Source organism: Coffea eugenioides, chromosome 3 (assembly GCF_003713205.1).
Source record: "Coffea eugenioides isolate CCC68of chromosome 3, Ceug_1.0, whole genome shotgun sequence".
NCBI lineage: Eukaryota > Viridiplantae > Streptophyta > Magnoliopsida > Gentianales > Rubiaceae > Coffea > Coffea eugenioides.
Genome location: NC_040037.1, coordinates 12816313 through 12880889, shown reverse-complemented (window position 1 = coordinate 12880889; position 64577 = coordinate 12816313). Strand labels below are relative to the sequence as shown.

The window sequence follows — 64577 nt, the reverse complement described above, 5'->3', positions numbered from 1 at the left end:
TAGCTAAAAAAATTTGTTTGCTTTATACTTTTTAACACCATTAATTGATTGAAACTTATTTTTGTCACAACTTATTTAACACTTTTAGTATTTGTATTTGCTCTACTTGAAGAAAATAAATAAATTATTAAAAAATGCCCAAAAATACATATATCATCGTTGTAAAATATTGGTGAGGAATTAAGAAATGTAAAAGAATGCAATTAGATCAAATTTAAGATTCTATTCTAGGTACACGAAATATTAACAAATAGAAATAAGTAGCAATCAGAGAACAACAATAAAAAAAGAGAGGAAAGCAACATACTTTTAAAAGACATAATAAATTATTATAGATGTTGAGCAAGTTTAAGTATTGTTATAAAAGTAAAATAAGCATGAGTTTTTATTTCAATTTTTTTTCTTTTAAATAAAAATTTTAAAAATTGATTGAAAACATATATATGAGAATTTTAAATACAAATGGGTCAATGAATTATTAACACATATCTAAATACAAGTGATTAGACAGATGCGTATTGAATTATTTTTAAACAAGTTGAATATTATGTATCCAAATAAAAAAAAATAACCAGCCCAATAAATAAATTGAGTTGTACTTACTCAACCCAAAACCCATAATCCAACTGACCCAATCCATCCTTTCAAATTAATGAACGGATTGGACGGGTTGTTGAATTTTGAGGTTTTGTGCCCGTTCTACTAAACCATTGTAGTCCAAGGCGATATGCCAAAATTGGGATATGTTACGGGTTGTTGGAAGAATGCTTCTACTAAACCTTGCAATCAGATTTTACGTGTAGGTTGGTACTTGGGCTTAATACCTGGACATTCCTTCCTCACAACAGGACTTGCCAAGCCTATGTCTCTTGGTTTTCTCAAAAATTTGAAATCATTTAGAAAATGTTTCTTTTTCCTATTGTTTTTCCAATTAAAATATTATTTTGCAAATTTTTTTGGGTAACTTGATGAATCATATAATACAATACCGGGTGGCAATTTATAACTTTTACTAAACACTCTTTCTTCTAGCCTATTTTTTGTCTTTCCAAATCGTTGCATTTTTAGAACCCCATAGTTGGCCTTTTGTTTTTCAAACCATGAACCATTTCCAAAGCCATTCTTTTATTTTTTTTTTTCCAGAAACGATACTTTATTTTTTTTTTTCCATCAGAAAAGGGGCACAACAGTGCGCTTTGAGACTATCTTTGTACCAAAGAGAGTTTTGCTAATTAAGTACATACTTGCATAGAAGCCTAAGCTGAATTGACACAATTTATTTGGTTCTTATTCTGCCCTGATTTAGAGTTTTAGCTTAATTGGGCATTTCTATATTCAGAAACAGTATAAAATGAAGTAAATTATATTATATAAGAGACATGAACAATTCACCTTCTTTTACTGTGAAACTAAAATAGGTACTATGGAAGTATCAAATGCCGGGGAAAAATTGACAGAATGCAAAAGTAAAAAGATTAAAAATGAGCGTACGCGATTCGATTGACACGAATTCAACTCTAAATGGACTTGGTCTGTATTGTTGAAAGTCATTCTCTGGGGGTGGATATGGAGGTTACCCTAATGGTGATTATGGAGAACATGGCTGTGGCAGCCGTTGTGATTATGGTGGATATTAGAGGTGGCAATTTGTCCCAAGTTTCAATGGATTATCCATGTCCATGGGGACTTTGGGTGGAATGGGTACTGGAATTTGATATTGGGTTTAAAATGGAACAAATCCCAATTGTACCCATTAATTGATGGAAAATTTTGGAAAATACTTGGGTACCATTGGGCTCAAATAGCAAGGGCTCCGTTTGGATTAGTTATTTTTTGGGGTGTTTTTGAAATATTTTATTGTAACAGTGCATATGAAAAATTTTTACTATAAAATTTTTTTGAAATATTTGATATACTAATATGGATGGGATGTTTTTTGAGTTATTGTATATTACCGTAACATTGTATTTGAAAATTTTATTTTTTGAAAAAATAGCCAATCCAAACGGAGTTTTAGATTCAAAAATTATCTTTAACAATTTTTATAGTCATACTAGCGAATATAATCTAGCAGTCTTCCTAGTCATTATCCACAAGAATTTGCAGCATTTCAGTCAGTTTAGACCTATCATCCTTGGACAATGATGGGCATAAATATTCAACATCCTAAGTGCCTTGGCCATCTTGAGATATGTTAGAATATGGCTGTATATCTATCTTTTCCTTTATTTGTTAATCCAATTTTTGGTGGGAATTCTGAGTATAAAGCACTTGCATGTTTATTTAATAAAACTAAAAGAAGTTTAATAAATAAAAAATATTAAAGTTATATAAAAAATTAAAAATGAATTAAAAAATATGTAGAAAATATATTTGGGTATTGGCCGGGATCAATCTAAACTCATCCCAAAGTGATCCCGCCCAAATTAGTCCCAAAACACATATGGGTAAAATTGGGCCCAAACCCATATGACTCGGTTCCATCTCAAATCCAAGTAAATCCCGCCCATCCCGCCCATTTTGCCACCTCTAGTGGATATATATTATTTCTATCGTAACGATGATATTTTTATGATTTAATTTATTATATTATTCAAGAATATTTCCGCTTTGGTTGTTGTGTGGCCGCAGTTATTATGGCAGAGGTTGCAGGTGCTGCTCAATCCTAGACAGGCAGTCAATGTTGAGCCTCTGAATTTAAAAACCAGCTCAATCAATACTTTACGTGGCTCAATGTAATAATTGTTTTTTCTAGAGTGAAACATGAATAAGAGCTTGATCAATGGTATCATTCATCCATCAACATGTAAGTTGGCTCAATGCAATAGTTGTTTACCAACTTTGTGTAATCAAATGTTCTGGCCAGCTCACGGAGTAAACAACTCCTTACACCTTCCTTTCTTTTCCGAAGTATAAAGGCCAAAGAGGATACAAAATAAGAAATATGAAAAGGATAGAATAACACTTGGCATTAGAAAGTCATTTCATGTTAGTCCAGTCGAAACTTACTCTCTTTAGTCTTGACTAGTAGAATTATAGAAATCACGAGTGCTTAAATTGATGTTTACAATTGAAACTCGTATATATAAAATTAAAATTATGGGAATTTGAGAGATGACTATCTTAAATTTAAAAACATTCAAGAATTGGCCTGCATTAGTTGTTTTTTTTTTTGTTATTGTGTCCATATTTTGGGACATATTTCATACTTTAGAAACTGAAGTATCTCATTGCGAAGTTCAGGGATCAAAATAAAATTATAAGTATGGTTGAAGGGTAAAAATTAGAATTAATCTTTTTATTTGGTTCTGAATTCTGCCCTGGTTCAAACTTTAAACTGAATGGCTCTATGATAGGGTGTATTTTAGTGGGGTATTTTGGACATTAATGCACGTTTATTTGACTAAATATTTTCAGTAATTGGGTGGATTCTACTGATATTTTGTTTTGATACCAATTGCAGTACTGGATGCTGAAAAGTATTTAAAATCGAAATTAAGAGGATTTGTCACATGTGGGACCCCCTTGAGAAGCTGAGGAAATTTGATTGTAATAGACGTTATTTTATTTTATTTTAGGGAGTCTCGTTTTAATTTTGAAAAAGACCAATTCCCGATAGGAAAAAAAAAACCCCTCCTGGAAGTTCGGATGGTATTAGACTCCAGAGAGCGGGCTGGCTGAAAACAATTTTTTACCTTTTGTCTGGCTTAGGTTTTTCTCCCTTTTTCGCTCTCTTTGTTCTCAAAAAGGAGGCTGGCCGTGGCTTTGTAACGGGAAAAGAGACAAGAAGGCCGCAATTGTTGACTTTGTATTCTGGTTTTTCTATCTTGTGTGAATTGATTTGAAGAAACCAAGCAAAGCAATCTCTCGTATGTTGTTTTTGTGAGGAAAGAAAGAAAGCAAAGAGGAGCCGCAATTGTGGACCTTTGGAATTGCTTTTCACTCTGGCCTTGACTGCTATGTTTTCAGAAACTCGGTCGAGGTCAGGGGTCAATGGGTTCGATCGGAAATCGATAGGGGTCGAACCGGATGACATCATAAATAAAAATTATTTAAAAATTAAATTATTGTATATAAAATATCCAATAACATATTGATATTAATAAAGGTATATTCATATATATTTGATGTTTCAAATATATTTAACAAGAAAATACAAAGAAATTAGAACAATCAAATAACAATTTATATTATTTAATAAACATTAACAAGTTTAGAATTAAAATTATGGATTTAATTGAAAAATAACATCAAATTTTAGGACAATATTTATAAAGTATGAAATATTTGAGGTATATTAATAAGTTTTCACAATTTAGGGGGTTAAAACATAATATTAAAAAAGTTTGAACTTTTTTTTACAAGGGAATTTCGCCAATTTGGTCCCTAAACATTTTCACTTAAACCAATTTTATCCTTGATGAAATATTTTAACCAATTTAGTCATTGAACTAATTTTTTACTTCCAATGTAGGACTTTTCACTGCATTTTACTCAATTTGAGTGGACCAACGGGGGTATAATTGTCACACTGGTTTAATCTTTTGCAATTAACCGACGAAACAAATTAGATTGAAGGTACTCGGTCAAGATTTCATCTTCTTCAGCCGTCCACCTCCCTCTCTTTATGCCCACTTTCTCACAGCAAGGGGCTCTTCCCATTATTCTTCAGGTTTCAGATCATGTACTCGGTCAAGATTTCATCTTGTTCAGCCGTCCACTTTCTAGAGATTAAAGACGGTCTGCAAAAGTTGTTCTGCATCTGCAAAAGTTGATCTCAATGAGATTAAAGACGGTCCAATGGATCCTAGACTTGAAATTGAAGAATTATCTATAAAATTTTCTCAACGGCAAGGACGGAAGGTTTCTGCAGCTTTTCTAGATGGATGGATGCGGTTCTTTTGTCCACTCTGTCTAATATTCGAACAAATTTTGTTGGTGAATGGCTTGGTAGTTCATCCTATTGGAGTCGAGCTTGGTAAACCTGCTGCTATGGTCTCGGCCGTCAGAATCTCATTAGTACTCTGTGGTGCTATCTACTTCACCATTGGCATTTTCGGGTACCTCCTTTTTGGGGATTCGGTCATGGATGACATACTGGTGAATTTTGATCAAGGTTCTTCTGGTTCAACAATTAGCTCATTACTCAATGACATAGTTAGACTAAGCTATGCGCTCCATTTGATGCTGGTGTTTCCACTTCTCAACTTCTCTTTGAGGGCCAACATCGATGAACTTCTGTTCCCTAAGAGGGCTGTTTTGGCAACAGATAACAAGAGATTTGTCATTCTTACTCTAGTCTTGTTAGGCTTCTCCTACGTTGCCGCAATAGCCATTCCCAGTATATGGTACTTCTTTCAGTTCATGGGATCAACTTCTGCTGTCTGCCTTGCCTTCATCTTCCCAGGCATAATTGCTTTAAGGTATTGCCGAACCCACCTTCTGCTGATAGTAAGGGGAAAAATTAAACAAAAGATTAACTGAAATTGCCCTTGTTTTCTTGGTTTCTGATTTCGCTGTTAAATTGAACCATTTGTTTTTTTTTTTCCTTTGGCAGAGATATCCACGGCATTTCAACAAGAAGGGACAGAATAATAGCAGCAGCAATGGTCATTCTAGCTGTTGTGACGAGCACCATAGCTATTTCTACGAATATATGCACGTTAGTTGGAAACAAGTCATAGGTCTTTGTCTTTTTCAGCTTTGTTGTGGTTGAGCTGTATGTTTTCCTGTATAATATCAAATGTGGGTTGTATTGTTTCTATCAGGTGGAATTTTGTTCAAGAGCTTTCAGCCTGAGCGTTGAGAACACGACTCACTAACACTTCGCTAACTTCATGGATCAATTATTACTAACACAGCTCACTTTTTAACCTTCAGTTGATCGATGGACATAAGAATAAGGGATGCTTAAACCAACAGTTCAAAGATAGCAGCGTAATATTCGAGACGGCATAGCATTTTGCCAAGTACCCATCAAAATTTGTTCGAATATTAGACCGAGTACCTTCAATCTAATTTGTTTCGTCGGTTAATTGCAAAAGATTAAACCAGTGTGACAATTATACCCCCGTTGGTCCACTCAAATTGAGTAAAATGCAGTGAAAAGTCCTACATTGGAAGTAAAAAATTAGTTCAAGGACTAAATTGGTTAAAATATTTCATCAAGGATGAAATTGGTTTAAGTGAAAATGTTTAGGGACCAAATTGGCGAAATTCCCTTTTTACAAAATCTCCTGTTGGACCGGTTTTTACGGTTCTGTACCGGTCAAACCCGATTTTTGACCGGAGTTGACCGGGTTTTAAATCTCCCAATTCTGATGACCAACTCAGACCGAACACTTGGCCGGTTTCCGATTCAATCGGTCGGACTGGCCAGTCCGGTCCGAGTTTGAAAACACAGCTTGACTGAAGAAAATTGAAAGTGTGCACTCTCTGTACGGTTAGCTTAGGAGAACAATTGAAAACCACCATAATCGATTGTCCCCTTTCTTTCTTCGGTTGACCGGAATTAACGAGGGGCAATTTCTTTCGTCGCTTTGATTAAGGAATCGATGGCATCTTCCAACCTTGTCCGCATGGCCTGTACATTAATTATGGGGAACTAAACCCCTAATTCTAGTTAAGGGGGCAACTGACGAATTGGTTCAACAACTACTGTGAGATCTAAGCCGCTTTTAATTATTTTCTTCATTAATTGATATTTATATATTCCTTGCTTTTAATTGCTATGACCTTGTGTATTATTGATTAGTGCGCAATAATTAATTATCCATATAGGCTATTTTTGCTAAATAGGGATAATTGAATCTGTAATTGTTCGTTATCTCTATCTTAGTAGCAATTGGCGTAATTGGGTTTATGTCAGGGGAACATATGATCTAATTTAAACGAACCCTTGTAGTGTGTTGGTTGGTTAGGATTGGGCCTTTCTAATTATTAATGCAATCTAGAAATTAAATCCTACGGTCGCACCTGGGGTTGTTTTTGGGTTAGAGAAATAGCTAAGGTCGTACCTTAGCTATCGAAAAATTAAGGAAGGGTTGGTTGTTTATCGCGTGCATGACAACTATAACTAATCTATTACTAAATATTGGAATTATCTGTGAATCGATGATCAGTGCATGAACCATTTCTGAAGTATACCCTTGGCTAGAGTTTCTCTTAAATATTTCTTTCAATTAATTATTTTCTACATTTAATTTGTTTAATTGGCATTTAATCTCAAAACCCCCCATTAATCTTGACTTGAAAAGAAATAAATTTTTCTCTAGTCCCTGAGGAGACGACCCTGCTTACCACTGTCTACTAGTTAGTGAGTTCAGTTAAATAATTAATTCAGGTATATCGGATTAAGCAGACTCTTCGGGAACAGGGTGAATCAAGTAACTCATTGCACACCTAGAGTCCCTGCTCCAGTACTAGAATTGATTATTGACTGTTTCAGGTGGTAGTTAGGTTTTATTTATTATTATTGCACAAGTTCGTCACCTGTCACTCTACGAATATGAAGAAACAATACAGATTAAAGTAAATTTTGGTTACACACACGTAAGCTTATTCCATTGTTTCTAACATTTTCATCCGTTGCACGATGAAAAACAAAAACAAGTTCCAGAAGCATGGGCAAAATGGATGGACTGAACTTTGCAAGCAGTACACTCTTTGGCCATTGACAATTAAGGCTTGAAATTTTTCGTGACCATTAGTCCAAAATCTGTGATGGGGTTCTTTTTCTTTTTCTTTTTTCTTTTCAGTTAGTGGTAGTAAGTGCAATTGTCTGATACCACTTGTTACAATTCAAGCGCGGAACAAATAAGTATTGAAATATCAAGTACACAACAATTTAATAATAAACAAGTTACAAGCATGAAAGATAAATGACGCACAATATTTAATGTGGTTCGGTTCCACTATTGAGTCTATGTCCACAGAGAGAAATTTGTTCCTTATTATAAGAGGAAAATTCTATACAAGAATACAACTTGAATCAAATTCCAACCCTTGTATACCATCTCTCACCCCATGTATAAGATTATATAACGCCTCTTGTGTGTCCTTGTCTGTCCCCTTGTGTAGTATGCCAACTTACCTATTTATAGGGAATATTATTTCGTTAAAAACTCAAACAACAACATGAAACCAATTCTAATTCCTAAACTTATACAGAATAGGAAATAACGTCTAATTCTAAATAAAATAGGAAATTTCGTGACAACTACTTCAAGTAATTAAAATCAATTAGGAAACTAATAACTTTTATATAAAATAAGAAATCTATCTAAAAAAAATTAAGTCAATTTCCTAACATTGTTCATTACACGCGCCACACGAATCAAAGAACATCAACTGTCATTTTAAAAGGAAAGAAAACATTTGCTGTAAAGCTACAATAGATGCTCTGGATATATCATTTGCGACGAAAAGATTGATTAGACACTGTAAAAGTAAAAATAAGCATTATCGGACATAGGGGTGGCAATTTTTGACACGACCTGAAAACACGACACGAACCTAACACGAAATTAATGGGTTTGGGTTGAGGTTTCGGGAATTTGGGTCAGAATCGGGTTGGACCCGATGAACCCGAAAAGAAAACAGGTCGATTTCGGGTTAACCCGTGGTGACCTGATATAACCCGATATGACCCGTTTACGAATTAAAAATAATTTAATAAACATAAAAATAATTCTATCTATCTAAACTAAGTTATTCTTTTTTTCAAAGGCATTAATTACTTAATCCTAAATGAATTTATTTAATTTGTGTGAAGTTGAAATTATTATATTTGGACAAATAATATATTATATTATTTTTTACTTTTATACTGTTTTAATTTATTTTATATTTTGTTTGGGATAAAACACTTTTATGGTGTTTAATTTATTTTAGATTTGGTTTGGAATTATTTATTTAAATTTTTATTACTTGATTATGTAATTAGTTTTTGTGAGAAAATTGATTTTATTAGAAATTACAGTGATAAATTAATAAATTAAAATTAAGTTTCGGGTCATTTCGGGTCGACCCGCCAACCCGTCAACCTGAAATTTTCGGGTTCGGGTCAGCATACCTGACCCGTCACGGGTTGGCGGGTCGGGTTCGGGTCAACAGATTTTCTGACGGGTTGACCCGAACCCGACCCGCCAACCTGATTTGGACCCGAATTGCCACCCCTAATCGGACACATGCTAATTAAACCCTTAATGGACTAGGTCACTATATATGCTGTTGAAGGTCATTTTCTACAATTAATATTGTCGACCTGCCGATTCAGTTCTTTGTACGACGGTACTGAAAGCATTGACCTGCAATTTGGGTCGAAACCTCCAACGTTTCTTCCTAGTCGATATACCCCACAAGGCTGGCGGACAATGTATAATCGAAGTAGATAACTCATTGAATTTTCCACGCATGCATGCAGAATTTAATGATTTATCCACTTGGCTGCTGGGCATAATTAACGTGTCCGGAGGCATTAAATGGAAGAAAAATAATATTATCACAATATCACATTATGGAAGCGTAACAAAAGGTGCGGATACATACATTTAAAGGGCATTTAAAGGTGCATAGGTCCTGGTAAATGTTTCTATTTTGAAAAAACCATAATACATTCATAATTTCTCTTACATCTACCTTGTATATAAAAAGAAGGAGAAATTACTGTAACAACTTCTTTTTTTATCAAGCGTAGAGTCTCTTATTTTAACGAGTGTCAGTTTCTATTTGTAATTGAATTTTTGCTCCACTTTTTTGGTTAGTCAAAAGTCATAAATATCTCTCCTCCTAATTCTTCTTTTCTTTCTCTTTCTACCTCTACTTTTAACCTTCATCTTAGCAACTTCTTTTTTTTTTTCCCAAGTGTATAGTTTCTTATTTTGTATAGCTGAATTATTTTTTTGCCAACTTCTTTTTTTTTGCCAAGGTTACTAAATAGTTTCTATTTGTAGTTAAATTTTTGCTCCATAATTTTTTTTGGTTAGTCAAAAGTCATAAATATCTCTCCTCCCAATTTTTCTTTTCTTCCTCTTTCTGCCTCTACTTTTAACTTTCATCTCCCTCTTTTTTCTTTATTTTTCTATTTTCCCTTCAAATTTTTTCTTTATAATTAATTATAAAAAGAAAGAGAGGTTATTGTAGCAACTTCTTTTTTTGCCAAGTGTATAGTATCTTATTTTGACATGCGTAAGTTTCTATTTGTAGTTGAAGTTTTGCTCCACAATTATTTTTGGTTAGTCAAAAGTCATAAATATCTCTCCTCCCAATTCTTCTTTTTTTCCTCTTTCTGCCTCTACTTTTATCCTTCATCTCCCTTTTTTTCCTCATCTTTCTTTTTTCCCTTCAAATTTTTTCTTTATAATTAATTAAACTAAAATTATTTTCTTACTATTGTTTTAGATGATTATTGTTGACCATGGAGAGGTGTCATAAAATCAACTAATTTATTCTGTCACTTTCTATTCCATCAATTTTAACTCTTTAATCTAGTATTTTGTTTTTTCTTTTCTTTTTTTCCTTCATCCTAATTTTTCTCTACCTTTCTCGTTCCGCTCAATTAATGTATTTTTTCCTTTTCTCTCTATAATTAATTGAATGTATGTTTTTCTTGCACAGAAATGGATATTTCTTTTATTCCATTGTTCAAAAATCATGATTATGTTTCATTATCATTATCATCTTTTTTTTAGGAGAAACATAGATAATAAACCTTTTAACTCCACTGCTCCAACTGTCTGGTATATTCCATTTTCCTTTTATTTCTATTCTTCCCCTGTTTCACGCTGCCGAATTTGGATTTAATTTTTTTTATTAACTGTATTTTATTTAGCCTTTATCATTTTTCTTTTTTTACCTCTTTATTCTGTTACCTTGGTGTATTTATTTATTTTGTCTTGATCTCCTTGATATTCATTAAGCCTTCTATTATTTTGTTTTTGCAAATCAATTTTTCTTTTGTGCAGTTTGTCTTAAATCTAAATGCAAAATTTATTTTTTGCAATTCTGATGTTTTAGTTCCTTTTTAATGCATAATTGAATCTTCCACTTCCTTTACTAATTCTTTGGTACTGAATTTTTGTACCCTTTTTATGAATTAAAAAGCCTTCCATTCAACTTTCTTGCAAGTTCTATTGTGAATTTGTAGGATAGAAGTTTTTACATGATGATATCTTGTTTGAAAAAGAAATAGTGGTGAAATTTTATGCATTTGTAATTATAATAGCATGATACTTGAGTTTTATGAAGCATATATCATTTATGTTAATATTGAATCGGTTTTGCATTTCTCATGTGATTGGTTTTTGAATTCTTTGCTATTGTTTGTCCATATAATATAGTAAATATCTCATTGCATCACAATAAGTAAGTTGGAGCAAACTTTTGAAATGTTCTACTAAAGATAAATTTTTTTAGGCTCATTTTTTTGACAATTGAAGGGATTTTTATATCAATGCAAGTTTAATTCCGATTTTACACCCGTTGGACTGCAAGTATACAGGTCGCAATTGTAATGTAGGGTATGTATCGGGTCGATCCCACGAGGAGCAATTGAAACAAGTACTAGACCCTTTATTTTTCTCTATTATTTAGACTTACAATGAATTTGAGCAGGGAAAGTTTATTGCTATAATCTACAAATATGATCTGCAAATCTAGTTTAACAAATGCTAAATGCAAATGAAGAATTCTTACTCAAGAAAGACTCTAGGGATGTAAATTCCACTTATGGCATAATCAACACAAATGAATGGATTTACCTCTTGTTATTATTCTTGTTTAACCAGAGATTCATTTCCAAGATTACCAAATCTCATTCTCCTGATGAAATGGCCTAGAGTAGTTCAGTTTTCCCTATTTTCATGGTAAAATACTACCACTACTCTGTTTTCTTTCATGAAATGTTAAGTAATCCACCTTAAGTGTATCTCTATTTTCATGAACATACAACTTAAGCTCTACTCATGTGTTTCCATTGTTACTACCAATCCTCATTGAATAATAACACCATAACAAGCTATTGGTGATCAATCAATAACAAGTAATCACAGCTACACAAGTAGACAAGTTAATACAAGATCTAACAAGTGTACATCACCTTCAATTCATATTATTTAGCCATAAGTTTCATCTACTCCCTAGATAAAGAAAATTAGCTACTCATGAATGATTTAACAATCAAACTCACAAGTTTATTAATGCAAAACATCATGAAGTACAAGTATAAGAAAGGTAAAAGAAAGCTTAGCAAATTGAAGGTAAAGCTCTCCAATTCCTGCTATGTTCTTGTACAAGATGGTTACAAGTGAAACTCCAAAATGCTTCTCTAAGAACTCTTAGCTAGAGAGAAAACTTGTTACAAGAAGGAAAACTAGCTACCTCTCTTTTTTTTTTGCTTCTCCTCTGTGTTTCTGCATAAAAGGTGGTAGAAAGTCTATTCTTTTTCCTTCATAATTTCTTCCACTCAGATTTTGTAAAAAGAAGTCAAAGATATGATGTTTCTTTCTTTTCTACACTCATTTGGTCTTCTCTTTTGTTGCAGAAGCATGTGCCACCGATTTCTGGCCCTCAAAATAGCTGGAAAAGTTGTGAGAAAGGTAAAGAAAAATGGCTGTGCCACTTGCTGAGGAGAGAGACAGATCCGAGCCTCTGATCCGAGGGCTGAAAATTAATCCGAGCTCGGATCAGTGGATCCGAGGACTTCCCATGATGGATCCGAGGTCGGATCGTCCTGACCTCGGATACACTCCGCCAGAAATACAGACGAGGGCTCGGATCCCTCTTGTACACACGGATCCGTGCTCCGATCCGTGTTGAGCAATTTTCCAGTTTTTCACTTCTTCCCATTTTCTACATTTCTGCTCCCAATTTCTTGTGTACTTTGTCCTCTGGATAACCCTTACATTTCTTTCAGCTTGTGCATGAATTTCATACATCAATAACCTTAAAAATTTCACCAAATTAACGCATTAATCCACTCATTTATCAAGTTTTGAACATTTAAACAATATTTAAGCAATTATCACCAAAAGAGTCCAAATATGGCTTTAATTTTCTCAAAACATACCAAAAATTCATGCCAAATTTGTACAAAATGTACGTTAAATATTCACTTATCAAATTCCCCCACACTTGAATCATTGCTTGTCCTCAAGCAATTTTACACAAAACTTCAATGATTTAATAAATAAATCAATACACGTATTTTTGTCAAATTTAATTCCTCAAAAACCTAGAAACCAATCATTATGCCATTTCTCAGATTACACTAAATACTCATAATATTCAATTAAATAAAAATAATTATGCCTTAATTTCAACAAATTCAAATCAATTTTCTCATTCTATCCTAATTCCATAAATAAGTAAATCACATAGTCAATTTTATGGCCTTCCTCATCCCAAAACTTAACAATTTAGAGGGATTTATTCACATTTCATCTTATTTAAATAGTGAAAACATCTTTTTACGCGAAAATCAACACTTTTAGGTGAAAATTCCCGGTTACTCAACATTTCACTTATTTAAATTGCTAAGCATGCTCTTAATTCCAATACCTTTTTACGCGAATGTCGACATTTGTAAATGCCAACCCCCGGTTACTCAGTATGTGAATCATTGGAGTAGAAAATTAATAATAATATATTTTTATTTATTTATTTATTTATTATTATTATTAATTTTTTTTTTAACAATCAATTTCTTTTTCCCTCTAAATATAATTAAAGGAAGAATTTGGCCTTGTTTTTGACTATATCAATCACTTACTTATAAAATTAAGTAAAAATGAGAAATATCATTAATCTTGCAAAATTCTAAGCATAATTTTTCTTATTTAACCAAATATACTTTTTTAAAATGTAAAAAATCCTAATTGCATAATAACTCATTCCAAGTCAAATAAGAACTAAACTTGTCCAAAATACACATATCATTTTATCCAATGGAAGAATTAGATACTTAAAATTTTAACATTTTGGCCATTTAATTGGAAGATTTGCAATGAAATATTGGAAAATATTTTAGAAAAAATTTTGATAGAGTTTCCCCATAAAAATGGATGAAATTCCCTGCCAACAACCTCAATTTCACAAAAATTATCCTCATGACAATATCTCCAAATATAATTCCAACATTTTTAAGCCATAAACAACTACAATCATGCATTTCAAGACACAATCACCCATAAGATATAGTAATCCCTCCCCCACACTTAAAATCTACAATGTCCTCGTTGTAGAGGAAGGTAAAAGAACTGAAACTTCCCTCAAATAGGTGGTGATGCAATTTGAAGCCCTTAATCATCACGATCATCCAAATTCTGCCCAAAATGAGACAACAAGGGTACCAAACACCATAAGTAGCACAAGATGATTCAAATAAAAGAAAACTCAAATCACAAAGTTTGTCTTAACAAAAGAAAAGAAAAATAAAGAAATAAAAGAGCTAATCCGCTAAAGAGCATCATGGCTGCTCGGAACGAGGGTTTACTGCCTCCTCGGCTCCATGAGGACCATGTGAGGTACCAATATGGCCCTCCTCCTGATGAGGTGTCGGAGTAGGGGACCGTCGGATATGGAAATGATCCTCGATCGCACGAAGACGGCGATCATGTCGGTCGAGGCGCTCAGTCATCATCCGCTCCGTCTGGTCAATGCGCTCGACGACTCGCGTCTCCATACAGCACATGGCATTGAGGAGCTCTTGCCACTTGGAGCGCGGTTGAGGAGGTAGTCGCGGAACCGGAGGAGGAAGAGTCTGTTGTGCCTCCGTCTCTTGAGTTTCTGCTTGTGGTTCAGTGTGAGGCGGAGGTTGAGTGGAAGTCGATGCTTCTCCTGTGTCCTGGATCAAAGCAGCTCCAAAATCCGTAGAAATACCCAAAGCCTTGAGTATAGAAGCATTTACCTCCTCGGCAGACCTAGTTACCACCGCTCTCTCGGTTCCAAGAGGAACCTTGAGCTTCTCAAAAACGAGGGATAGCAGTCGAGGGAATCCGAAGCAAGTCTCGCCGGCCCTCATGCGAGCTGTGGTCCGCATATAGCTGATGATAATGCTGGGTAGAGGAATACCGGTCAACTGCGCACCCACACCATGCATCATCTTGTCCAAGAAGTAGAGATCACTGTTGCGGAGCTCCCGTTTTCCACTTCTTTTTGGTACCATATTGAAGGCAAAGAGGTAGAAAATCAAGTGGTACCTATGCTCGAAGGAATCGGCGTAAACTGTAAGCTTCTTCGCAGTTCCTCTCTCTCGATATTGGCCCTTTAGGCGTCCAACCGCCTCTCCCACCTGCCAAAGGTCTCGAGCCGTGAACTCCTTGGTCAATTTGACATCTTCGCCTGCGTCTTTGAGTTGGACGAAGCGTCTCAGTGTATCTCGATTGAGAGCCACTCTCCTGCCTCGAACCCATGAGACGATGAGGTTGCCACTGTGGCTCTGTTTGTTTTCTACATTAGCATAGAACTCCCGGACCAGATTGGGATAGTAGTGTTTGGGCAACTGAAGGATGTTCTCCCATCCAAGTCTCTTGAATGCTGTAGAAATGTGATAATACGCGTCCACCTCCGGTGCCAAATGCTTTTCTATTATGATCTCCTTGTCCAGTCCGGCTTCATACCACTGTTGGTTTTCAAGCGATGTGAATCGTGTGGTATTGTAGTCCGGAGGTGGCTCGGCACGGCTAGTAGACGCGGTCTTCCGGCGAGAGCGAGGTGGCGGCTCCGACGAAGGAGATTCTTCCTCAGGTGACTCCTCATGCAAAGAGGGTGTGTGTTCCTCACTTGAGGAAGGAGTAGGAGTACGAATGCGAGCCCTCCTTGTGCGAGTCATAGTTCCTATACAAAAATAAGATGAACGTTCATTAGAAATCATAGAAACTTGCTCACATATGTGAAATGAGAATTTAAGAAAATTTCGGCAGAGTTTCCCCTTGAAAAAGGGTTAAACTCACTGCCAAAATGTACCCAAATTTAAACAAATAACTTCCTAACAATTCTCAAATCCAATTCCCACATTTAGAAAAGATATTACCAATAAGGAAATCATTTCATGCATATTAAGTGCAAACAATTGAAAATTATATCCATTTGCAAGAATGAACACTCAAACACTTGAGAATATCTCCAATCCAATTCATAACACTCATAACACTCAATTTACATACACATGAGTTCCAATTCATCCAAACAAATACTAATTATCTCAAGTAAAAGTGGTTCAATGTGCTTAACTTAATTGGGAACACACTCTTTTACCCCATGGGCTATTGCTCTAATGATAGCATATCATTTTCAATTGGTATAACAGTGATGTATACTCCTCGGAACAAGTTCATATATTCAATGAAAGCAAAATTCAAGAGTATAAATCACTAAAATGCTCAAGCCCAAAAATTGAGAAAAATTCTTAAAAATATCACCAAATCCACAGTTTTCTCAAAAATAAGCATGAAAATAGTTGTACAATCTATTTAAGCACAATGTAGCACAATTGTATCAAGAAATTCCAACAAATATGCATTTATCATAATATTCCCAAAAACTAGAAATATGTAGAATAAGAAATTATAAAATGTCAAAGAAATTCGCAAATTGTTACCTCAAATGTGTGGGAAGATGATAGAGGATGATAATGATGTAAAATTTGACACAGAAACACGCCAAAATATCCCCTAAATTGAAGAAATCAGGTGCAGCCCGAATTGTGGTTTTGAAAATCAAAATTTGGATGAGTGATGGATGAAATGGAAATTTGAGGAAGAGGTAGGTTTCGGTGAGAAGAGGGAAAAGGGAATTCGAAAAACGCGAAACGAGCTTCGGTTCTGCTATCGCGAACGGACGAGTCGGTGTTTTGGAGGGCTCGGATCCGACAGGGCTCGGATCAGTCCCAACAGAAACACAGACGACCCCTCGGATCTATCTGGGTTGGAATGGAACCAAGCGCGGATCAATGGATCCGCGGTCGGATCTGTCTGGCTTTTTAGGATCCGAGCTCGGATCCATTTTCTCTGCAATAATTGCAGAAACTGCAATTTTTCAAACTTTTTCTCCCTTTTCCGGCCATTCCAATCTCACATTGGACAAACTTTTTATCAATTCTAACCTCCCACACACATGTAATATACCATAAACACAATATCCAACCTCTCAAAACACATCAAACACCTTTTCATTGAAAATCGAGGTGTGAGGTTCTTTGATCATTTTTGCATTTTTACATCAAAATGGCATTTTTGGGCATTACATGCATGTCAAATGAGTCCATGAGCATTTATAACCATGTTATCACCGCAACTCACTTAAATATATTTAAAATGCACAGTGTATATACATGCATGGGAATTTTAAACACTTAAAACACAATTTGGTAAGAAAAACTCCATTTTTACACATGTTCTTCAAATGCACCTCCAAGATGGATGATAAAACTCCCGTACTTCCTACAAACAAGTGAAATACATCTAATTAGTCAATTAAATCACACCAAAATAAAAGAAACACAAAAATACACACAAATATACTATTATTATTGGGTTGCCTCCCAATTAGCGCTCTTGTTTATAGTCGTTGGTTCGACTCACATATTAGGGTTCTTAAATTGAAGAGGGCTCGTCCAAAAGACATATAAGCCCCTTGGGTACGATTTCACCTGACAAGTAGGGTTTCAATCGTTGTCCATTGACCTTAAACCTTTCATTTATTGAATTTGTCACTTCCACCGCTCCATAGGAAAATACTTGAGTGATTTCAAATGGTCCAGACCACCTTGACTTCAATTTTCCTGAAAATAACCTCAGGCGTGAATTGAATAAAAGCACATTTTGCCCTACCTGAAATTGTTTAGGAATAATGTGCTTGTCATGCCAATATTTGATATTTTTTTATAAATTTTGGCATTTTCGTATGCATGTAACCGGTGTTCCTCCAATTCACTCAGCTCAAGTAATCTCCTTCCACCTGCAAGATTAAAATCCATATTAATTGCTTTAATAGCCCAATAAGCTTTATGTTCAATCTCTACAGGTAAGTGACAAGTTTTTCCATAGACTAAATGATACGGCGACATCCCTAAGGGAGTCTTAAATGCCGTTCGGTAAGCCCATAGTGTGTCATCTAGCTTTGTCGCCCAATCCTTGCGTGATTTATTCACCGTTTTCTCCAAAATGAGCTTTATCTCACGATTAGCTAGCTCTGCTTGTTCATTAGCTTGAGGATGATATGGAAGTGATGTCTTGTGCCTACAACCATATTTAAACAGTAAGGAATCCAATTGTTTGTTACAAAAATGTTTCCCTTCATCACTTACTATGGCCTTGGGTATACCAAATCTACTGAAAATATTATTTTTAAGGAATCTAAGTACAATTTTAGAGTCATTAGTAGGTGAAGCGATTGCTTCTACCCATTTAGAAACATAATCCACTGCTACTAAGATGTACTTATTATTAAAAGAATTGGGAAATGGTCCCATAAAATCAATACCCCATACATCAAATAATTCAACTTCCAAGAATGTAGACAGGGGCATTTCATTTTTTCGAGATATATTTCCAGTTCTTTGGCATGCATCATAATTTTTAACATATTCCCTAGCATCTCGGTACATAGTTGGCCAGTAAAATCCTAATTGCCATACCTTTGCCACAGTCTTTGAAGTACTGAAATGACCACCTGTTTCAAGGTTATGACAATGATATAAAACATTACGTACCTCATCTTCAGGAATACATCTACGTATCATACCATCGGAACAATGTCTATATAGCAATGGTTTCTCCCAAAAGTAACTTTTGACATCATGTAAGGATTTCTTCTTTTGATGATAATTAAACCCCTTTTGAATCTCTCCACTGACCAAGTAGTTAGCAAAATCTGCATACCACGGAGAATTTCTAAGTACTAGGACAAACTCATCCGAAAAATTCTCTTGAATTGGAACTTGATCTTTGATTGGGATATATTCCAAACGTGATAAATGATCTGCAACTAGATTCTCCGATCCTTTTTTGTCTTTTATCTCCACATCAAATTCCTGCAATAAAAGAATCCACCAAATTAGTCTAGGTTTTGCATCCTTCTTATGTAGCAAATATTTAAGAGCTGAATGGTCCGTATATATAATAACTTTAGATCCTACTAAATAAGATCTAAATTTATCTAAAGCAAATATCACTGCCAATAGCTCTTTTTCTGTCGTTGCATAATTGAGTTGTGCCTCGTTTAGTAACTTGCTAGCATAGTAAATGACGTGCAATCGTCCTTCTTTCTTTTGTCCCAAAACTACTCCTACCGCATAGTCACTTACATCACACATCAATTCAAATGATAGTGACCAATCGGGTGAAGTTATAATTGAGGCCGAAATCAATTCCTTCTTCAACCTTTCAAATGCAACCAAACAATTGTCATCAAATTGAAAAGGAGTATCTTTACATAATAAATCACATAATGGCTTTATTATTTTAGAAAAATCTTTAATAAAACGTCTATAAAAAACAGCATGTCCTAAAAAACTCCTTATCCCCTTGACATTGCTTGGATGTGGCAATTTTTCGATAACTTCTATTTTGGCTTTATCCACCTCAATTCCCATGGAGGAAATCTTGTGTCCTAAGACAATTCCTTCTTTTACCATAAAATGACATTTCTCCCAATTCAGTACAAGATTTGTTTCCTCACATCTCTGCAAAATCAATTCCAAATTATGAAGACAATGGTCAAAAGATGAACCATACACAGAAAAATCATCCATAAATATCTCCATAATTTTCTCAATATAATCAGAAAAAATAGCCATCATGCATCGTTGAAAAGTTGCGGGAGCATTGCATAACCCAAATGACATTCTTCTGAAGGCAAAAGTGCCATAAGAATATGTAAATGTGGTCTTCTCTTGATCCTCTGGAGCTATAGCTATTTGATTATATCCTGAAAAACCATCAAGAAAATAATAAATTCATATCCAGCTATTCCCTCTAATAATTGATCAAGAAATGGTAAGGGAAAATGATCTTTTCTTGTTACCGTATTTAACTTACGATAATCAATACACACTCTCCATCCTACCACAAGTCTAGATGGAATTAATTCATCATTTTTACCCACGATTGTAGTCATTCCACTTTTCTTTGGTACCACATGAATTGGACTAATCCAGACACTATCGGAGATAGGAAAAACTATACCTGCGTCAAGCCACTTAAGAATTTCATTTCTTACCACCTCTTTCATGTTTGGATTCAGTCTTCTTTGTATTTCCATCACTGGTTTGCAACCGTTCTCCAATAAAATTCGATGCATGCATATAGAAGGACTTATACCTTTAATATCTGAAATTGTCCATCCAATTGCTTTCTTACGCCTTCTTAGAACTCTTAACAACTTTGCACACTGCTCATCATCAAGGTCAGCACTAACAATTACAGGTAAAGTGCTATTTTCTCCAAGAAATTCATACCTTAGATGAGTTGGAAGTGGCTTAAGCTCTAACCTTGGAGGTTCAATTTCTGAAGGTTGTGAAAACCTTTTTCCTTGGCCAAGACTTTCATACAAATTACCCCTTTTATAGGGTGCTTGAAAATCCAAGTACTTGGCCAATTCTTCAATTTCTTTACAAACATCTTCTTGCTTACCTAAACTCATTAAACAATACTCAAGAGGATCTAAGTCAAAGTTGACTTGACTCATCTCTTGGGTTAGTTTATCAATTGTGCCAATAGAATAAGCATGATCGGTAAAAGAAGGGTATTTTTTCATTTCATTCAAATTAAATTCTACCACTTCTTCGCCTACTTGAAACTTAAGTTTGCCATTTTTGACATCAATAATAGTACCTGCAGTAGCTAGAAATGGTCTACCTAGAATAATTGGCATAGATATATCTTCTTCCATATCTAATACCACAAAATCCACTGGAATGATAAATTTTTGAACTTTTATCAATACATTCTCCAACACTCCCAATGGATATCTAATAGACCGATCCGCTAGTTGCAAAGTAATATTAGTGCGTTTAAGCTCATGCAAACCCAATTGTCTAGCCACCGTTAAAGGTATTAATGATACACTAGCACCAAGATCACACAATGCCTTAGAAAAATCAACGTTACCTATGGTGCAAGGTATAGAAAAACTCCCCGGATCCTTCAACTTCGGTGGTAGCTTATTTTGAATAATTGCACTACATTCCTCCGTTAATGCTATTGTTTCGCAGTCTTCCAACTTTCTTTTTCTAGTCATGATTTCCTTGAGAAATTTCGCATAAGACGGAATCTGCAAAATAGCATCGGCAAAAGGAATGTTAATGTGCAATTGTTTGAAAAGTTTAACAAATTTTTCAAAATCTTTATCAAACTTATTTTGCTTTAATCTTTGTGGAAATGGAACCGCAGGAGGTATTGGAATGGTAGCGGAAGATGATGGTTGATTTTCTCTTGATTTCTCCCGGCTATTTTCTTCTACTATCGCCTCTTGGTTCCTCTGCTTTTCTTCTTGTTTTTCATTCTTATCTTTCTCAACTTCCATCACAAGAGGATCTTCTAATTGCTTACCACTATGAAGAGTAATGGCTTTGACATGCTCCTTAGGATTGACCTCTGTTTTGCTAGGTAATTCTCCTTGATTTCGATTATTCAAAGAACTAGCAATTTGACCAATTTGGACCTCTACATTCCTGTACATTGTAGTGAGTTGATCCAGTCTCCCTTCTACTTGTTCAAATCTGTCCGCGGTAACTTTAGCAAGTTTTTCCACTGCAATCTCCCAACCCGGTTTAGTTTCAGCTTGTGGTTGCCTTGATTGGAACCCCGGTGGATTGGTTGGCCTTGGTTGATTTCCTTGATTCTTCCATCCAAAGTTTGGATGATTTCTCCACCCTGGATTGTAAGTATTCGAGTAGGGGTTATTTTGAGTATTACGATTGTAATTATTGACGAATTGTACCTGCTCAGAATCAGCACACTCATTAGTATCATGTTCACCTCCACATATAGAACAACACGCTACATGTGCATTAGATGAACTTAGACCAACTCCACCTTATCTACTTTGCAACTTCATCACATTATTCATTTGAGCACTCAGCATATTGAGAGTGTCCATTTCTATCATACCTGCGTGACGTCTTGTATTACCTCTTTCATTGGCCCATTGATAGTTATTTGCAGTCATTTCTTCTATCAAATTCTGAGCTTCTTGGGGTGATTTACCCATTAAAGCTCCACCTGCAGCTGCATCGATCATTGTTTTAGTAGAAAAAGCTAAACCATTATAGAAGGTTTGTATGATTAACCACTTCGGCAGTCCATGATGTGGACATTTCCGAAACAAATTTCTAAACCTTTCCCATGCCTCATATAATGATTCACCTTCCAATTGACTAAAACTAGTGATATCCATTCTAAGTTTAGCAGTCTTACCTGGTGGAAAATACTTATTTAAGAATACTCTTGATAAATCATCCCATCCGGTGAAAGTATTAAGAGCATGAGAGTGTAGCCAAAGTTTGGCCTTATCTCTCAATGAAAATGGGAACAATCTTAGCTTTATAGCATCATCACTAACTCCATTCATTTTAATTGTATCACAAATTTCCAAGAATGTAGTTAAGTGCGTATTAGGATCTTCTACTGCATTACCTCCAAATTGAGATTGTTGAACCATTTGGATAAGTGATGGTTTAATCTCAAAATTGTTAAAATTTACCGTAGGCCTTGTTATACTCGTTTGAGATTCTTGTGTTCCTGGTAGAGCAAAATCTCGTAGAACTCGCCTATTTGCTTCGTTTTCTGCCATTTCTTCTTCAAATGGAAGCTCTATTAAGATTTCCTCTATTGGTTGCCAAATCTCTTGTTCCTCTTGCAGTAGTGTGTTCCTCCTTTGTCTGTGTAATGTCCTCTCAATTTCTGGATCGAAAAGTGCAACTTCTCGAGACGCCCGGTGCATACACAACAAAAAAAATAAGAGAAATTTTGCAGTTTTAATTCAACAACTTGAATAAAAACAATGAAAATATCTAAATTAATAGAGATGATTAGGCCCTAATATTGCCGCTCCCCGGCAACGGCGCCAAAAACTTGACGGGATTTTTATATCAATGCAAGTTTAATTCCGATTTTACACCCGTTGGACTGCAAGTATACAAGTCGCAATTGTAATGTAGGGTATGTATCGGGTCAATCCCACGAGGAGCAATTGAAACAAGTACTAGACCCTTATTTTTCTCTATTATTTAGACTTACAATGAATTTGAGCAGGGAAAGTTTATTGCTATAATCTACAAATATGATCTGCAAATCTAGTTTAACAAATGCTAAATGCAAATGAAGAATTCTTACTCAAGAAAGACTCTAGGGATGTAAATTCCACTTATGGCATAATCAACACAAATGAATGGATTTACCTCTTGTTATTATTCTTGTTTAACCAGAGATTCATTTCCAAGATTACCAAATCTCATTCTCCTGATGAAATGGCCTAGAGTAGTTCAGTTTTCCCTATTTTCATGGTAAAATACTACCACTACTCTGTTTTCTTTCATGAAATGTTAAGTAATCCACTTAAGTGTATCTCTATTTTCATGAACATACAACTTAAGCTCTACTCATGTGTTTCCATTGTTACTACCAATTCTCATTGAATAATAACACCATAAACATGCTATTGGTGATCAATCAATAACAAGTAATCACAGCTACACAAGTAGACAAGTTAATACAAGATATAACAAGTGTAAATCACATTCAATTAGTATTATTTAGCCATAAGTTTCATCTACTCCCTAGATTAAGGAGTTTAGCTACTCATGAATGATTTAACAATCAAACTCACAAGTTTATTAATGCAAAACATCATGAAGTACAAGTACAAGAAAGATAAAAGAAAGCTTAGCCAATTGATGGTGAAGCCCTCCAATTCCTGCTATGTTCTTGCACAAGATGGTTACAAGTGAAAACTCCAAATGCTTCTCCAAGAACTCTTAGCTAGAGAGAAAACTTGTTACAAGAAGGAAAACTAGCTACGTATGGTAATCCTCGCTCCTCCTCTGTGTTTCTGCATAAAAAATGGTAGAAATTTCATTCCTCTCACTTCATAATTTCCTCCATTCAGATTTTGTAAAAAGAAGTCAAAGATATGATGTTTCTTTTTTGTCTACACTCATTTGGTCTTCTCTTTTGTTGCAGAAGCATGTGCCACCGATTTCTGTCCCTCAAAATAGCTGGAAAAGTTGTGAGAAAGATAAAGAAAAACGGCTGTGCCACTTGCTGAGGATAGAGGCAGATCCGAGCCTCGGATCCGAGGGCTGAAACTTGATCCGAACTTGGATCAGTAGATCCGAGGACTTCCCATGATGGATCCGAGGTCGGATCGTCCTGACCTTGGATACACTCCGCCAGAAGTACAGACGAGGGGTCAGATCCATCTTGTACACACGGATCCGGGCTCGGATCCGTGTTGAGCAATTTTTCAGTTTTTCACTTCTTCCCTTTTTTCTACATTTTTGCTCCCAATTTCTTGTGTACTTTATCCTCTGGATGACCCTTACATTTCTTTCAGCTTGTGTATGAATTTCATACATCAATTACCTTCACAATTTCACTAAATTAACGCATTAATCCACTCATTTATCAATTTTTTGAACCCTTAAGCAATCTTTAAGCAATTATCACCAAAAGAGTTCAAATATGGCTTTAATCTTCTAAAAACATACCAAAAATTCATGCCAAATTTGTACAAAATGTACGTTAAATATTCACTTATCAACAATTATAATTTCTTTTTATTTGAAAGCAAATTATGGTGTAATGAATTTAAGCCATAATTTTATAGATGGGTCTAGACTGTGCTTGCACATTCTGGTTCCTTCTAGTTTCTTGAAATAAAATGTTTGTTTCCTGCATCATTCAACCCCGTGAAGTCTCTGTCAACGCTATAATAAATATGATGGGAGCAAGTCATGCAGCGTCTTACGTGCTGTAGCAGGAAGTTTGACGTCTAGCAGAATTGCAACTTGGAACTATTAATGGAATTTGTTTGTCTGAATCGCATTGGACGCGTCAAACTAAATTGCAACTTGGCTTACAAATTGTACATTGTAGGACATTAATTTCTTTTTCTTTTTTCGTTATCAAAGAACAAATATACATACGTTTTCGAGCAAAATGTTAAGTGCCAAAATAGACAAATTTGGCATTGATTGAAAAGTCGAGGAGAACTCGTGAAGGATTTATATTAAGTGCTGAATTGGATAAACTTGTCTTATATTTCTAAGGTCCACTGCTTATGTGACACTCAGAAACTATCTTTGTCAAATGCCAAATTTGACCATTTCAAGAGCACATAAGGGTTCATGTATTCCTACATCCTCTCCCTAAAAAAAATTGCTTCGAATTTTCCTGTATTTGAGGACACTGTCACTTATTTGTCCGGTTGGATATGATGAGTGTGCCTTGGAATTGAACCATGTAGGTTGAGCAACGAAAAAAATGCTATGAGGCACAGTATAAGGGGTAGACCTCAATTGCAAATGACACAATAGTACTTAAGTCTGACAGTCATTTTAGTTTTCTTTTTGGGGTAAAATAAAGATGAATAAAAGTAAATAATATCCCTACAAAGTAATTAGTTTAGTACAGTCATCCCAAGGAGGGTGACTCCGCTCAAGTCATTTAGTAGTTACCCAATAAGCAAGCTTAAAGAGCATTGACAATTAGTTATATATTCCTAGACAATTCTTACTTTTTTTTTTAACTTTGTTTGCGAATTTTATAAGTTCCTATTCTTTAACAGAACCAAATCCTATTGGTAGAGCTGGATAGATATGGGTTCATTCTCCTTTTGGTGGAAGAAAACTTCCATAGATTCACTGAACGACGTCATATTCCTAATTTTTGTAAATTGACGGAGTACAAACAAAGTTCTAACAAGGCTTTCTTTCGTTTTATCTTTTGCTTCTTTGATGATAAATCATTAGTTATTATCGTTGCATTGTAATTAAATAAAAACTTTAAAAAACTTATATGCAAAGTGCTCTTTAGGATTTGGATGGAATCCAAAAAACCCTCTAATTCCGTCCTTGGTCAAGACCCTGTCGCGGACAAGCTTAAATTTTTCAGAGTTATTTGCAAACTTGTAAGCATGGGGCATGATCAATCCTTGATTTCTTTCCATGGATGGATCCTTTCACTTAAAAGAAGTAGGGTACATTGCCTGTATCTTTCCTTTGGGTAGGCAACTTCTAGTATGCCTCTCTTGGTTGCTATGTACAATGAGTTTTAGCTCAAAATTATCCATCACTAGAGAAAGTCAACTCTCGAACTTACTACGGATAAGACATGTAAACGGTGGGGTTTCATGCATACGCTACTTGGGTCAATGCTGTCGACATTTTAACATCTCTACCGACGGCTGTTGGAGGCAATTTACGAGCTAAACCATGAGCGTTAGAAGTCTGGAAGATTTTACTTCTTCCAGCTACACATGTACCTTGCCTTATTTAGTGTTCTAATGTACTTGTTTGATTGTTTCCTAGCAGAATTATATAAATTTGTGTCTACTTATATTAAGATCATGGGTTGTGTATTGATAGGTTTTACTCTCTTTTAAGAGATTCTTCTCTCCGATTTGGCAATTGGAATATGCATAGAACTGCTATTGTGGCTTGTAATTCAAATTCAAGGGACGAATTAAATTAACCATCTATTGGTTAAAAAAGACAAGACATAAATGCGATACTAATTTATGCCACAAGAAATTTAAAGTACATGGTTTGCAATACTACATGGTACTTGTCCATTGTAAAAGCTAGTGGTTTTCAACATATTTTAGGACTTATTGTTTCCTTTTTTTAATAAGCTGAAGATTTTGAATTTAATCTCTCATACTTACAATTCCTAACGCTTTGCCACCTAACCTAATTTTCCATCTACTTATTGCTTTTGTGATGCAAATGCCACTTTTCTTGGATCCATTCATGAATCACCAAATTTGACCTTTTTTTCTATTTGAATTTTTTCTTACTCAATAATATGTTTGACATTCTAGTTGCAATAAACGTAATCAATGTCACTTCAAAGTCTAAATTGATTGACAAGAATATCTCAACATATTCTTGCATATAGGACGTCAACGTTATCCCCTCCCTGATGGTCAATTTGTATCTCTTAAGACATAGAAGAGAATAGAGTAAATGCTCTTGGCATATGTGTCTATTTCTTTAGTTGCCTTAAAAGGGTTTGCAATTTATGATATTATGGAGTTTGTGCTAATCATGGTAATATTCTCTTTAACGCCCAACCACATCCTGGGCCGATGCCATGACCCATTTGACGGCCAGTGGCAAACAATTTCCTATAAATAGAGGTCTATCTACACAAGCTTTCTCATCCTCCTAAAATAAAGTTTGATTACATAAAATACTTTGAGCAAAAATGAGTTCCATGAAAATTCTTTTCTTTTGCATTTCCTTGGCTTTAGTTCTAATGATTACCTCGCAGGTGGCTGCTAGGGAATTGGTCGAGACTTCCAATTCAGTTGACAATTGTAAGAATTTATTCTCCAATTCAAATTCCAACTTGTCTTACCTATCTAGGTTTTTGTGTAGCATATGTTAATTTACATCTTTGGACCACAGAATTTAACATTTCAATTTATGTATATAATTTCGGTTGTACATGTGATGGGCCGGAGTACTAAGAAACATAGCTGACCTTTAGATACACCCTCTATAAGCCCTTCCTGAAGCGGACTTGGGGGGTAATACTGGTTAATATATGTGTTCTTTATTTCTCAACTCATTTAATTTTCCTTCTAGTTACACTGGTTGATACGAACGTCGCTAACTTGTGATGAAACCCGCAAGAGACAAGCGCACAGGATCTAGAGGGACGGAACACGTTTGGGGTTGATGGAACCTTGACCCGTTAATCACGTGGCTAACGAACCGTGGTATAGCGTAGAAGACGCCACAATCTAGTGCGAATCTAGATTGATAAGTCAACTCGAAGATCCTAGGGATTTAATCTAAGAACTTCAAGAAAAGTTTACAAGAAGCCAAAGAGAGAACTCTCAATTTTGTATTAACGTAATCTATCTCAAAGTACGGAACTTAGGCTAATATATATAGCCTTACAATAAGAAACCCTAATGTGAATTGGAAAAAGACTAAAATATGATGAAATAGTTGGGCAGAACGCAGGTGCTTATAAAGCATGCCCACGCCTTATAGTGACGCGGCTGTGGCGACTTAATTAAATGGCAGAAAACATAAGCGTGCCCACGCCTTATTGGCCGTGGCCTTTAGACAAGGTCTCCTTCATCGAGCGAAGCTTCTATCAAGGTAACTTGCCTTTCTTCCTCATACGCAAGGCCTTCTATGGGCCTAGGCCTCTCAACTTGCGCGTGGACAGCTTGGACTAGAAGTTGGAGTGCTTCCTTCATTTGCTTGGCTCGTGCTCGCGTGATCGGGCCGAGGGGAACTTTCACTTGTTCTACTTGCATGGTTTGACCGGTTTCTTCATTCACATCATTCCCCCTCTCTTGAAGAGGATTTGCCCTCAAATCTAGTTCGTTACCTACGAGAAAGGGACTAAGGTCAGTGACATTGAATGTAGCACTTATAGCTCCATACTCACCTGGGAGGTCCAACTTGTAAGCGTTGTGGTTCACACGTTCGAGAACCTGGAAGGAACCGTCACCTCGAGGGAGTAGCTTATTGTGCCGTTGGACGGGAAACCTCTCCTTGCGAAGGTGCAACCAAACCCAGTCACCCGGTTCGAAGATCATCTGGCGCCTTCCTTTGTTTGCCTGCTTCTTATATTGACTCGTACGTTGCTCAATGTTGAGTCGTACCTTGTCATGAAGTGCTTTCACAAAATCGGCATTTTTTCTCCCCATCTAGGTTCACACGCTCAGACAAAGGCAAAGGTGATAAATCCAAGGGGGTTAAAGGATTAAAACCATACACAACTTCAAAAGGTGAGAAGTGTGTCGCACTATGCACAGTCCGGTTGTAGGCAAACTCGACATAAGGAAGACATTTCTCCCAAGACTTGATATTCTTTTTAGTGATGGCACGCAACAAGGTGGATAATGTTCTGTTAATAACCTCCGTTTGACCATCAGTTTGTGGGTGACTAGAAGTAGAAAATAACAGCTTAGTACCCAATTTGCCCTACAAAGTTTTCCAGAAATAGCTGAGAAACTTAACATCCCTGTCTAAAACAATGGTCCTAGGCATGCCATGTAATCTAACTATTTCGCGGAAGAACAAATCAGCAATATAAGATGCATCACCCGTTTTGTGACAAGCAATGAAGTGAGCCATTTTAGAAAATCTGTCAACTACAACGAAGATGCTATCATGACCTTTCCTAGACCTAGGCAAACCAAGTACAAAATCCATAGAAATATCGATCCACGGTGTCTTAGGAATAGGTAAGGGGGTATACAAACCGAATGGTTGAGTCTTAGACTTGGCTTTGTGGCACACAATGCATCGGCTAACCACGCGTTCCACATCTCTTCTCATCTTTGGCCAATAGAAGTGTTCCTGCAAAACAACCAAAGTCTTGGCAACACCAAAGTGTCCCATTAAACCTCCTGAATGTGCTTCGTTAACGAGCAATAATCGAATGGAGGACTGAGGAATGCAAAGTTTATCAGCTCGAAACAAGTAACCATCATGTATGAAGAAGTGACCCAGCTTAGATTTTAAGCATTGTGCATAGCATTCACGAAAGTCTGGATCTCGTGCATATAACTCTCTGATGGTTGCAAAACCAAGTAGCTTAGTATCAAGTAAGGTAAGCAAGGAGTACCTGCGTGACAAAGCATCAGCTACAACGTTGGTTTTACCTGTCTTATACTTGATCACGTAGGGAAAAGTCTCAACAAAAGCAATCCATCGTGCATGCCTTTTATTGTGACTTCAAGTGCTTAAGGGACTCGTGATTAGTATGAATGACGAACTCCCTTGCTCTCAGATAATGTTTCCATGTCTCGAGAGCCCTAATGAGGGAGTATAGCTCCTTGTCGTAGATGGAGTAGTTCAAGGCTGCTCCACTCTATTTCTCGCTAAAATAAGCAATTAGCTTACCTTCTTGCATTAACACAGCTCCAATGCCAATACCTGACGCATCACATTCGATTACAAACATTCTATCGAAGCTAGGTAAAGAAAGTACAGGTGTGTGTGTGAGCCTGTGTTTAAGCAATTGAAACGCCTTATCTTGGTCGGCCCCCCATTGAAAAGCGACATTCTTCTTGATTGCGGCAGTCAAGGGGGCGGCAATTGTGCTGAAGTCTCGCACAAACCTCCGATAGAAGCTAGCTAATCCATGAAAGCTCCTTACTTCGCTCACCGTCATTGGTGTAGGCCACTCTTGAATGGCTTTCACCTTGCTTTCATCTACCTGTATTCCCTGTGCACTAATGACGTATCCTAGGAAGACCAATGATTAGTGCAAAAGGAATACTTTTTCAAATTAGCAAACAAGCTGGCTTGGCATAAAGCATTTAAAACAGCTCGTAAATGTTCCATATGCTCATTAAGATCGCGACTATAGACCAAGATATCATCAAAATAGACTACCACAAATTTACCAAGAAAAGGGCGTAACACATGATTCATTAGCCTCATGAATGTGCTAGGGGCATTAGATAGACCAAAGGGCATGACTAGCCATTCATACAATCCATAAGTAGTCTTAAAGGCCGTTTTCCATTCATCACCCTCTTTCATTCGAATTTGGTGGTATCCACTCTTTAAATCAATTTTCATGAAAATTACAGCTCCATTTAGTTCATCTAGCATGTCATCTAACCTAGGTATAGGATGACGATACTTTACCGTTATCGAATTGATGGCTCTGCAATCTATACACATGCGTGAGCTTCCATCCTTCTTTGGCACCAAGATAACGGGGATGGCACAAGGACTTAAGCTCTCACGCGCCCAACCTTTCTTGAGTAATTCATCCACTTGCCTTTGAAGTTCCTTTGTTTCTTCGGGACTCATGCGATATGCTGTTTTATTGGGCAACGGTGCACCTGGAACGAGGTCTATTTGGTGTTCAATTCCACGGATGGGGGGTAGCCCGTCTGGGATCTCCTCGGGAAACACATCTTCAAATTCCTGCAACAATGATCGCATACGAGGGTGTAAGGAGTTAGTAGAGTCATTAGAAGCGAGCATTACCTCTTTACATACTAACATAAGCAAAGGTTGGTGAGAAAGTAAAGCCCTTTTTACTTCCCTAGCTTTTGCAAACATGCTTTGCTTCCTCTCGACTTTTTGCTATAGGGCCGACTTATTTAAGGCCATTTTTCCTTCCCTCTTCTCGACTCCTTTCATCATCCTTTGCTCTTCACTTTCTTGATGTAGCTGCATTTGGTCCTCATGCACTTGTTTGGGAGTGAGAGGAATAAGTGTAACCTTCCTGTTGTCGTGCATGATTGAGTACTTATTGGTGAAACCATCATGACTAGTTCTTTTGTCATATTGCCATGGTCTCCCCAATAGCACATGTGTAGCTTGCATTGGCACTACATCACAGAGGACTTCATCCTCATAGCGACCAATGCGGAAAGGGATCACGACTTGCTTCGTGACCCGCATATCTCCACTGTCATTCAACCACTGAAGCCTATAGGGGTGAGGATATTTGATTGTGAAAGGGCGGCCTTCTCTACTAGTGTCACATTTGCCACATTTGTGCAACTCCCGGGGTCAATAATGAGACTACACACCTTGCCTTTTATGTGACAACGTGTGTAAAAGATGTTTTCCATTTGTTGTCCATCCTCCTCCTTAACTTGCGTAGTTAGCACCCTTCGAACTACCAAGTTGAGTTGTTCATTTGTTGGTAGTTCCTCACTAGAATCTGCATCGTTCTCCACTAAAGAAGGCATTCCTTCATGGTCATCCTCTTCGTCATCCGTAACCACCTCCCCATTGTCAAGCAAGAGCATGGTTCGTCGGTTTGGACACTAAGATGCAATGTGACCAAACCCTTGGCATTTGAAGCATTTGGTCTCACGGTTACGGATCTTAGAAATATCATGCACCAATTTAGGGTCCCTTTTGAAGCCTTCGGCCTTGGCTTCATTTCGTTGGGCTCCACTGAAGACTCCCGTAGTCGGTTTCTCCTCTTTCCTAGGGCCATAAGACCTCCAATTTGATCCACCCAGTATGTTAGTGGGTCGTGTAGGACCCCTTCTCTTGAGGCGGCGTTCCACCTTTGAAGCTTTGTCCACTAGCTCATGAAGATCCACATAAGTCTGTAGCTCCACCACTTCGGTTATCTCGGGTCTCAACCCACTAAGAAACCGGGTCATGGTTGCCTCACGATCCTCAACAATGTTCGCACGAAACATAATAATTTCAAGCTCCTTGTAATACCTATCATTGATGACTTGCTGGATGAATTATTTGGCGCAAAATTCTTTTCCAAAATCGATTTGAGGGCTGGTTATCATCAAGTCAGGATGCATCCTGATGATGTGCACAAGACAGCATTTAGAACATACCTTGGACTCTATGAGTTCACTGTTATGCCTTTCGGCCTCACCAACGCCTCAGCCACCTTCCAAAGCCTAATGAACTCAGTTTTTGAGCCTTATTTGAGACACTTTGTCCTTGTTTTTTTTGACGACATACTTGTATTTAGCCCTGACCTAAATTCCCATCTCAATCACCTTCAAATAGTACTGGACACCCTCAGGAAACACTCCTTGTTTGCCAACCTCTCCAAATGCACTTTTGGTCAGTCCCAGGTAGAGTATCTTGGTCATATCATCAGTGGTGAGGGAGTGATGGCAGATCCTGTAAAAATTAAGTGCATGGTGGAGTGGCCCGTTCCTAAGTCAGTAAAGTCATTAAGGGGCTTCCTTGGACTAACTGGATACTACAGGCGTTTTGTGAAGGGGTATGGACTAATAACCAAGCCTCTGACAGAATTACTCAAAAGGGATGGATTCGTATGGAACCAAGATGCGGAGGTCGCCTTCCAGAAGCTTAAACAGGTGGTGAGCAACACTCCAGTGTTGGCATTACCAAACTTCTCTGAGGACTTTGTTTTGGAGACTGATGCCAGTCACAAGGCCTTAGGGGCAGTGCTCATGCAAAGGGGGAGACCAAAAGCATTCCTGAGCCAGGCTTTGGGACCCAAGAACCAAGGGCTTTCTATTTCTGAGAAGGAATTACTCTCCTTGATCACAGCTGTAACTAAGTGCAAGCATTATCTTCTTGGTTCTCATTTTATCATTAGGACCGACCATCAGAGCCTTAAGTACCTTCTAGAGCAGAAAATCTCCACCCCTCTGCAACAGAAATGGCTTACCAGGTTACTAGGGTTAGATTATGAGATACATTACAGAAAGGGAAAGAAGAATCTGGTAGCAGATGCCTTATCTAGGAGGGGGTGTGAGGACGACATGGAAGGAGCTGTGAATACAATTTCTGTGGCTAAGCCATCATGGCTGATGGAAGCCATAGACACGTATAAAGGAGATGAGAAGGCTACAGAACTCTTGAGAGCACTAGCCATGCAGCCAGATGCCTGTTCTGATTACTCTTTAAAGGGAGGAATATTAAGATATAAGGGAAGGATTTATATTGGAGCTGTGGGGAAACTGAGGGAGAAACTGATAGCATGTTTTCATGAATCCCCCATTGGTGGCCATTCTGGGAATCTAGGGACCTATCAGAGGTTGAAAGAACATTTTTTCTGGCCAGGCATGAAGAAGGACACTGAGGAGTGGGTACAAAACTGTGATTGTTGTAAGAGGAATAAGCCTGAGAACTGTAAATACCCCGGATTGCTACAGCCACTACCAGTTCCAAACTAGGCATGGCAGCACATCTCCATGGATTTTGTGGAACGACTTCCTAAATCTGTTGGGTATGATGGCATTTTCGTGGTCATCGACAGGTTCACTAAGTACGGGCACTTCATGGCACTAAATCCTAAATATACAGCTTCTACTGTCGCCACCTTATTCTTTGAAAATGTGCACAAGTTACATGGACTGCCACTCAGTATTGTTTCAGACAGGGATAAAATTTTTACAAGTACCTTCTGGCAAGAGTTGATGAGCAAATTAGGTGTTGAGCTACAGCTCTCTACTGCTTACCATCCACAAACGGATGGCCAGACAGAAAGGTTGAACAGATGCCTTGAAACATACCTCAGGTGCTTGTGTTTTCAGCAGCCCCATAAGTGGAAACAATGGTTGGCTGCGGCAGAATGGTGGTATAATACCAACTACCATACAGCACTATGCATGACTCCCTTCCAAGCATTGTATGGTTACCCTCCAGCACAATTAGGCCTAGATGCTGTAAAATCTCCAGTAGCAGCAGTGGACTTATGGTTAGGTGATCGAGTGAAGTGGAATGAGATGCTCAGGGACAATCTCTTAAAGGCACAGAATAGAATGAAGCAGTTTGCTGACAAGGGAAGGACAGAAAGAAGCTTTAATGTTGGGGACTCAGTTTACCTCAAACTACAACCATACCGGCAATCGTCAGTGGCTCTCAGGAGAAATCTGAAGCTATCCTCTAAGTACTATGGTCCTTACGAGATTGTGCAGAAGATGGGCAATGCTGCTTATAAATTAGATTTACCAGAGGGTTCCACCATTCATCCTGTCTTCCACGTATCCTTGCTCAAGCCTTCTACCAAAGGAGTTAGTCCTACTCAAGATCTACCCCTGACGACCGAAGATGGCCAAGTCAAGATCGCACCAGAAGGCATACTAGCAACTAGGGAGGTGATTAGGAAAAGGTAGAAAGTGCCCCAAGTCCTGGTTAAATGGCTAAACTTAACTCCGGAGGATTCCACTTGGGAGGATACCTCAATCATTCAATCTCAGTTCCCCAATTTTCGTTCAATCCTAGTGGATAGGATTTCTTTCCGAGGAGGGAGTGTTGTCATGATCATCATGACCATGCAGTAGCAGGCCAGCGGATCATTTCCATGCAGAAGCAAGATGAAGAACGTGAGCAGCTGCATGGCTGCATGGCTGACGTGGCAGATGGCTAAGCACGTGAGGAAGTTAGCTGCGATTCTGTTAGGCGTCTGTTGAATCACTGTTATGCGTAGGACAAAATAAGCATTGTTAGAATGATATTTCTGATCTAGAATCTTTTGACCGTAGCTATATATAGAAGATAATTTCTCAGATGTAGGGAGTTTTTGGATTGAATAAACTTTCCTCCTCATTTCTTATTCTTCTCTCTTTTCTCGTTTCTTTTCTCTCTTCTGTTCTGGTTCATAACACAGTGTTATTTGACAATGAGGAATCTAAACATCCTCATCTTCAATTATGCTTATGGCATATGAGCTAATTCTAACACTAATATGATTATATTCCTTTCTTACTAAACAAAAGGAGCACATTTGAAACAACAAACTTAATTGATAAATGTCCTCCACCAAGGTTGCCAATCTCACATCATGAGCTTTCCTAGACAAAATGCAGCTGAGAACTTGCTTGTTGTGGATTTATATCTCATCTTTCTCCAGTTTAGCACTAGTGGCAATAACTACCATTTCATCAATGTGTTGGTGCCCAGTGTTTCTTTCCTTCGCTGCCTAGCTGCAATATCGAACTTATCACAACTTGGATTTCCTGTTTCGGAATTTATATTAGATATTCTAGTGGCATTATTCAAATCGTTTTGTATGCATGTCGGAGGGTAAACAGTCAACGATGCGGATAAGATACGGCTCATGTATACGGGCATATATTGCTAGTACTACATGCCTTGATTGGGTATGGGATTGATCGGGGAGGAGTAGGAAAGTGGAAGTATCGAACTTGCCATTGATTTTTTATAATAAACACCGGAAATATGCATACAGATGTCAAAAATATTTGAGCACTTGCTACATATAAATGTACAAAACAAATCGCGTGACAACTCAATGTAATCAAGAATATGTTTGGAAAGCTGTTCAGATTCCGCACAAAAGTGGCAAATTCATACCTTTTGTTCATAACTGTGGTAGGCACATTTTTTATTCGTCTAAAAGAAGTCACCGAAGAATTTATAATATTTCAATTTGTCCAGTCTCGAACCTATGACTTTTTATTTCTAGTTTTATTAGGAGTTAATAATATTTTGTTCCTTTTGAGTAGGGTGTATGATCACACTTTGTCCCCTTGAACGAAAAATATATACAATCTTGTCCTCCTTAAGATCAGATGTTAACTAATTTATCAACACCATTAACCAAAGTGATTTAATGACTGAACTGCCAATGTTGCAGTGATGCATGGCCAAAAACAATGCTCAGGTGCTACGAGGTATAAAGGAATAACAAAAGAAAAAATAAATAGGATCAATTAAGGAGATGCATCTCTAGAAATTAGGGTAAACTCTATCTAACACTCTATTACTCAAAATTAGGCCATGTTCTTAGGGGATCATTAGTAAATCAATGAAAGAAGTAAGGGCTGCTGGTTATTTATTGGAATTGTCTGTAGAGTTTTAGTTCTGAAGTTGTAGTTTATGCTATACATGTTGGTTAAAGAATGTTGAGTTTATAGCTAAAATTCCAGATTTTTGCTGCTTTGACCATTTGTATAGGTTTTGCCAATGATTACAGAAGTTGCCGTTCATCAGGAATCATTTTGAGGGAAAAATTGAAAGAAACAAATTTTAGATTCTTTTACAGTGTTAAAAAGTACATCATCCATTATTTTGGGGATTAAAATGTGATTACCAACTAGCTCGAAGGGGTAAACAGTGACTTTTATTCTGTCAATCGGCAACTTCTACACCATTCCTACTTATATTCTAATCTATCAAAAGGTGGGCCTAACTAGACTAAGTGAAGCCATAGGTACTATTTAATATTTAACATCTGAAAATAAATATTCGTTAGAGATTCAAAAATAAGTTATGGTTGTCAAGGGAAACCTAGAAAATAAAGTAAAGTGCTTCTTCTAAATATTGCCAAGAAAAAATGGTGAAAAAAGTCACCGTCCATGTTAAAGAAAAAAAAGGATGTAATTCAGAAAAGTAGTACTACATTTGGTTGGCTCACATATTTTCCACCCCACAAAGAATCGCCTGTAGAACCAAATTTTTATCTATTTCAAATTGAAATTTTGTAATAATTGTAAAAAAAAATCAAATTTAAAAAAATCATACCAAGTTGAATGTTATTCGTGATGCTATGAAATAGAAACCCAATTAAAAAAATCTCGTCAATTATAACTTTTACAAAAACCTGAGCAAAGAAAAAAAAGGTATCCACCCATATGCACGGCCGAAATTTACAGCAATTAGAAGGAAAATACAAACAAATAGATCCACAACATATTAAAAAAAAGAAACATGTATCTTCTATCCATAATAAGAAATAATTTCTATTATGGTTGAAGAAATTGCAAGCTAACTAGAACTACTTTTTTTTTTCTGTTAATGTTGCTGCTAACACTTCATTATTTGGCTATAGTTAAGAGCTAGACCTACCATTTAAAGACATTTTGTGATGCCCAGTGCAAAATATATCTTGGTAAAGTAATTTTCAGTTCGAAAAAAATTATAGGAAAAATTTCACCAGAGAGATAGAGGCTCTTAAATGGCAAAAACCAGGCAAAGAAAGTGGGTTGCAGTGGCTGCAATTCCTGCACAGTAGTCTCAAAATCATAAAACGATCAACTCACTTTCCCCCAAAAAAAAATTAAATAAAAGGATCAACTTATAGAGTAATTTGGCAGAAATCAAACACAAGGAAGTACCAAAAGAAAACTATTTTGCTAGTTCACAAAAAAAAAGGAGAAAACGAAGAAGGAAAAAATTGTCCCAGTAAATCTGATTCCTCAAGCACGCAAATAAAAGCGTCAAACATAACCTAAGTCAATTAGTTCTTTAGCTTCAAAATAAGAAGAAGCTGGAAAACAGAGAGCTTACTGGGCCAAAGGCAATAGGAAGAACCAAATGACCAGAAGGTTCAGAAACTTTGGGCTTTCTCTCTTATATAAGGAAATTTTGATTCAAAAAGGTTAATGTTTGCACTTTTGATAGATAATATCTTCAAATATTTGACAACTGCATAAGAATATTAATTTATTATTTATAATCTAAAAATTAATTTAGCAGTCGAAGAATTTTCAATTACTAAAAGCGATGTAAATAGCAATATCTACATATTTCAATTTCATAAAATCAAAATCTAAGCATTTTTCAAGGTGGAATATGCATTCATATTTATTTCATACTGATATTCAGCGTTTGATTATGTGTAAGTGGTAAAAAAAGGTTTAAAAAAATAAGCAAGAAAAGGGAATTTGTATATAAAACTTACATAAAGATTGGGGTGTGAATTTTTTTCTTTAGAAAAGAAATTGTTATAAAAAGTTTTGATTTAATATTTAAAAGCTAAGGGTACCTATGTCTAACAAATACTATGGATTTGGTATGAAAAGGTGTGGAGACAAAACGGCAAAGAAAAGTTTGACAATGTAGGATTGAAACTAAATACTAGCTTATCCCACTTATTAAAGTTTAAAACACCTAATCAACATACTAAACATCTTTTGTTATACTCGAAACATTTTTAGTTATTAAAGAAAAAATTTTCCCTAAAATGCTAAATATATTCCGCAATAAAGATAGCATGCAATTGTTGTAGGCAATAGTGGAAAAAAATTGACACATATTAATGGATGTAACAATCTCAAAGACAAAACCAAAATAATGAATATGCCAACTTTCACAACAAAACTCAAATATAAATTTCAATATTATTTACTTTTTAATAATTCTACATTTACAAAAATATGTAAGTGTAAGAAAATGTTAAAATGGCTGGACTCATTGTCCTTTTTTGACCACGAGCCAGGGTTCCTCATTGAAAATTTCGAGCCCAAGACACAATTCACCCTTATGTTGTGTTATGGCCCAAAACCTTCTCTCACTTTGCATCCACCCTTGAAGCCTTTCCATGCCAACTGCCTCAAACCTCTCATTCCGACGTCCAAACTTTGGTCCAATAGACTCTTCAACACGACTTGATGCTGCAAATAATTATATTGCCAATTTAACTGGGAAAAAACGATTAACAGAGCAACAATACAGATAACACAAGTATATCCAATTTTATCAGCCCATAAAATCACTAAAAGAAAAAAAAGGGGAGCAAAAGAAGCAAATTACCCAAGTATATTAACGAAGATGGAGAGGAGGGATGAAGGCGGAGGGCCACAAGGATGGGAGCGGGGTTAGCAAACACCAACCGTTTGTAGTTGCGAAGGTAAGTGAACACCAAGACTTCGAGGAGGGTGTTGGGTAAAGAATGGGGAGAAGGGGAAAGAGAAATAGGCCGGGGGGGGGGTTGGATTGAGTGTTAAGGTTGAAAAAATTGTAAATGAGAGATCTTGAATTTAAAATCTTTAATTTATAAAAAAAGCAGAAATTTGATAATTTGGTCGTGAAGGTCAAGGAAAGAGGGACATAAGGGTGATGATTTTCATTTCCTTTTGTAGAAAATATATAAGGATGATAATCAGGTCGACTCATGGGTTGGCGGGTCAAGTTAAGGCTCAATTATCCTAAACAACAAGTCAACTCAAACATGACCCAAAAAATTAAATGGGTCAACTTCCTTGATCCGCATATAATTTGTTAATTTTACAGGTTACTCGAACTCGATTTGAATTACTTGCATGCTTAATTTTTGTGGGCTTCTCACGTTAGTAGCATGGTGGGCATTTGTATGATGGAGTTTCCATAAAAATATACAAAATTGTAACCCAATCCTAGATTTTGTATATATTGCTTGTAGTAACTTTTTGGTTTTCCTTTTTTGTAAAAAAAAATGAACAAAAATAAAATTGCGACACTTTCACAAATAAAATAAAATTTTTTGTTTTCACTTAATATTCTTGATTGCATTCTCATAATACTAATTGATAACCTTGGTTAGTTTTTTTTTTTTTTACTTTATGCCCCCAATTTATTTATTTTACACATTAAATGGATCAAATGAGTCAACCTATGGTTGACCTTTGATTTGGACCTATTTGCTTGGCAAGTTACTTGGCTCTAACTTGATTTTAACTCAAACATGAAGAATAAATTTACACCTGCTAAATTCATATTAGGTTCAAATTGTATTTTCATGTCGTTTCTAGAATTACCATGCCTAGTTTGGAGTCACGCTCATCTTAACTAATGCAAGTTTGAAAAATGCTAGCATGTGGTCCCATAAAAATCAATTGCCTGACCTACATCTCATAACTTCGTATAGAAATTTCACTTTGGCAATCAACAATTGTACGGAACCACGAAAGGGTCCAAATTCCAATGGCCCCTAAACTTAACCTCTGCCAAGACCGGAAGCCTTAGGCCTTGTTTGAACAGTCATTTTCTGTCGAAAAATTGCGTCGTTTTTCGTGATCATATTTTCTTATTATCTTTTTTTCTCACGTACATCATATCGCTACAGTAATTTTTCTATAAAAAATCCTAAAAAATGCAATCCAAACACAACCTTAGTTAAACAAGCTATATATTTATATATATGTATATATTGGAATTTGCTATAATTAGGCAGGCTTGCGTCCACTAGATTCTTTAACACGACTTCAGAATACCAACGTGTTGGGGAGAAAAATCTGAGAGTATTCACTAAAGAGAATCAATATATAAGATAGAAACTTAGTTGTGACCCAAAATATTAAGCCAGCTACTAGGTCTCGAATTCTTATCTATATATTTATTATTGTTTTCCTCACTCAAATTGATCAATATGTGACAAAATTCCTACTTATCAATCTAAAAATATCTCCTTTCATGAGTAGTTCCTCACAATGAATCCAAATTTGTAAATTCTTTTCCACAAACTTACTTTACTATTCAAGACAAGTATATAGAAACTTATGACTGGATATTACAGTAAAATAACATTAAAAAATCACATATACCATATTGCATTAAAGTTAGATGTTAGGAAAAATAATCAATGGTTAAGAATGATTGCTTAAACAAAGAATTACTAGAGATCAAAAATATAATTGAGGAATTTCTAAAGAATATAAAAATTAACAAATTAAAATCTGAGTTTGGAGATTGATAGTTAAAATTGAAAATGTGATGCTCTGACTTTTTGTATTTGTCATAATAATATTTTGTGAGTTGGTGTTCGTTACAATTAATTACAATAATATTTTGATTTTTCTTATGTTGATTGTATTTTCTTTTTTATATTTTGCATCTATTTAAGGGATATCATAATTTAGTTTAGCAATGAGACTAGAGGTTGGTATTTCAATTGATATATTACCTTATTTAGAATATTAGAAATTAGTATGCTATGTAAAAGTTCAGTAAGGAAGGAGCATAAAAGAATACTATTAATTATATTAGGGTAGCACAATAGGGAGATTTTATTAACTTATTATAAATAACCATGCATAAAAATAGATTTTCAAAAGTTCTGGAGCAGCTGCCACACCCCAATCCCATGTCTCCGTCCTTGACATCCAACTTATCACAACTTGGATCATACATCCGATCTGTGACTCAAAAGGCTCATCCGCTCCACAAAAATAATATCAACCATTTGTAATTCGTATCTAGATCTGCTAATGTGGATATCCACATTATGTGAATCGGATCGATGGAATATCCACTACAAGAAAATTGCGTTTCTGTGACAGGCGAAAGTCGTCACTAAAAATTCAGAAGTCGTCACAAAAAAAGTCAGTGACGACTTTTACTGCTGTCACAGAGCTGTCACTAGTTCTATGTCACAAAAGGGGGTCCATGTGACGACTTTTGAAAGTCGTCACAAACGATTTCGCTTTTGTGATGACTCTTGTCGTCACTCATTGTTGTACATTGTGTGACGACTTTTATTGTCACTAAGCTGGCTAAATTCTTGTCATAGTCAACCCTTGGAATTATCACATTATGCTTCCGTTCAGTGACGACTTTTGTTGTCATTGTTTTCCATCCATAAAAAGTGACGACTTTCTAGTGTCACTAGTAAAACTTGTTGGCAGTGACAACTTTTTTATTGTCATTTATTTTTTGTAAAAAGCAATAAGCTAATGTTAATTACGCAACATAGCTGCCAACAATCACAAAATGTTCATTGAGTACCAAGGAGAAAAAAAAAAGCCAACATACGAAAAGAAAACCAACATTCATTTCCAATAGAAGATCAACCCAAATACATATATATATATATATAAATGTTGCCTCAAATGAGTCATAAACCATGCACCATCCAAAATAAGCCATTCAGTTACAATACTAGTGATTTCCCATCCACAATAGAGAGTAGTAAAGTTCTATACAAAAATATGAGCACGATTCCCATCTAGAACAAAACATGAGCACGATAGGCCTTGTAGTCTTCAATTCAAAAACCATCTTCACAGCAATGACTGGCTTCTTCTTCTTGGGAATCGTGTTAGAACCTACACGTTACCAAAATTGAAGCAATGAGCACTGATGTTAAAACTGGAACTACACTTCTAGATAGGCACCATATTATAAAAACTAATGTCACTCTAATTTGAAATTATAGCAATCTAAGTAAATTGCTTAACACAAAAATAGAGTGAAATTATATATATTGAATAGTAAGCAAGAACAAACCATTGACAGTTAATTGCGTACTACGAAAGTATACAACTAATCTATTTCTCTATTGAATCTTTCTTGTGGACCAAGAATAAAAGCGTAGCTTGATAAAGGCACTATTAAACTTTGTACAACTATAAAATCTCGAAAGTTACCCAAAGTATAAATCAAACAACATTGTTGTGATTATTATTATGCATTTTCATGAAGAGCATGTCCGAACCTCAAACTTTTAACTATTCTTGATCACAGATGAAACAGGAAGCTAAAAAACCAACTTTTTTTTTAGGGTGGATCACTTAAAAAATGGAATGACAATTGATTTAGGGGTGCAAAGTTTATTATTTATTGAAAGATTTTCTTCAGAGCTTAGGCAACTTCAGCTGTCAGTATTATGAGGTCCATTAATTGTGGATGAGATACAACATGTGGTAGTAGCTTGGTGGAAGATTCCACTAACACAGTAACCTTGGAAATTAGCTCTGGAATGGGACCTGTCCCAGAAGTGTTTTTGCTGATCTACTTGTATCTAGTATAGGCTTTGCTTTACTATGTAAATCTACATTGCCCCCCCCCCCTAAAACACACAAAACACCAAAAACGCCACCAAAAGAAAGGATCAACTAAGCAAATGCATATATTCATTTAGCCCAATCCGCCATATTTTTTGTTTCAAGAAAGCTCCAATGTGGTGGAGTACAACTGAACCACGTTCAAGAGTTCTAAGAGAACTTTCTAGTTTACATTGGATATTATGTGCACATCAAAACTCCTTAATCTCTATTAACAAGAACATGTTCACTTCAGAATGAGAAAGTATTATGTGCATATCTAATCTCAGATATAGATTTTCAGTGATAAAAGGATTAGGCCCTAACAATAAACTAACCACAGAATGAGATGCATTCAGGACAAACTTACTTCAGGACTAATGTACCACTTGCTATCAGGACTTCGATGAGGATGTGAATCAGAATTAATGAGCCCATAAAGCAAACCACGGCTCACATTAATCCTATTCAAGGAGGCCAAAATTTCATCCACCCGAACAAATGCATCATCGTCTGTCTTCATGACAAATTTTGCTGAAACAACCTGTGTCTGTTCAAAAGATTTAAGTCAAAGAGGCACTCGAAACTTTCGACGAGCTTTAAAGAGACAGGACATTACCCCAAATACGCATATAGCTAAAGTCTTCCATGTGATAAGGCTATAGTAGTCAACAAATGGCATCAGTTGGATGTCACCATAAGTTTTCGCCTCGTTCCATAGCTCCTCATTCACCACCTAGTTTTTATGCTACAAAGCAGAGGTGACACTTTCATCATATTGTCCAACAAATGGCAGGTTAAAATTCAAAAGTCAAATGCTTGGGACATGACTGAAAAAAATGGTATATGTTTAACTAATACAATGAACCGCTCTTCCATGAAGCAACAATTCTTTTGTAAAAAGAGACAAAGTTGTTCCCTTTAATAGTGCCTATCAAAGAATCTCATCTCTTCATTATGGCTCACCTGTGCTGTTGATGCTATATTCTAGAATCAAGCATGTAAACTCAAGAACTACAGTGTGCAAATGAATTGCTAAAAATTGGTAGAGTTTCAGGATTTGGGCATGTCCTAATCCTGTTTCTAGAAGTAATAGTTCACATCAAAGGCTGCAGATATGCATGCAGCAGTACTTGTGATACTTTCTCCCATTTTGTAGGGCAGAGCATGTCATACCCTTCGGGGGAAAAAAAAATCTCACAATGTGTAGTTATTAGAAAGAAAGCTATGAAATTCAGAGGCAGTCCTGATATGCTAATCAGATTTACAAGTTCATCAACCAAAACTTGAGACAGGGATAGGGAAAGATAAAATGCAGCAATGAGCATTGAACGAATGCCCTGTTACGGCCTGCTGTTAGACCACTTGGGCATTTCAACAAACAGTAAACGAACATGAAAAATTCCAGCAATTCTTTGCTCAAATGAAGCCACGGTTGGCCCCAAAATCATCAGAAGTACAAGGGATTTCAAATTCAATCATGATATAACATGCGCATGCTAAAATTTGAACAATCAACGGGGCAATTGCAATAAACGAAGCCATGGCAGACATGCTTAGAGGACTTGGGAAGGAACTGAAATTCAAAGAAAAAGGGGCGACTTATAGTGCTCTTACTTGAGCGGTGGCGACGGCGATTATGACGAAGCCGAAGACGGTGAGTTGGAATTGGAAGATGACTAGGTCTGATTTCGTCCGAGAGCCTTCATCTAGTGTTACAGAGAACGGCAGCAGCCCAGGAGGTTGTGCGCGGTGTTGGCGATGGCAGACAGCAGCAGAGCGGACGCGGACTGGTGGTGACCTGGTTCTTCCTCCTCTGTCCGTTGCCGCGTCTTTCTCTCCTGATCTTCCCGTCAGCCGCCACTCTTCCTTCACTCTGTTTTTTTTCTTTTCACGCTCAAGGCCTCCCTTCCAAGAACCCTAGCTGCTTCTCTGCTCTTCTGTTTCTCTTTTTCTCCTCTAAAACCTAGCCGCCCTTTCTCAGGCTTCCCCCTCAGCTTTTCTTGCTCACTTGTGCGCCGCCCTTTTTTTCTCCTCTATTTTGTTCTTTTTTTCTTGTTTTGTTCTTTTCCCTCTGTTTTGTTCTACTGCCAAAGCCCTCCTCTATTTTCCTTCACCTGAGCTGGTGCTAAAGAGCTCGACACGGTTGCGGGTCAATAGAGGGGAGAAAGGGCTATTGTCAGTGGTGAAGGAAATGCTGAAGAATAAATTATGGTGTTGGATAGCTCGGACTTCAGCGGCTAATTTGAAATGTGTTACAACTCTCAATCTTATTGCACGACAGATATTTTACTGAATAATTTTAATTTCGTATATACCCATTCCATATGAAAATAATTATTACTTATGATGTATTACACGTTATACTAATCTTTCACAGTGCTAACATTAGACTACAAATTATATTCAATTACACTTTTTCAAATTATTTCAGTTATTGATTTTTGGGGGTTGTTATAAGGAATAATAAACAATTCGTGAAAACATTTTTATGCTCAGACATGTCTATTATGTCAACTTAGCAAAAATTACAAATATCTAAAAATAGTTTGTTATTATATCATTTGCATTTTGCTAATACGTAATGAATAGGGGCTAAATTATAAAATTAGGGTGTCATATCTTCGGTGATTTTGCTAATATAAAAGAATTGGGGGCTAAAAAATAAAATTAGGGTGTCATAGTAGAATTAGTGAAAGTTGATGAAAATACTGTAGTATACAGTGATGCAAAAAGTTGTCACAAAATTGGAATCGGGTAGACTTTCAATGACAACAAGTTATGTTGTCACTGTAGAGAGAGCGTTTGTGACGACTTTACTTGAGTTGTCATAAATTCATTTCCCGCGGCATCAAATGAGATGCGCGCCAACTATTTCGTGACGAGTTGAGAATGACAACTTCCAATGTTGTCACTGATTATGCTTGTGCTGTACTCATCTGTGATGACACCTAATGTCGTCACTGAATTAGGTTATCTGTGACAAGATTTTTGTTGTCACATAAATTTTTGTCACTGAAAAATATATTTCTTGTAGTGATCTAATCGGTATCTGATTTTAAAAAAAATTCTTTTAAGAAAATATAAATCCCAAAGATAAAATGAAAATTTAAATGTGATATGCTTTATTAACATATGAGTTTTTAATCCAAATTATAAGTGATACTTGGACTAACTCTCACCATTCTTTTCTTTTACTATAATTCAAACCTACAAGATTCAATACTTCATTTACAATTTTTTTTATCCACAAATTATATGACATTATATTTAAAACCTAACATCATATATGAAGAAAACATATTTTGAAAGAGAATGTATACATAAAGATAAGAAATAAGAGATAAGACTATTATAAATTAGTGGATTTTTAATGCGTGAACAATTTTGAAAAAAAAAATAGAAAAGTGCTATGTAGATCAGATCAAATATTACTTTGATCGTAAAAAGTGATATCCAAATCCGATCTGCATAACCTTTTGATTTGAATGCGATTTTATCCACGTATGATTGGATGGATCGAAGATTTGCAAATTCAGATAAGATCCGAATCGGATCACCAGACTATATGAATTATCGAATCAAGATGTACGCCCGTAATTTTAGTGGCATTTATTAAAATCGATTTTGTATACATGTCTTACCGGTAGACAGTCAGCCATGTGGATAGGACACGGCCCATGGCCTACGGTCATAATTCATGAATGGCCGTACATTACTAGTACTACCTGTTTTAATATGGGATTGCGATTGATTGGGAGGAGCAGTGAAGTGGAAGTTTCAAACTTGCCTGCTACTTTTATTGTAAACACCAGAAATACGTAGACAGGTATCAAAATTATTTGTGCACTTGCTGTATACATCTATGTGTACAACACAAATTGCGTGACCACTCAGTGCAATCAATAATATATTTACAAAGCTACTCAAATTTCGCACAAAAGTGGCAAATTCATATTCTTTTTTTTTTTTTCAGTAGGCACATTTTGTATTTGTATAAAAGAAGTCATAGAAGAATTTAAACATTTTAACTTGCTCTGTCTCAACCTGTGACTTTTATTACTAGTTTTAATAAGGGTTAATAACATTTTTGCTCCCCTAAAGTGGGGTCAGTGATCACATTTTGCCCCTTGAACTAAAGAAGTATAATATCTAATTTAAGATTGGATGTTAACTAATTTACGAACCCCTGCACTAAAAGAATTGATTTGATAACGAAACTGACAATGTTTCAGTGATGCATGACCAAAAATACTACTCAGGTTCTACAAGGTGCAAAGAAATAACAAAAGAAAAAGGAAATAGGATCGATTAAGGAGAGGCATCTATAGAAATTAGGGTAAAACTGCCGTATTACTCAAAATTAGGTCCTGGTCTTAGGGTATCTTCAGCAAATCATTGGAAGAAGTAAGGGCTGCTGGTTGTTGTTGGAAAAATCGGAACAAAAAAATTACGTGCTTTCAGAGTATAAAAGAGGACAACATCAATTATATTTGGGGGGTAAAATGAGAGTACCACCTCTTTCGAGGGGTAAACTGTGAATGAACATTTAAAATTGCAAATGCATATTAGCATATTCTTTTCTCAGACTAGCCATCTTTGCATTGGATTTTTCGCTCGCACTACCAATTTATTGTGCCATGAAGATAAAAAAAATAAGCTATATTAAAAGAAAAATGGGATATATATATATATTTCCCAATCAAAGATACTAATGCACTGTGGTAAAAAAAAATTGCCCTCAAAACTTTTCTCTCTTAATTAATCAATCAAATCAACTGTACTAATCACATTTTCTCTCCGTTTATGACAGGGATGCAAGGGATAGAAACTGTTGGATGCAAGGGATGAAAGGGAAATGTACTGAATATAATTTAGTGGTTTCTGGAGAAACTGTTGAATCTTGAATTTTACAAATAGGTATTTTTATGTTTTGTCCTCATTATCTCCATTTATGACAGGGATGCAAAACTCGACACGTCTTTTGTTTCTTTAATTATTAAGCTTGTTTTATATGCCAAATTGCCAATAAGGCAACAAGTGTGTACTGGCAAACAGAAATTTCAAGAAATCAATTTGCCTTGTACTGTTAAACGACCAAACATCGTGACTATTGCTCAAGTTGAGACTTTGAAGAAGGCCTTCAGTGCATTTAATGGAGACATATATAGCACGACATCTATATAATATTTTCAATTATGAAAGATGACAACTGAGAATAATGGAAGTTGGAAATGATCGAAGGCAAGGACCACTGAGTTTGGAGTCACACTGACCTTAACAAATAGTGTATTTGGCTACAAGCAGAATATGTGGTCCGCCATGGGTCAATTGTCTGTTCATATCATTTAAAATTTCATCTCTATGCCCGTTTCAAACGGTCAAATGCTCCCCATATTCAACATCAGCTAAGGCAAAAAGCCTTAAAAAACAAGCTACTCATATCACATATTTATATAGCTTGAAATTTGGTATAATTAGCAGGCTTTGATCCATAGACCCTTCAACACGACTCGATAATACAAATAATTATAGCCTATATAACCCGAAAGAACGATTAACAGAGTAACAATGATTATGCGACTAAAGTATATACAGATAAGACAAGTGCATCCAATTCTATCAGCCCAAAGGAAAAGAAAAACCAAATTACTTGAGTATATTAAGGAAGATGGAGGGGAGGGATGAAGGCAAAGGGCCACAAGCAGTGGGAAGGGAGTGGGAAAGATAGAAAATACTGACAATATTTTCAAGGGGGGTGTTGGGTAAGGGAAAAGAGGAAAGAGAAATAGGGAAAAATTTTGACAATTTGGTCGCGAGATTTAAGGAAAAAGTCGCATAAAATTGACGATATTCATTTCCTTTTGTGGGAAATATGTGTGCAAATAAAATGGGGCCATAGGAGTACTTTTGCACATTAAAGGGAGGCATGTATTGTAATAAAAATTAGAAGAGAGTTTCTCGAAATTGTCAAAACAATTTAAGGAAGATTTTCGAAATTATTCCTCGATTTAATCTCTTGCAAGTTAAAGAAGACATCCTTTTTTATTTTTATTTTTTATTTTTTATTTTTTATGTTGCTAATTATACCTGTTGAAGAACAAGTAAATGGAATCCACAAATAGTTTTAGGGGTCGGGCAACTTTATACCACTGCCGACATCGTTAGATGTACAAATTTTAGCTACATAAATAGGAATAATTTGGAAACCTCTCTTGATTTTTTGCCTAATATCAATTACTCTTTTTGAAGTTTTAAAAATATCATTGACCTCCACCAAAATCATATTTTTTTTTTGTAACAAACCCATTCCAACATGATAAAAATAAATAAAATAATCATTTAAAGAGAGAGATTATATTTGTCCCAACTTTATCCTTTTCTATTGTCCTATCTTGAATTTTTACCAAATTGATTTCTAACATATATTTGCAAGGAAGAACTAAAAAAGGTTGGTAGAGAGTGTTAAGTGCAATAATACTTGATAGAATAGTATTTGTTCTAATTTTTAGTTTTACTAGATTTTATTTTGCTTACATAATTGTCAGAATAATTATAGATTGGCGTATGAAGGCTAAAATGTGGCAAAGAGAGACAATAGCATTCAACAACTATTAGATTAGCCATTTTAATATATTTGAATTTATTATCTTCCTTTTTTGGTTAGAGGGAGGGTGTTTAAGGAAATAAAATTAATTTGAATTGCCAAATCTTATAGAATTTGCTTTCTTTTTCCAATTTTTTTTTTGCATGAAGTTTTTTTTAAAAGCGAGAGTAAATATAGTATTGGTATAGAAAGACAAAACTAGGGGACGGGGGATATTAAGCAATTTCAGTTCCAACTTTTTTTTTTTGGCCTACGTAAATGTTAGCTCTAGTAAGGCTTATTTAGTATAAAGTTCATATAGAGGGGCTTAGAAATTTGAAAGGATTAGGGTGATAAAATTCAGATATATATTTTCAAGTTGTTGTCATTATAGACTTAGATTGTTTTTGGTTATATATATTATTTGCCTAAATGATTATTATACTGTAAAGGATAATTTAATTACCAGTTGGTATAAGAAGATTAAATAACTAATATGCTTTAAGTGTAATATTGAAAAATGAAAAGGATAAACAAAGAAAGGGCATTCGAAAGTTTGTAAGCAAAATCTTTTTCTTTTCTTTTCTGTAAGTGTGCAAACAAATTCTTCGTTTACTTTTCAAAGAAATAACAATAACCGGAAAAAATGTAAAGGATAGACAAAGACTAGGCACTCAAAAGTAATTTCAAATTAGTCCGGTTGAATGTTGATACTTATCCTAAGTTTTATTTTATTTTTTCTCAATGATACTTATCCTAAGTTTTAACTTGTAGGCAAATTCGGATTTCCTATTAAACATAAATAGGAGGGGTTTGAGAAAAGGCTGTCTTGGGTTCAAATACAATCAAGAATCGGTTAGCAACAGACTTGGAGACGCCATTGATGATATATTAGATATTCCTGACAATTTTATTTATTTTTTTCTTTTCATTAGTGGTTGTGAGCATAATAATTCTTTGATGAAAATTATTGTCTAGTGCCAAACATGCATGTTTTGGTGGCGAAAGAAGCATAAAGCAACAAAAAAAAGATATAAATTTCTTGTGTCAAATTGTAAATGCGTATTAATATTAATATTTAAAATTGCCATATCACTCTTTTTACCCTTTTAAAATGAATCCAATCTTTGACTAAGAAAAGACATAATTCATTCTCATTTGTCGGAAAAATTATATGGACACTTTAAAGAGTAAAAACAAGTACCAGTCGGCATATACGAATTCAACTTTTACTGCACCAACTGATTCTGCCACTGTGTGGATTTAATGACTCGACGTGTCCCGGAAGAAAAACCAACTCAGCAGTATGGACTTCGCAGACATTTGATGGAATGGCTAAATTCTTTTTGATGTATTAATTACTTGTATGATTGCTGTGAAAGGGTGAATAGACTAAGTGCATTTCGTACATCGACATCGTACCAAATACAGCAATCAATCATCTGTTTAAACTTTAAAGTCCAACTACATCGTTGGCCGAGGCCACGACCCCTTTGACGGCAATTTTACAAAGAATTACCTATAAGTAGAGATCAATCTACTCCAGCTCTCTCATCCTTCACAAAATCAGTTTCCTTGAGCAAATTAAAATGGGTTCGAAGACACTTCTTTTCTATTACATTTCCATGGCTAGCTACCGTGTTAATGATTACCTCAGAGGTGGTTAATTGCTAGGGAATTGGCTGAGTCCCCCATGACAGTTGACAGTAGCAAGACATTTGTTGTCTAGTCTCATTTCGTCCTTTTATTTTAGGACCACAAATTTCACCTTTTAAATCATGTACTCTCTTTGTCCCAAAGCGTTTGTCGCATTTCAGAATTTCAACTTGTTAAGAATAGTGTCTAAATTGTGATATTAGTGTTTTCGTTTCCAATTTTTTCGTCCAAAATTTGAAATTCAAATGTGAATCTAGGATGAAGCATAGGTAAAGGTTGGAATAATGTTAATTTTGATTTTGATAAGATGACAAAGTTTGGAGATATCCCAAAATAGAAAACATGATATTTTAAAATGAACAAAACAAATGCTTTAAATGTACAACTGAAATTAGTACTCCATTCGTCCAATTTAAAGTGTCATATTTTATATTTTGAAATGTCCCCAAACATTTGTGCTTTACAGTTTAAATGCTTTTAAAAAAAATGCTTTACAATTTAAATACACCTTAATTTAAAACTACTGTACATTTAAGTATAGAAGCCTTTCTGACTTTGGGACTTGGGGTATAGTGGTCAGTCATCTATGGTTGGCTATGATAAAACTACCTCTTTGTTCGGAGTGTTTAACCATTTTATTGGTATTTGTAAAGAAAACCCTCGATTGAGTATAAAAACATTATAGATTTTGATATTCGTTAAACTAAAAGCACGCACAAATTGGAACAAAGTTCGAAATTACAAATCATTCCTAGATTACCCCAATACACGCTTTTATTATCTTCAATGCAGACAAGACAGTTTGAGACGAATGGCGTAGAACAAGCCAAGTACCCTGGATGTGGCTATGGAGAGGTACCTTGGAGGACCGGTGGTGGGTATGTGGGGCTATCCAAGAGAACTAGAGAAGGTTATGGGCAATGTTTTCAGAATCGGACCGGATCGGCTAGTTCAATCGATTGGACCGCGAACCGAACAGGCCAACGGTCCGGTCTAGAGCTAAAGCCGGAGAGTAATCAAAAACCGCTAGAAATCGAATGACTCGGACGAACCGTGAAAACCCGCTTAGACCGTGAACCGGCGATTTTTGAAACTTTTCAAAATTAATCGGCTAGTTCAATCGATTGGACCGCGAACCGAACAGGCCAACGGTCCGGTCTAGAGCTAAAGCCGGAGAGTAATCAAAAACCGCTAGAAACCGAATGACTCGGACGAACCGTGAAAACCCGCTTAGACTGTGAACCGGCGGTTTTTGAAACTTTTCAAAATTAATCGGCTAGTTCAATCGATTGGACCGCGAACCAAACATGCCAACGGTCCGGTCTAGAGCTAAAGCCGGAGAGTAATCAAAAACCGCTAGAAACCGAATGACTCGGACAAACCGTGAAAACCCGCTTAGACCGTGAACCGGCGGTTTTTGAAACTTTTCAAAATTAATCGGCTAGTTCAATCGATTGGACCGCGAACCGAACAGGCCAACGGTCCGGTCTAGAGCTAAAGCCGGAGAGTAATCAAAAACCGCTAGAAACCGAATGACTCGGACGAACCGTGAAAACCCGCTTAGACTGTGAACCGGCGGTTTTTGAAACTTTTCAAAATTAATTTCCAAATTGCAGCCACCAAGAATCGAACACCAAACCTTGTGTTTCTCATAAGAAACCCTTACCACAAAACCATAGCCAGCGGACACGATTATTTTGTGTAGATATCTACTTAACTTATTAAGTGAAAAACTAAAAATACCCCAAACCTAAGACACATCAAACTTATTTCTTTGTATATAAAAAATATATAAATGGAAAGATAGTAATAATTGTTAGTATATGTATATATATTTAATAAATTAGGTGAATATTAAATGTGTTAGGACAACCGTTAAAAAAATCCTTTAATAAAATAGCTTTTTCAAATTATTTTTTAAATTTTTGTAGAAAAATGTACGACAACGATTTAATGTGTGTAGAATAAAAATAATCAAGAAATAGTTTTGTGAAAAAATAAAAAAAAATGACAATCCAAACAAGGTCTAATTTGGTAACTAAATTGAATTGTTTAGATAAGTTATTGTTTTAAAAAAATTTAATTACATCAGAAACATTTGTGCTTTACATCATAAATATATTGTTGGTATATCAATGTTTGTTGATGTACTCCCCTTGATTATTAATGTAATCCCCTTGATTTTTTAATTTGTGAAAATAAATAAAAATACTCAGACTTTTAATTTCAGTTACAATCTCACAATAAAATAGTGGTTGAAATGCAATAACAGATAGAAAGATTGAGTAGGGATATTCTTGCTCAATTGACATTGTAGACAAGTATTTAGGAAAAAAATTGATAAGTAATTATTATTTTAAAAAATATTTATAATTACATTGTACACATTCGTACTTTACATCATGACTCCTTGATTTTTTTTATTTGTGTGAATAAACAAAATACTTAAAAATTTTAATTTCAATTACAATCTCAAAACAATATCATAGGTAGTAAGATTGAATAAGGATATTGTTACCTAACTGACTGGTAAATAAGTATTAAATAAGGGAACATTGATAAATAATTGGGCGCTAATAACAATTTTCTAGTGGACAAAAAATGTGAATATGGAGAATTTTTTTCTTTCCAATGAATATGGACCGAGTGAGAAAGTCAAATGTCCGAAATGAAAACACAAATTTGAAAAAAGTTAAAAAAGAATTATTTTTCTTTAACCCAAATTATTTAATGCTACAACTACTCACTTTTATCTCATTTTTTGTTTCTTATCAAGTTTGCATTTCTATTTTCGATTCTCTTGACTTCCTTCGAACTCCAAACTTTCTTTTTTAAATTGCAATCTCTAAATCCCAAAGACGCAAATTAAAATTTAAGTTCACAATGTCAAATTCTCATAGACGTGAATTTTGTATAATTTCAAAATATTGTGATATTTTTGGGTTAGATTTAAGATTATTTTGGTAGATATAATTGAAATTGAAATGAAATTTATTTGTTTTAACTTATAATTTAAAAAATTTATTTTTGAAAATCCAAGCTATTCAAAAATAGTAAACTTTTCATCATATAAAGTTTTAAATTAGTCTATTGCATGTCTTATGTTGTACATATATATATATTTATATAAATTATTTTTAAAAAAAATTCATTGAACCGATCTTGAACCGGTCCGACCGATTGAACCTCGACCCTTTCACTTTACCGGTTCAATTGACGGTCCGAGTTTTAAAACATTGGTTATGGGGGACATCCTGATGGTGGATATTGCCGCTTTTATTGTTGCAACTGAAGCTGTTAAGGTAGGGGTTGCAGGTGCTACCCGTGTCCTGGTTAGCCGGAGGAGACTAAGCATCAGAACTAACACAAATAAGTGCTTGAGAAGTGATGTAATATTCACTGTATGTATTTAGATGAATACATACAGTGAAGGTTGGGTTCGACAGGAAGGTTGGGTTTGACGGTAAGGTGAGAGGAATTATAATTAGATAAATTATATTCAAGATCGTCTACTTATAAAAAAGAATTTTAAAAAATTATGTGTCTCTTTTATGAGCATTTTTGTGTCATGGCAAAACAATCTCATGCTACATGAAGTCATTTTAGTGGCTTTGCACCAAAAAATGGCTAAATTTGGTACGTTGGTTCATCTATAAATCAGTTTACCATCATAAAATGGTTTTTATTTTTTATTTTTGCAATTTTAAGTATACGTAATCAACTAATGTAATCCCAATATTTGTGATAATAGATTTTACAAAAGCACTATCTATCCGGTTTTGTTAAGTGTTTCACTAAAAATAGATTTAAAAAAAAACCTTATCTCCCCTATCTGTCAAATATAATATAGGAGCTGAAAAGAAATGATAAAACCAAATATTTAATATAGCCATACCAAAAATCTGGTCAAAAGCTCAAGGAGATTTTGTTTATTTAACTAGTTTAATTTCACAAGAAAGTTAAAAGTCTAATTGACCAGCTGACTTCAAGAGCGTCAATTATACTACTCCCTCCCTTTTTTTATAACTGACGTTTAAGAAATTTGCTCTTAAGTACTTTTATCTGTCGTTTTATTATCCCCATGCAGCATTAATTATTTTTTCACAATTTTACCCTTTTATCTCTCTTTTCATAATTGGTGGGAGTTAGTTTGCATTGCTTTTGGCCTAGTAAAACAGCACCATTTAATACTCTAGTGAGAGAAAATATGGGTGAATTGGACAATTAATGAGGGTACAAAAGGAAAGTAGTGTATAGATTTAAACAATGAAAAACTTTTCTTAATTGGTGTGCAAAACCTTAAACGTCAGTTATAAAAAAAGGGAGGGAGTATACAGAAAAAGTATGAGTACACTGAATTTGAGACTCGAGGACGTATAATGATCAGTTCAAAGGAAGGGGTCCAGTAATTAATTGTAGCATGTCGTTTTCCAATATCGGGAACATGACTATCTAATTTCATAAAATACACTAAATAAATTCAAAAAACATGACTTTGTTCCTTGCCTGAAGTTTGTTGCTCAAATGACAAAACTGTCTCTAGATCTACTAGTAAATGATCACAAAAGGAGCTTTACCCCTTTTGCCATTCTTTGTCCTGTCTGAAAGGAGTCAAGGCTTAAGATAGTGTAGCTTTTGGGAATATCTTGTTGAAACTTCGAAGTGTTAAAAAATTTCTCAGCAAATATTCTTGAATTATTTGGGTATAATTTAGATTTAGACAACGAAGCATGTGAGTATATTTGTGAATCCAAGCAGAAGTAATGGCTGTTGAAACTTGAAACACGCATAAGATTTCATTTACACCTCATTGAAGTTGAGAAAAGTACATCATCATTTGCAGTGATTCACCTGATGGTGAATTCGATACCACTGATAAAGCTCTTATTTTTATCACACAATACATAATTTTATTACTTTTAAGCCTCTTAATTTGGACCAAAGGCATTTAAGCGCCATGACCCATACGTCCTGGCTATTAGTTTTGCGGTTTGGTTTCTGGCTCAGTGTAACCAGCGTCCTTTGGCTCACCAGCATATGTGCAGCATCTGCAGCCTCCATAGCCGCCGCCGCCACAGCAACCATGGTTACAACCACCACCACCACCACCATAATGACCACCACCACCACCACCACCACAATGGCCTCCATAACAATGGCCGCCACCACCATAACGGCCGCCGCCGCCACCATAACGGCCGCCGCCACCACCGTACTTGGATTCTTCCAGGCCTTCAGTGCTCTTCTCTGCTGCATTGGCTGCAAATAGTCACGGGATCATGCAGAACTATTTAGTTAGTACATGCGTCCTAGAAAAAAAAAATTTTATAGGAAAAAAACCGTCTTGAGGAATTCATGTTGTGCAAAAACGTCTATGTTTTGCAGGTATAAAATTGTTGATAAAGGAAAGAGTAAGTTCTTGAATGGACAGCTAACTATTTTCGGTCACTTTAAGAAAAAAAAGAAAGCTTACTATTTTCGGCCAAATCCCTGGCTGTCACCTCTGAGGCAATCATCAGAACTGCTGCTAAAAGGCATAGGAGGAGAATTGCCTTGGAACCCATTTTTGTTTTCCTCACACAAATTGGTTTATGAACTCAAGAATTGGAGTTGAGAACAATGAGAAGGATGAGGAAGCTGGAGCCTTCTCTTCTCTATTTATAGGGAAATTTACGTGACATGTTTCACGAAGATGGAGAGATAAAATATGCGTGTAAATGTTTCGACCGCACGATTGAGGTGGTAGTTGAAGATAATTGTGATGGCATATGTGATAGAATATCCGACAAAGATGAAAGATGGAGCCAAAAATTTTGCTTCTGGGGGTAAATAATAGAGAGCTTAGAAATACAAAAGAATGTAACAACGAAAGTATCACAAATTGTAATTCTGAATTCAAAATAGCATAACTAGCATTTTAGTGAAAGGATAACTCTGAAGCAAAATAATTATAATAAAATTCAATACAATTCTGCTCTTTATTAATCAGAGTGTTATGCAACAAAAAATATTACTTTATTATCATTCACTGTATAGAAACTTATTATTGAATTTACTTTTTACAAAAATTATCTTAGAATTCAAGAATATCAAGTTTGATTTGATATTAAAGTAAGATAACATTAAAAAATCGCTTATACCATATTGCATTAAAGTTAGTTGTTGGGAAGAATAATACTAAACGGCTAAGAATAATTGTTTAAATAGAGAATTACTGACGATTGAAAAGAATAATAGAAGAATTTCTAAAGAAAAAAACCTTAAAGATAGGACTTGCCTTAGTGTACTTAAAGTTGGAATTTGGAGATTGATAGATAGAGTTGAAAACAAGGCGGTCTAACTTTTTGTGTTTGTCACAATGACATTTTGTGAGTTGTGTCTGTTACAATGACTATCAATGTCATTTTAATTTTTTTTTATTTCGGTTGTATTTTCATTTTTTATATATTATATCTATTTTAAGTGATATCATAATATAATTTAACTCGGAGACTAGAGGTTGGTATTTTAATTGATATACTACCGTATTTAGGATATTAGAGGTTCATATGTTATGTGAAGTTGTGTTTGGATTGCATTTTTCGTCATTTTTCATGGAAAAATTACTGTAGCGATTTGATATATGTGAGGAAAAAAGGTGATAGGAAAATGTGATCACGGAAAACGACAATATTTTCCGACGGAAACAAGCAATCCAAGCAAGACGTGAAGATGAGACATAAAAGATTACTATTAATTACATTTGGGGAGGGGGTGGAAATAGGAAAATTTTATTAATTTTATAAATAAAGAAGTATAAAAATAGGTTTCAAAAGTTCTGGGATGCGTCCCCGGCCCCATGTCTCCATCCTTCATATCCAACTTATCACAACTGGATTTCCTGTCCAGGATTTATATTAGATATTCTAATGGCATTATCCAACTTGGAAGTTTCAAACTTGCCCGTGACTTTTCAAACTACTGACATTATCACAACTTGGAAGTTTCAAACTTGGCTGTGACCACTCGATGCAATCAAGAATATATTTAAAAAAGAATATATTCTTTTTGAAAAAAAAAAAAAGAATATATTTAAAAAAGCTCTCAAATTTCGCACAAAGTGGCAAATTCATATATATATATATATATATATATATATATATATATACTAGGTGATGGTTTCCCACGCAAGGTGTGGGAACTTTAGACCTGTTAGTAAGATTGTATTTGTTATTATGATATTAGTTGAGAATATATTAGTTTAAAAGAGTACAGATGGTTGATATGATGCTGATTAGGAGCGTTAGAACTATTGAAAAGACTATTGATTGTGTAGTGAATATTTTCTACTGAATCATATCCTTTGGCTAATATTTTCTACTGAATAATAACTATAGCAGTGCAATGCAAAGGCATATATCAATATATCATGATACATGCTCCATAGAGAGTCATAGAAACCTAAATAGCAAAGCATAGCAATAAAGAACAATTAGGCTCTGTCTTCTTTAAAAAATGTAAATCGACATAACTAAGGATTTTGCTAATTTTTTACTACACGTTGACATCATCTCTCTTTTGATATACCACAGTGCAGATTACTCAAACGTGTATGCTGAAGATCCTACAATTCTTCAAAACTAATATTTGTTGCACTCAGGAAAATGCTATTAAAATCCTGCAACACAGGCCTCGGGAGAGGGGGAAGAGGAGAAACATAGCACACTTGATATTTGAAATTAATCATAAGCTGTAGTACCATTATAGTAGCAGGGTAATTAAGGTAAAATCCATGTCCATGTGCAAAACCAGAGAAACTAATATAACAAAGACAGCTGCAAAATGATTGAAGAGTGAAATATGTTAAAAGTCTTTGTCTCCCCAGTAAGGATCTGTCCAGTGAATAATCCTCTTTCAAAGAACCAAGTTATGGAACTCAGAAGTGCTTATCTATGCCAGAAATTAATCAGTGCATGACCAGCATCAACTTCCTAAAACCAAAATTGAAACAGAAACTAAATTATATCAAATAAATGATGATTGACTGCAAATTGTACTTATTGACAATTCAGTAAAAGCCAAAATTAATGTTTCATAACATATAATTGCTGCATAAAATTTCTGGGTTTCTCCTGACTTAATGAAATTGATGTTTCTAGGTCTATCAATGTATTGCTTCCAATGAAATTCATCCACCAATAAATCAACACGCCACAAGACTGGAACAAAAACAATCAAGCAATTAAAAGATATAGAGAAGATACACACAATGATCAATTAGACTCAGATCTGTAAAAAGCGAAGGTGAAATGGAGGGAGGCACCACCATGGCTGCAAATTCTCAGTTACAAATGCAGATGAGTTGCTTCTTATCCCACAAGCCATCTGGGTTGCCCAGTAAATCAGCAGCACCACCAAAGAATTAAGTTGGAGATGAAAAAAGCGCTACCGTCTTAGCAGATTTTTCAGAGATAATCTGCAATCTAAAGACGCCTTATTTGATAGCATTTCTAGTTTCTGATTTCCGCAAAGGGCTACTAATTTCTTTTCTTTTTTTTTTTTAAAATTGTTGAAATCATAGGCATGAAAATAGAGAGGAGCAACAACCCTTTAGAAACTCCCCACCTCTCTGCTGCCTCATTCACTTTTTTCTTGAGTTATGATGAATATAGTCCTCCAACTCTAATAAAAGTTCACAGTGGAATTTTTTTGCCCCACAATACTGGCAGTCAGCTTTAGAAGGCAATGTATCTGACTTGTTATTATGAAACCAGTGCATGAACGCTAATAGGTATTTGTTTGCCTATATGAATGTACACCAATATCAATAGCAAATACCAGAGTAAGAAAACACACAAAGCTATTTAAAAAGGCGAAATTGAACTGAATATACCTCTCTTATCTCTCTCTCTCTCTCTCAAATGACACATATGTCCAGTTTAAATGACATGGCAGATTGAGGTTTCTTAGGTGCTGACAAGTATGGCCATTATAAAAGCAAATGCCAACCCAAAAGCTAGTTTACCAGAAAAACATTAGCATCTAGATGAAATGAGATGAATACGGCAAGCTTAGAGCATGAGTTTAGGAGCTGACGCAGTCTACATACCATATTCATGAAGATAAGCATCATAATAATAGCTAGTGGCAATAAATGGTCCACCAGCTGTCCTGCCAAAATTTGTTCCTGATACTGCCATAAAGACAAGAAACTAAGAAGACAATCACAACAGTAATTTAGCAAGAATTTGAGCAAAAATAACTTTTAAAGCACTAAACTTTACCGTGTAATAGCTAATAAAAAAAGACCCCTTTTCAATAAATTCTACAAGAGAAAATGCCAAGTCTTCAACCGAATGGTAAGGTACTACACCTCTGAATTCAGTATACCTACAAAAGAACAGATAAAAATAGAGTCACTTTCCTGTCATAAAACTCCAAGAATTATGTGTAACTCCCTATAAAAAAAAAGAAGCAATAACTGACCAGCTAATCCAGGCTTCTATCCATATCATGGGTTTTTTAGCCTTATTTGGGGAGAAGTAGTCGTAGTAGAAACTGTTGCATGTATTTGTCTAGGTAGAAGAAAAACAGACATACTATTAGGATATTTATTATTCTCGACTTCTTGAACATACTATAAGGACATTTATAAAAAGTATAAGCTACACTTGTACTGGCCTGATACAACTTGAAAATTCTTATTTTATGCATATTGTGCTATTTAAATAAATAATTCTCATTAATTCTAGATTTCACATTATCTACACCCTAAATGAAGCATAAGTTCAACTCAATGCTAAACTCATAGGAAATGTCTACAAGGCATAAGCTGTTCAACAAGATGCTTTTCAATGTGCAATTTCATAAGCTAAAGTACTAATCCTAGTTCACCACCCTGTACATCACATATTAAATAAAATACTATGACTTACAATTGTTTTGATGATAAACTATTAATATTAACCTATTATAAAATGTGACTTGCTATCATTATCTAGTGATAAGTTACTAATGCTATTAATACACCTGGCACCAATGCTAAGTAATACACATAAAGCATCTAACACTTTTCTTATTATTTCAACAAGTTGTGCATGGCCCACGAGTACGATTGCTGGAAAGAAGTAGTTCAATCGCAAAATCTTGCCTCTCGCACACTACTTTGTCAGTGAGGGAACACTGAATCAAAGAAAAGCTCTGGTGATTTTTTTTTTTTTTTTTTAGAAAAAATGTTTATGCACTTTATTCATTCATCTAAAAATGGTCTGACTTTATTTTACAGTGTATTCATCATGGCCCACTTAATGATTCAATGAAAACTTATATCTACTCAATTATGTACAGTTACACATAAATTAACAGAGGCATTTTGTGAAGGTTCCAACAACATAGGCTAAATAATGGTAGTTCTTCATATTGGTGTCAAAGATTTTAGAAACTTTCTTATTTAAAGGATGTAAGAAAGGCTGATCAAGGTGTTTTGCTCTATTGTTAGGAACGTATTGCTAGGAATGTATTGACTAATTCTAATGCTATATGTCAAACTAATTAATCCATAGCTTGAAAATCAGTTCGTTGTGTTTGACAAATATGTTGAAATAACTGTCTCAAAGGCTGAGAAATATATGTAATATATTGAAGCAAGCATGTGTCCATTTTTAGATGCGTGTATCAGTGAATTGATCTCAATCTGCTTTTGACAAAAATGTAATTTTTGAGGACAAAATAGAGCCATGAACAGTTGAACACCCCTAAGGTGGTGGTGAAAGCCTTTAATGCTTAAATTTCTATGAACATTAGTCTGAAATCTGAATGCATTTCTATTAGCCATCAATGGCGAGTTTGAAGACAAGCCCTTTGTTCCCCTCCAATGAAAAACCAGCACAAAAATAGGAAGTTAAATATAAGCGACTCTTCCAGTTTAGCATAATTTAACGTAAAATTAATCATATGGAATATAGCTCTATTAAGGGAGAAGTAAAATCAAACCAAATATTTCTTTTTTCTTTAAAGAGCTAGTATATGGATATAGGTTCGAGACGGCAAACTTACAAGTTTGTCAATATGGATATCTAATTCATGAGACTTTCTTATCTACAACAAATCTCTCAAAATAACAATACTAATAAGAAAAGTAGAATAAGGATAGTTTACTTAAACAATAAATATATTTTTTCTTTTACAAAAAGAAAAGGGGAAGGAGGGTAGAAAAAGTAATGTAACGAAACTCTTGCTTCTTTCGAGGAAGGTGCAGTCAAAGGAAATTTGAATTGGTAGAATTAAATCAATTCAAATAATAGTATGATATGATAGAATGCATAATTGAAAATCTCAAATACATAAAATTAAGGGTTATTATCACTTTATCTCCTTGATGTTTCGTGTCACTATCAATTTCTCCCTTAACATTATTTTTTAGTCATTTTACCCCCAAAACTAACGGTCAAACTTAACGGAGTTTATTAATTAAAGTAAAAAGACAAGTTTAGCCCTAAAAGTTATTATCACTTTACCCCCATAAACTATAGCCTCATTATCAATTTACCCCATAGAGTAATTTTTTAGGCAATTAATCCCACCATTAAACCAACTTAACAAGTAAAAAAACTTTAGAGAAAGTACCCTCCTCTTTGTATAATAAAAAAAATTAAAAAATTTAAAGTGGCTCTTTTCATCTTTAGTATCAAGAAAAAAAGCCAAAGTATTAATCTCTTTCTTCTTAGCAATCTTATTAATATTAAAACAAATAGAAAGATTGGGAGGGGGAGAGAGAAATAGAGAGAGAGAGAGAGCTCAATTCTTTTTTTTAAAATATAAATAAGACGGAATTAAATACTTTTATTATTTTAAAATTATTTTACTTTACTGTTTACCACTAAATTTCAATCCTAACCCAAATAACCTTAAATTAATACGATAATATTAGATTTTTCTTTATTATTTTCTTTACAAAATCTAATTTTCTGTCTCCTTCTTTCCTATCTCTTTTTCTTTTCCTATTATTAATAAGTGTGAAATTTTTTTTGAGAAAATCCTTTTAATTTTATGTTTTTGGATCTCTTAAAGTGAAAAAAGAAAGAATAATCGTTTCAACTTTTTTATTTTTAATTATATATATAAAAGGGTCAATATATTTAAAAAAAATTTACCATACTAATTAGATTAACGATGAAGTAAAATGCCTAGAAAATAATGTTTGGAATTAAGGCGATTATATCACTATAATTTAAAAGAATAAAGTAATAATAACAATATAGTAATGTTATAGAATAAAAGGGTATTTTTGTCCAAAATTTCTTAACATATTGAGTTGAATTACTTTGGGTTAATCACATTTTATCCCCTTAAAGAATACCCCATTTCTCAGTTTATCCCCTAACCTTTAATTTTGCTCACTTAACCCCCTTTAGGACAAAATTATCTTTGCATTATTTTGACTTTTCATTTACCTTGTTTTCCTTTCTTTTATTTCTTTTTCTCTTTCTTCTTTATTTAATTCTTCCTCTTTCCCACAAAAATCTTCACCTTAATGATTGAAATTAAAAAAGAGAAATTGTAGAGATCTATCTTACCCTTAAATGATTAAAAAAATATTCAAATCACTTTCCTAAAATACAATGTTTTTAGCCTTTCAATTTTTTAAATTTTGGATTTTCCTCTTTCCTTTCTAGTTTCTCATTTTATTCTCAAGAAAATATCATAAGATGAAATTATTTTCCTTTCTTTTATTTCTTTTTCTCTTTCTTCTCTCTTTCATCCTTACCAATAGAAATTCCATTTCAACGAAATTTTTTGTTTTGAGTTTGTAATTGCATATTTTTGGGTGAAGGTTTAAAAGGCATTAAAAACTAATTTTGATTTTTTGTATGATGCCACGTGTCACAAATTTCAATTGATGATTATTAATCAGGTCACAATTTCATCTTAAGATATTTTCTTGGGAATAAAATAAGAAACTAAAAAGGAAAGAGGAAAATCCAAAATTAAAAGAATTGAAAGACTAAAAAAATTATATTTTAGGAAAGTAATTTGAATATTTTTTTAATCATTTAAGGAGAAGATAGATCTCTGCAATTCCTCTTTTTTAATTTCAATCATTAAGGTGAAGATTTTTGTGGGAAAGAGGAAGAATTAAATAAAGAAGAAAGAGAAAAAGAAATAAAAGAAAGGAAAACAAGGTAAATGAAAAGTCAAAATAATG

General features: G+C 35.1%; 4 protein-coding genes and 1 non-coding gene across 5 annotated transcripts; 2 read left to right on the top strand and 3 right to left on the bottom strand.

The window, feature by feature from the left end:
- The first annotated feature begins 4551 nt into the window (after positions 1-4551).
- Positions 4552-5741, top strand: LOC113766847 (amino acid transporter AVT6C-like). The gene is made up of 2 exons (XM_027311007.1): positions 4552-5423; positions 5558-5741. The coding sequence occupies exons 1-2, from the start codon at positions 4801-4803 to the stop codon at positions 5682-5684; spliced, it is 750 nt and encodes a 249-aa protein (XP_027166808.1). The 5' UTR covers positions 4552-4800; the 3' UTR covers positions 5685-5741.
- A 15001-nt stretch (positions 5742-20742) lies between these two features.
- LOC113766064 lies at positions 20743-21678 on the bottom strand (the record flags this gene model as incomplete). The annotated part of the gene is made up of 1 exon (XM_027310290.1): positions 20743-21678. A coding segment is annotated over exon 1 (936 nt), but the record flags the coding sequence as incomplete, so codon positions are not given.
- A 619-nt stretch (positions 21679-22297) lies between these two features.
- Positions 22298-22404, top strand: LOC113767249. The gene has a single exon (XR_003467965.1). It is a non-coding gene; the product is annotated as a small nucleolar RNA R71 (small nucleolar RNA).
- Positions 22405-42197: 19793 nt separating this feature from the next.
- Positions 42198-44304, bottom strand: LOC113766063 (beta-1,3-galactosyltransferase GALT1-like). Its single transcript, XM_027310288.1, has 5 exons — positions 44254-44304; positions 44119-44139; positions 43772-43888; positions 43523-43702; positions 42198-42435 (listed from the first exon to the last, which is right to left on the bottom strand). Exons 1-5 carry the CDS (start codon positions 44302-44304, stop codon positions 42391-42393), a joined length of 414 nt encoding a protein of 137 aa, XP_027166089.1. The 3' UTR covers positions 42198-42390.
- Positions 44305-56162: 11858 nt separating this feature from the next.
- LOC113765065 (cold and drought-regulated protein CORA-like) lies at positions 56163-57034 on the bottom strand. Its single transcript, XM_027309115.1, has 2 exons — positions 56868-57034; positions 56163-56653 (listed from the first exon to the last, which is right to left on the bottom strand). Exons 1-2 carry the CDS (start codon positions 56956-56958, stop codon positions 56373-56375), a joined length of 372 nt encoding a protein of 123 aa, XP_027164916.1. The 5' UTR covers positions 56959-57034; the 3' UTR covers positions 56163-56372.
- Between the last annotated feature and the right edge of the window lie 7543 nt (positions 57035-64577).

Bases quoted from the DNA above. Each gene is read 5' to 3' on its own strand.
- LOC113765065 (XM_027309115.1), bottom strand. From the start codon at position 56,958: ATGGGTTCCAAGGCAATTCTCCTCCTATGCCTTTTAGCAGCAGTTCTG. The intron at 56,654-56,867 runs GTAAGCTTTCTT...GACTATTTGCAG, and splicing joins CAGGGATTTGGCCGAAAATA to CCAATGCAGCAGAGAAGAGC.
- LOC113766847 (XM_027311007.1), top strand. From the start codon at position 4,801: ATGGATCCTAGACTTGAAATTGAAGAATTATCTATAAAATTTTCTCAA. The intron at 5,424-5,557 runs GTATTGCCGAAC...TTCCTTTGGCAG, and splicing joins CCAGGCATAATTGCTTTAAG to AGATATCCACGGCATTTCAA.
- LOC113766063 (XM_027310288.1), bottom strand. From the start codon at position 44,304: ATGGGAGAAAGTATCACAAGTACTGCTGCATGCATATCTGCAGCCTTT. The intron at 43,703-43,771 runs GTAATGTCCTGT...TCTTTTGAACAG, and splicing joins TAGCTATATGCGTATTTGGG to ACACAGGTTGTTTCAGCAAA. The intron at 42,436-43,522 runs GTAAGTTTGTCC...GGTAACGTGTAG, and splicing joins AGTGGTACATTAGTCCTGAA to GTTCTAACACGATTCCCAAG.